The sequence below is a fragment of the Pteronotus mesoamericanus genome, unplaced genomic scaffold (genome assembly GCF_021234165.1).
Source record: "Pteronotus mesoamericanus isolate MK-2021 breed Mesoamerican mustached bat unplaced genomic scaffold, CSHL_Meso_final contig_101, whole genome shotgun sequence".
NCBI classification, from domain to species: domain Eukaryota; kingdom Metazoa; phylum Chordata; class Mammalia; order Chiroptera; family Mormoopidae; genus Pteronotus; species Pteronotus mesoamericanus.
In genome coordinates, this window is record NW_026555001.1 from 4,885,869 (window position 1) to 4,957,957 (window position 72,089).

A 72,089-nucleotide genomic window follows, 5' to 3' on the forward strand; every position below is an offset into this window, starting at 1 on the left:
TATGACCCTAAGGCTGTGACTGGGCCAGTGTCTATGCTCTCTTGCTCTGGGGGTTGATGGCTTCTCTACCTGCATCCTCTCATTGCCTTCCAGGTCATTGCCTTGGGACATCAGATACCACCTTCTTTCCCTTTTCTGGTGGTTTATGTGTAGGCTCCTACAGTGTTTGCTTAGCACACCTGTGCAATCAAATGATGATGGTTGATCAGAAGTAAAAGGAGAAACAGGGTTGGGAGTTGGAGGAGAGTAGGGAACAGAGAGGAGGCTGGGCTGAATCTCAGACTGGAGTCATTTGAGGGCTGAAGAAGGGAGAAGAAAGCATGGGTTTTTGCCGTGACTTATTCTCAAACTGTGTGCGTCTCCTGGGCTCTAGATCATGCATCATGCTACTTTGTGCCTATCACCATTAATTATGTGATTTTTGACCTAAAAAAGATTAACCTCCCACACTATTGTTATTTGCATCCCAGTTAGCCTTTTATGTATAATTTGGTATTTAAATCCTCCCAGTTATAGCCACAATAATGACCTTTATGGGAATTAATTGCTAAGCAAAGGCATGCCCTTTTTGGGAGCTTCCTCGTAACATATCTGATTCTAGCAAGTTAGAGCCAAATCACTGCACTTTTGCCTGCTTGGAAGCCGCTTAGAGCTAATGCTGGGGTCCAGGGAGCCTTTTTCTGTCTGGCCACAGTTGCTGTTGGGGAGTTTGAGATTATGGTTTTGTCCAGAGCCACCTTAGCTTGAGTTCCTACTCAGATTTCCTGGGTCCTGATAGTTTCTTCTTCTCTAATCTCTGCTTTTAACCTGATGCACTGGTTTATGTTTTGTTGGAGGCCTTTGAATACCATGGAGTTTATGGGCCACTGCCTGGTGGCTATTGAGTCTATACACTGACTGGTGTCTCGCCAACTTCCTCACCGACCTTCTGTCCTATGTGCACGAAAAGAGCTGGATGCTTTGACCCATCTGCTGGTCTAAGGCTGCTGCTCAGTTAGTGTCCTGATATTGACTCCATTTCCTTCCTGCTCTGGTCCCTTGAGGATCTGAAATGTCCCTTTGCTTTGTTGCATTCCCAGAGCCTGACAGCAGGCACAGAAGCACTGCCGATGCAGGCTCAGCCCACGCTGCCTCCACCGGATATTGCCATTGTTCCCACTGCTCCTCACAATATAGCCAGTTCTGCTGTGACGCAGCCACCACCAGGCCAACCATAGTCATGGGTGCTGTTTGCAGTTTGAATGTTCCTCATTTCAACTTGCTCTGTTCATTGGACATTTAAATATTCCCACAGTGAATATTGGTACTACACTTATTTTTTACTGCAGTTGGTTTCCCTAACTTTAACAGTTGGGTGTAGTAATGCCCAATCAAGCTCCCAGCATACAGGTCATATACAATGGCTATTAGCATATTATTAATGTAGGAAGTAGGATAGTTGTGGTTGAGTTCATGGAGTTTAGAGCCAAACAGTAGAGTTGAAATTTTTGCCTTGCTATATAACCAACGTCAGTTTTAGTTTCTGACTCCCAGGCAAATGTTCTTGGCATTTTTTTGGCGCTCTCTCTTCACATCTTACTGTACATGTTGGCTGATGGGGACCCAGCCCCATTAGACAGATCATTGTACAGACTCCCTGGAAAGACCACTACAAACTGCTCAATCTGAATATAGGGTTGATCATCATTGCCCGGGGGTAGGGTGCACAGTGTGTGAGTAACTGATGGTCACTTAGTCCAGCCTCATAGCAGAAGACTGGGTCTGTACGGCTCCACGTAGCCCCAGCTTTCCTTGACTCAGACTATTTTTTGGAGAAGAGCTAGTGCCAGGTAAGGACTGACTCTTTAGTGACAAAAAGTAATGGAAAGGTTAAAAGGATACTTGGATGAAAAAGCACCCTCTCTCTCTGGACAAAGAAAGAGGTAAGAACCTCCATTAGGTTGGGCTGGGATTGAAGGGATGAGCTCATAGGACATAGGAAATTTGTGGCCAGAGTCCCTTTGCCGGGAAAGCAAGGCAGTGACTCAGCAATTTTCTAATAAAGTCAGTAGAAGGAGAAAGGCTGAGGTCATGACTGATGGGAGCAGGTTATCTTTCTTGGAGACTAGCAGTCGAGCTAGAGGAAGATAGGTTTAGCATGGATAATTGAAATTCACTATAACCTTAAATCCTGCTTATTGATAGTAGTAACCACAGCCTCCCTCCTGTAGTAAGTCTTTTTATCAGAACTGTTCAAAAGCAGCAGCAATAATTGCTTTGATTTTATCTTGTTCCGTTTCCTCTGCCCACCTTGAAGGCAGCTGCAGAGAAACTAGGGGATGAGCTTAAAGGTGTGCTGGCAAAGTCTGAGCAAGGAGTGGGCCAAGGCCCTGGGGTTTGAGCGGGAGGAGCAGCTGGTGTCACACAGAGGGCGGGGAGCTGCTCCTGCATCTCCTTCCAGTTCCCAAAGTTACACAGGCTCAGTTCTTCCCCGTATTTGGGTCAGAGGGATTCCCATACACAAAGGACTTTCAAATTTGGTGTAAACCTTTTGACAATTGAGGGAGTACAATGATCCATTGTAGGACTCAAATTCCTGACATGTTCTGCTTCAAAGCAATGCAATGTAAATTGTGTTTGGAATAGACTAGGGAGAATTGCCTTTTAAGAGCTTTTATAGGAGCCCCTTTCAGAAGTAGAGAAATCACTTTTAAATTACCTTTTTGTAAAGCTGCATTTCTAGTTATCCAGAGTGAATGAAGTCTTCCTTTGTCTTCCTGCTTTCAACTTAATTCTCTCAGAAACTCTGATAGCTCTGTATTTGTAATTCTTAAACCTTATTTTTAAACATGGTCATGCAATTCCTGTAAAAAATGGTAGAATTTGCAGGAATGCTTCCTGGCTTTCCCCAAAGGCCTCTTTCTTTACCAGGGGACTCCTTGCAGAGAGTGAGGCCCTGCAGTATGATAGAGAGGGCCATCCCCAGAGCTCTGCAGGAGCAAAGGAAGTGGAGGAGCCTGCCAGTGCGCAAAAAGAAAATTAATAGGACAAGAATCCCACGTTAGAAACTCACAGTGCTTAACTCCAAGGTTCTGGGGACTTGCTATTTGGATGATGTTGCTGGAAAAGTTTCAAAGACTCAAAGGAATTTATTAGTATTTGGGGCACTGAAATCTTTGGCTGCTCGCAGCATCGCCCTTTTAAATAGTAAATTGTCTTTTAAAATATCTAGAACTCGTACTTAGTGTTCTTTACTGATTAAACTAGACAAGGAGGCAGTAAATCAAACTATCATCCTCCTCAGGAAGGAAAGCAACCTAGAATGTTAATTTTCCAGCTGAAATTGCTGGAAGTTTCCTTTTGGTTTGTTTCTTGAAGGGAGAGAGTAAAAGAGGAGGAAAACCAAATGTAAACACTATTTTTTTTTTTTTTAAGGAAAGTATAAATTCCAGGTTTCCATTATTGTCACTTGGTGAGTTATAATTTATTGTCTCTTGTATTTCCCTTAAGGATAGAAAGTTCTGGAGAATGTCTTTCCATGGAGCTAGGGATTTTGCCCCCGTGTGCAGTATGGACTGTTGGGATTTGTTTAGTGATATTAGCCACCCAATCAAAGAAGAGATTTCTTTGTGGAAGATCAAATTGAAGATGATTGTGTTTCAAAGCTTGTTAACTGTGTCTGTATTGGAAAATGCCTAATTGGTTTATTTTTTAACTAACATATGGGATTATGGCAAAGATGTTTGCCCTTTCTATCTTTAGTTGTAAAGTGGAATTTTCTTTCTGTTTAATAGAGCGGTTAGATTAGAAGTTTCCCTTTTCTGTTCCCCTGAGCCCTGCCTCTTCATAGGGACAGCGTGATACATGCAGCCCTTTACAAGTCCAGCCTTCTCAGGTCATGGGAGTTGAACAGCTTCTCTGGTGGGGAGGGTATGTCTGGGAGGAGACCTGCCCAGGGAAAGGGCCTGGAGTTGAGTGCCAGAGAGACCCGGACTCAAACTGGCCCTTTTATTCACTAACTTCTGATTTTGGAGCCAGTGAGTGCATGGAGCTTCAACTTCTCACTTACATCCTTGGGATAATGGCATTGGCCTTGAAGATGGTTGCGAGGTTGAGAGTGTATATGAATGAAGTGCACAACGTAGGGTCTAGCTGGTTAACCTATGACTTCATGGATATGGGTTTGGCCCAATACAGCAGTATTTTCCTGCTGAATCTTCCCAATAGTCTGGTGTTTTGAGACTCCTGATTGAAGCTCGAGGGAAGAAAATGAATCCTTTAATAAATGGAGGTATCATACACCCAGAATTTGAAGTTCTCTCAAAGAACTTGAAATCCATTCATGTTCTCTTTTGTGGGAAATGCTGTGAGACTTTTAAACATAGACTCTGAAGTCTTCCCTGGACTCACAGGACTTGTAGGCTAATGACAATGTCAGAGGAGTGCCTCATAAATAATGATTGTATTCTGAATTGACTCTCAGGATAATTAATCAGCCTAATTTTTGAGCCTTCTTTTCTTAGAAGCGACAACTTGATGAGTTTGGACATATGATAATAGTTTGATACTTAAACAGGACGGCTTCATAATGCTCATTTTCATGCTATTCATTTTCTTCCTCTTGAATATTTTTAACTTTTAATTATTTAAATACCTGAAGATTCTTTTAAAAAATTCATAGAGAATCTTGAGGCTCTAGTATTGATCATTTACGTGTTATGATTAATGGATAGAATTTTATCCTTTTTAGAGAGGATGCAGCTGTGCAACAGCTGTCAAACTCAATTTCTTATTGCTGGGCTCTTCCTGGGCTTCCATAGTTTAGGCAGAGCTACTAACATTTTAACAAGCTGATAAAAAGAACATATATGTAGTGAAGAGAGCATTAGATTTAGGTCAACCAGTTGTTATTGGCTTGTTTGGGACTTTTCCTGTTTTTGCACTGAAAGTTCTATATCCTAGGAAACCTCTCAGTTTTAGGCACACAGTTTGCCTGGGTTTGTCTTGCTGTAGAAATGGGAAGTTCTATGTCCTGGGAACCTTGGGCAAATGAGGGTGGTTTGTCACACTAACCAGACTGGGAGTGTAGAGACCTGAGTTCTAGTCTTTTTGCTCTGACCCTGAATGGCCCTGTGACATTGGCCAAGTCACTATGTTGAAAAAATGGAGTGGGTTAAATAATTCTGAAAGTTCCTATCAGTGCTGACACTTTGTTCTTAAGAGGCAGTTTATTATTGGAATATACCCTTTGTGTCTTTACTTCAGGGTTTTCTTTTCTTCTGGAAGTCAGTGTCCAATTCGCTCTGAATGGGCATATGAATTTAGGCTCCAAACATGATAAAAATATTTTGGATACTTCTGGATTAAATCTCAGAGATGGAGGGAGATGATGCTGATGATGCTGATGGATATTGGGGTGCTAGAATAAGCAGGTGCTGCTCTTGTTGATGTTACAAACCAAATACCCAATGTGAGTATCCTACTTTTTATGGTCAGGGAAGAAATGGGCTGGAACTCTCTGTTTTTTGCTGACATACACTCTTTCCCCACTAGTGAGAATGAAGCCTTGGTTGTAACTCTGGAATGAAGCCTATTTATAAATTGGAATAAATGTTGCCAAGCCAAGATCAACTGTGTGCACAGAATTGGGGTTTGGGAAGACATCGATGGGGCACGTGGAGTTGGGGATATTGGTTCCTAGTGGTCTGGTGATCATTCAATGCAGTGATAACCTCTTCCCTGCCCATCATGTGCTTGGGATCCAGATACAAATAAGACATGGCCCTGACCTCTAAGAGTGCACTGTCTTACTGGGGGCATGGAATAGTAATCAGTTACTAAACACAATATGGCAAGTTCTTTAATGGAGGCAAAGGCAGAATGGGAAGACAAAGGGGGAAGTGGTTGATTCTACTCTTCTGCTCTGCATGCCAATGCTGCCAGCTCCCCAGCCCACTGGCTCACACAGGTGTCCATCGTCCAAAGGGGACAAATCGGGGTGGGACTAAGATGCCCAAATGCTTTGTTTTTGTGGTTTCATCTTTGGATATAAGGGATAGACGGTCATTATTATTGTTACTGTTTAAGGCACAAAGTAAAGGTAATAAGAATGATTTGAGTTTGCATTGAGTTTAAAATTTACTTCTAAGTTTTTCTGATTATTAACTGTTAAAACAGTATGTACATGCATTATAAATGTGTCCTTTTAAAATTCAATGCTTTAACTTACTTCCTGCAATAGGGGATAGCAAAGAAATTTGGCTTCTATCATTTTGAATCATTGTTCTCCTTTTAAATAACAATAAAATTACACTTCCAACATGAAGTTTCTAGTTAAAATGAACGTTGGTATGTTCCTATAGTTAATGGTGTAATAATCTTTGGCACAAAATGATACAGAATGCTTGATTTTAAGTGTCTTATATGCAAGGAAACTTGACTCTTGTGTTTACTAATGAGAAGTTTGAAAATTTATAGAGTGCTTTCCTTCCTAGGAACATGTAATATTTCATCTATTTTGCTGATTTATCTTCCTAACATCCTCGAGAGAGGGGAGAGGGAGATACTGCAGTGGATGTTTCATAGAAAATTAAATTGGTGTCAAGTACAGGTAAAAGGCCTTGTTCAAGAATATGCAGCTGGTTAAAGGAAAGTCTTTTCCTGCTCTCCTATCTCCTCACCTCATGTCCTCTCACTAGGTTATGCTGTTTTGTTGTGGCCATTCCACCATTCAGGAAGTCACATTTTGTGAAGAAGAAATTTCCTTGCACTTATGGAAACTCAAAACACTAGGTCTGTGGGAGGCGCAGGTCTCAGTCTATCTGAGATCACCATATATTGAAATTTTTATAGCAGCAATCTTCAGGTCTTCGCCCTTGGGGGTTAAGGTTCTGGAGGGGTCAAATCTCCTGTCTTAAAAAAATACGTTTGGGGATTTAAACTTAGTTTCATGTTGTAAGAAAGCCCCAGGACACTTAAAGTTGGAAGCAACCAGGGAGCACTGTGCTAGATAGTGGCCTGGGCAGGACGGCTGAGACGCGGTGGGAAGAACAGGTCGGAGAATAGGAGACCCGGGTTTAGCCGTCAGGTCCTGTCTGTTTGGTTGGAGAGCTCTGGGCTAGACATTATCATGGTTTTCTAAATGTGTGTCGGTAAATCTCCAGCACTCCTTACGTTCCACAGGGGCTCTGAGAAGAGTAGGGGAGAGCCCCACAAGCAGGTAGGGCTCTGGCTTTCTCACCCTGGCTTTATTTGCGCCTGTTCTAAATAAGATGCATATTGTGATTTTGAAACACCTTTGAACTTAGGGTCCCTTATGAACCTAAAAGTGGTCTCTTTCTTTGTCTGTCTCTCTCTGTACACTGTTCACCACTGTAACTCTAGAAGAAGTGGGTAGGGAGAGTAGGAACATGGTTCTAACAAAAAAGAAAGAGGAAGGAAGAAAATTTGCCCCTTCTATCCTGAGGAGTTGTGGGAAGAAGTCGGGAAATGCAGGACCGGAAGGGAGGCACATGCGTACCGTTTCTCCTCCTTGGCTAAGGCGGTGAAGGCAGCCTGCGTTGATAGACTGAGGCAAGCTTGGCTTTTGTGCCACTTCCCATTCGAGTCCCTGGGTGACCAACTTGAGGTTTACCCACAGCAGGTGGAGTAGCCATTTGATTGGGCAGAATGAGGACCTGACTTGAGCTCCTGAAAAGAGCAGAAGGGACTTTTTTTTTTTTTCCCCCCCTCAAGGGAGCCTGGCTGGGAAACTTGCTAGAAGTGGGAGGGAGTGGGATGGTGTGGGTGGCCATGTAGCTGAAACTGCGGGATGGGACATTCATGTCAGAAGTGTCAAGGAGTCACTGGTGGCTAAACTTTAGGGATGTTGCAGGGCTGGTAAGAGCCGAGGTGGGGCCAAGAGAGAAGGTGGGGAAGGGCAGGGGCGAACCCTGGGACTGACCGGGTCAAGAGAGAGTGGTCTGTGAATTATATCTGCTACAGATGGCAATATTAGGAGCTGTGGGATGCCCAGGGTGGGGTTGTGGGGGGCTGACTAACCACACCTTGTGTGGACCCGGGCCAATATACCCCAAAACTAACACACGATGAAGGTGCAGGGTCGGAGCTTCTCTCTTCCTCATCTCAACCCTGGTGCCAAGAGTCCACATCTACCCCCTGTGCACCCAGGCACCACCTTGGAGAGAACCTGGGGAGAGGGAGAAAACCAGGAAGGCCCAATCAGTCAAAATGAGACTGACGTTACTGAACTGAAATGTGTTTCTTCATTTCTCTGCCCCATTTACCAGTGTGGTGTCTGGGCTTTGGGGAGTGGGTTTGATGGTCTAAGGGCTTTAAAAAATTAGATCCATGGCAGAAAAAAAGAGTTTGTCTTATTTGCACTTAATGTAAATTTATGACTCTATACCTTATATATTGCCCTTCAGTTAATATTTCATTTGGAAAAAAAGAATCACTTAATAAAATAATGTTGACAAGTCACTGGGCAAGATAATCTCCACAGTTTCTCTACATCTTTGTGAATATTTTATTCTAAGATGCTAGGAAGGCTCTATAGGTATGAATCAACATATCAGCTGGTCAGCCAACAAGCATTTTTGAGTGGGAGTCCTGGGCTGTATGTATTATTCTGGAGGATAATGCACTGCTTATGACTGTCTATATGTATCGATCATGGTCAAAGAAGTTAAAAAATATTTGTTTAGATGGAGAGACAAGATATACACACATGTAACTGGAGCTTTACTAGGTTTCACCCTTTTATAGGTAACGGGTTACATCAGTAAGACAGATGAAAGTTCACTAGGGCTTCATTTGTTGGCATATCCTTGCGTTCAAGGCTCTTGGAAGACTTAAGTGCTCTCCCTGACCTTGGATTTTTCCATAAAGATCCTGTCTCCAAGCATTTTTTGTTTGTTGCATGTGCATGTTTGAAGGGAATTATATTACTTATAACCAAAAGTGCCTTTAGATTGTAAGTTGGTGCAGCCACTATGGAAAACAGTATGGTGGTGTTTCCTCAAAAAATAGAACTACCATATGACCCAGCAGTTCAACTTCTGCATATTTATCTGAAGAAATCCAAAACACTAACTTGAAAAGAAATACATACACCCTTATATTAATTGCAGCATCATTTATAATAGCCAAGATATGGGAGCAACCTAAGTGTCCATCCATACATGAATAAAGAAGATGTGATGTGTATATACAGTGGGATATTACTTGCCCATAAAAAAGGATGAAATCTTGCCATTTGCGACAACATGAAGGGACCTCTAGAGGGTATTTTGCTAAGTGAAATAAGTCAGAAAAAGACAAATACTGTATAATTTCACCTATATGTAGAATCTTAAAAAACAAAATAAATTAACAAACAGAAACAAACTCAGAGATACTGAGAACAAACTGATGATTGCCAGTTGCTAGGGATGTTGGGGAGATGGGTTAAAAGGTGAAAGGGATTGAGAAATACAAACTGCCAGTTATAAAAATAGTCATGGGGATGTAAAGTACAGCACAGGGAATATAGCCAATAATATTGTAATAACTGTGTATGGTGTCAGATGGGTACTAGACTAATTGGGGTGACCACTTTGTAAGGTCTAATCACTCAGTATGTTGTACACCTGAAACTAATGTAATATGTCAACTATAATTGAAAAATAAATTTTTAAAAATTATCTAAAAATAGATGTAAAAAAAAAAAAGCCTTTAGTAGGATTAGAAGGGAGATATCGGGAGGAGGGAATGGATTTGAAATTCTAACATGAAATGGTAGGGCACCTGAGAGTTGAAAGCCAATGTCGTCTTCATCCCATTCAGGGTGCTCTGCACCTGGCCTCATGCTTCCCCCCATATTTCTTTCTGTCCTCCTCATACCCCCTGAACTCCAGGGAGGATCCTCTTTTTCATGGCTTACACATATATTGTCAATTCCCACCTCAGTCTCGTCCTCCAACTTTTATTAATTCTTCAACTTTGTCCAATTGTTTTCTTCCTCTAAGGTCACCTCTCTGCCAGATTCTGAATTCTCAGGATGGCAGCACCTTCTAGTGGTTTAAATCCTGGTTCTCACCATTACTAGCAGTGCAACTTTGGGCAAGTTCTGAGAAGTCTGTGCCTTGGTTTTCTCATCTGCAAAATGGGGTAATAATAGCATCTACTTCTTAGGGTTGGTCTGAGGATTAAGTGCTTAAAACAGTGTCTGGCATGGTGAGGATAGTTTACTATCATCAGTTTTGCATTTGTGTCTGTCTCTGTTAAATGCTTGTTGTATGTGTCAGTCATGACTCCTTGCCCCTTTCTCCCTCCCTACTTGTTTCTAGTCTTCTCCCGTTTATTTATTGGTTCAGCTTCTCAGTCTATAATTTCACATTGTCACAGAGCCTAACTCTTTCTCCTTTTGGTAACTGAAATATTAGCTTCAGTTTTTGACTCTGCTCTTATTGTCCATGATATTACACACATTAACAGCTCTGGGGCTCTGAAAACATATGCAGGTTTTTTTCAGTGTCTTGAAATCAATTAATCTGGGTCAGGGCCTTGAATTCACATAGAGCAGCAGTTACTCCCAGGTCTTACTGTCTTCTCGTCACTCCCTGGCTTCCATTCTTTGTTCTACTCTGCAGAGTCAGCATTGTTTCTGTGTTTCTTTATTCTTTTTGTAGCAAAGAGGAAAGCAAGATAGGATTTGAGTAATTCTGCCTTCTCTCTGCAGCTAGTAACATATTTCTGACTTGGGGATTGGGACTATTGCTTTCCTGCACATAACTTGAAGTGACTTTATGGTTGTCTCTGTTGTATTGTACAAGGCTCCCTTATGCCCTGGAAATCTGAGTCATGCAGATGAACTCCTGTGACTTGACTGCTTCTTCCAGGATATGTCTGCCTGATTCTAACTTTCTCTCTTCAGCTCCTACCCATGGAGCTATGTGTTTTGGCTTCTATATTTTGCTTGGTTGAGGATCTGCTTTTTTTCCTTTTCTTTCTTTCTTTTGTTTTGATCCCTTTGCTCCTTGACCTTCCTTGTTCCTTTCTTCTAGAAGTTCAGGTTCAGATGCCCAATCCCCATAGCAGATGTGTCCTGATTCAAAAGATCACTGGTTCTGGCATGGCCTGAGTTTCTAGAGGGATAAACAATAAACTGCACCTTACAGTGTGGTTGGTGGGATATCAAATACTGTTGATGAAGGTTAGACCATATACATTTCTACACCTAATCTTTGGACTCTGTTTACTGTGATTTAAGCCTTTCTTTAGAGAAAATTTGTTGGCCAATTTCTTTGTGAAGTCAGAAAGGAGTTATAAGGAGGCAGTTTCATATTTGACATAGAGAACTCTCTAGTACAATTGTTTCTTGAGGCAACAAATTCCTTGTCATTGGAAGTGTTCAAACCAAGACCAGATTATCATGTGTTTAGGATCCTGGAGTAAGATATCTGTACTGGAGAGAAGATTAGAGCCAGAAGGCCCCTGATGTCCTTGCTTGAGTTTCATCTCGAGGATCTTTTTCTTTTCTTTTTTTCTTTTTTTTTAAACTTAAAAGCATGTCTCGGTGCCTGGGCCAGAAAATGCTTGTTGTAGGGTATATATTGTTGTAGCCTAAAGGTCCGAACCTTCTGTTATGGGCTCACCTCCCAGGCGAGGTCGCCGACATTCTGGACTGTTTTCATTCCCTTAAAAATGTCCTGTTCTCTCTTACTTCCTTGTCTTTGAAATCATATAACTTCATGTTCATGAAATTTGTTTCCCTCCCTCCTTTTATCTGGCTAACTCTTCACTTGACTGTCAGGACAGCCTGGCCTGGGTGTCCCTCAGTGCCCTCCACTGTGCCCTGGGCTTACCTCCTAGACCCACAAGACCTACCTCGTGGTGCTGTAACCCTCTCCTGGTCTCTCTCCCGTATGAAATACCACGGTGTCTGGGGCCCAGGAACTGTGTCTAATGCCTGTTCCCCCCAGTGCCCATCGCTGTGCCCGGCACAGACGAGGGGCCTATGCATGGTTGTTAAATAAGTGAAGTGAGGTGCGGCTGTGGCAGCCACACTTTGAAACCCTAATGTCCCTAATGTGCTTCTGTTCCACAACTTATTTGTCTGTGATCCTTCCTTTATGGGACAGAATTGTAAAGAACTCTTGGAGGAAAAAATAAATGATGACGTGAGAAAAATTGCTTTAGTGCATTGGAGACATCAAACTACCCAGCATTTCTTTCTCATCCAATACTGGCAAGAAACAGAGCAACTGAGCTGTGCTGGGTGATTCTTATCTATTTCTTTGGGTGAGTTGGCAGAATTAAATTATTCTGTCTTGCACTTCAGGGAGAAGGTGGATGCCTTAAAATTCCAACCATTGCCTTGTTTGGGATATCAGATCTGGAGAAATTTTTGTCAAAGTGGTAGAGGGAATAATCAGTGAGCACTGAAACTTTCTCAGGACATTGGTTTATTTATTTATTTTGTTTTTAAACAACCTTTGTTTTTAACAGCTTTATTGAAGTATAATTTATGCAATATAATGTTACCATGTTAAGTGTACAAGTCAATGGTTTTTAGTAAATTTATAGAGTTGAATAACTATCACCAGAATCTAATTTCAGGACATTTCCATCATCAGCAAATTATGGCCTGATCTTGGAAGTAAAGTCTTATTGGAACACAGCAATGCCATTCATTCAAAAATTGTCCAGGGCTGCTCTACTTTCCCTCTACAACCAAGAGGAGTTCAGGAGTTGCAACAGTGGCCTTGTGACCTGCCAAGCCTAGAATATTTACTAACTGGTCTTTTATAGGAAGTTTGCTAACCCTGCTTTAAAGGGGAACACGAAAAATGGAAAACATTGAAAATTGCCCAATTTGATGAAATGTGCCTTACTTGGATAAAACCTGATGTGTTTTTAGACATCAATTTCACCATTCACTGGATCTATTTCCATGTGATATACCTCAGTTTTCTTCATCTGGAAAAGAGGGACAATTTGTACCTTATAAGGCTCTTATTGCAAATACAAAGTTGAGATAGAGCAGGGTACATGATAAATATGAAGTTAATTACCCTCCACACCCCCAGATGTCAGCGTTCATTTTGTTGTTTAGCCAGGGAAAGAAAGTTAAATCATTTCGTAAATTTGACTCTCAAAGGAAAGTGTGGGCAATTTTGGGAAAGATTTAAGCTTCTGAAACACTCTGGGGAAGTAGCATAATCCTTTGCCCATTCTGTTGCTGAAGAGGGCGGGCGGGGCGGGGCGGGGGGCGGGGGGGGGGAGGGAGATGCTGGGACAGCAGACGCCTAGAAGTCCTTGGGGCTCCGCACTCGGGACCGGGGCCACTGCTTGCTCCCCCGTGGGAAGCCCCACACGTGAGCCACTGCTCCCCAGTCACCCAGGGCTTGGTTTCTGGAGAACGAACTTTGCATTTGTAATCAAATGGTCAGACAAAACCAGAAGAGAAATCTAGAGATCATCGGGCGGAGCAAGAGTCATGTGGTCCTAGGAGGTAAGAATTAATAGAAAGAAGCAAGTTCAAAGGTTGTTCAAGTAAGAGGGAAAATGTATGCATATATGGAATGAGCCAAAGAAATGCAAAATTTAGTGAGGTAATTGCCCAGGTCAGGGTGACAGAGTCTAATCTGGCTTGAAAATACGATTCACATCAAAAGGATGCCATGCGCCACCCCCTTTGAAGTTGCTGTTACCAAGAATAAATGCGGCCTGTAAGGCCCGTCGGTGTCACGGTCCAATTTTCAGTCACGTTCTGGTCAAATGAGGGCATTGATTTAATTAACAAAGTTTGTTGCAAAGCTAGACTTTGTGTTCTTTAATGCATGTATGTCATTTATTCCCTAATCAAATTTATGAAAACACATTGGAGTGGACAACATTTAAAGAATGTCAGGGAATAAGTCAGAATTCAAAGTTCCAAATGAGTGTAATTATCATGGCATGCATGTTCTGTTCAAGCCCCTGGTCCTCCTGGGAGCAGGCGGAATTCACAAAGTGATTTACTAATTAAAGGAAAAACAAATGTGCTGGGGAGCTCTTGCCTCTCCTTTGCTAACCGTGGGAGAATCATCTTTCTGGTCCTCAGTTTTCTCAGCTACAAAATTAGGGGTATGTTCCCCTTCAGGGTCTTTTCATCTTTATGTATCTGTAAATAAGGCACACATGTCTGCTTTTTCTGTTTTTTGAAGACCTGTACCTGACAAGTAGCTTTGTGGCTGAGATGCTAAACTTGAATATTTATGCAACACATATTTATTGAACACCCGCTATGTGCAGGTCACTGAATTTAGAGCAAAGTCCCTGTGCTTAGGCAGCCTAAAGCTTAGAAAAGGGGTTGGAAAGCTTTTTCTGTGAAAGATCAGATAGTAAATATTTTTGATTCTGCAGTTCAGTCTCTGTCACATCTGCTCAACTCCGCCTTTGCACTGGGAAAGCAGCTACAGACAATATGTGAAGGAGTGGGTGTGACTATGTGCAATAAATAAACAACTGATTCACAAAAACAGATGGTGGGCCTGGTCTGGCCCATGGATCATAGTTTTGTAGACCTCTGTCATTCAATAAGCATGTCAACAAATAGAATATAATACTTGAGTTGTGATAACTACCAATGTCACCGAGATAGATGTAAGATCACTGAGAGACATAACATTAGTTAACAACTCAGTATTTCTGATCAAAACAGTCTCATTTTGGACAGGTTGAAATATTGGCTAGGTATTCCCTGTGTCACAGAACCTAAGTATATTAAAAAAATCCTTGACTTTAATAAGCAACAAAATGAAGACTAGGCAACCTGTAAGTGCCAACACATAATTCATCACCAGAGAGGGGTTCGGGCTTTGCCATGCTGGAATTTAGGACGGCTCATCTGAATCAGGCTGAGGAAGGAGCACCACGACCTGTCCTCGGTGAGGAGTGAGGGGCTGAGGAAGGCGGATAGATTCCTCAGAGATAGGTCATTTTGAAATTATTAGATAAATGTATGGACTTTGGTTACATATATTTAATTAATCCACAATATTCTTACAATTTTTGCTTTGCTCTTGTTCAATCAATCTTAATTTTAAAGATTTTCCATAATTGGAAAATGAGTCAGAGTCAAGAAAACCAATTTAATCACTTAAAAATACATTTTGGGAAAATCTAAATGCATCTCCTATTTGTTACCAATGAAGAAATGCAGAGACCAAGAAACAAAAAGGTTCATTTGCTTTGTGGCGCCAGACTTCCTAAAAAAAAACTACAGCAATTTAAAGAGACTCCTTTGTGCAGAAGTGTATTTGCAGATCTGTCTGGGAGACTTACAATTAGCAAAGAAAATAATTTTACTCCCCAGAGACAATTTTGCTGCTCTGTAGCTGTAATGGTGATATTATTGCCTTCCTCTGCAGTCATTTTTAAATTGTTGCTTTTCTGGAGAGCCGATCTGGTGCAGGGGGAGGCTGGCCGGGTTTTTGTCCGTGCTTCCCTATGGGGCCTTTCCCCCAGACTTCGTCTTCCTCAGGCTTCTTGGGCTGGTGGAGGAAAAAGACAAAGACCCCACCGGTGATGTGTCGGGGCAATGAGCAAGTGACATTGAGATGCCCAGTGTGGTGGGCCTTAGCAAGCAAATATACATAGTGATATTTCACCCCAAGGGAATTAGCAGCAGGGTTTTCTGATGCATGTGAATGGCAGAAGCTGGGCCCCCTCCCAGGTACAGGCCCACCTAATATACAATAGAATATTGCCCTTTCCTTTTTCTTCCTCGGTGAACAGCAGTTCGCCCGAGGATGCCTAGCAACTTGTTCAAGAATCTGAAGGCAAAAGGGAAAAGAAATGGTTACATATTGATTGTCTGTTAGGGGAGCACATTATAAAAACTTTCCTTGCTTAATCTTTATAACACCCTATGTGGTAGGAATTATTATACCATTTGCTGTAGGAGGAGATCAGGGCTCAGAGAGGCTAAGCAGATTAAATAACTTGCTCCAAGTCATGTACCTAATAAGTAACTGACCAGGGATTTAACTGCAGCTCTGACTGCAAAGCTTGCTTCTACTCTACTCTGCTTCAAAATAGTCGGATGAGAAATAGCCAGGTTATTTTGCTACCTATTCAAAGAGAACAATAGAATTGCAAACCTAGTACAAATCAGAATGTGATGCAAAGCCTTCCATTCACAGGCAGGGAAGCTAAGGGCCCCAATGCAGAGGGATCATCTGGGGAGCTTGAAGAAATGCTCATGCTTGTGTCTTTTCCCTTGGGGATTCTGACCTGATTGTCCTGGGGTGTGCTTGGGCTTGGGGACTTTTTAAGAGCTCTTCAGGTGATTCCAAAGTGCAGTCAGCCAGGGTTGGGTACCATTGGCCTGGAGAGGTTATGGGACATCATAAGGGTTAATGTTAACATTCTCTTGCACACTCATCTGGACGTGGTTCATGGGGAATTTAAAAATGTAGATAAATATTTCCGGGACAGAAAAGAGACTCCCTGGAGTTTCTGGTTACAGCAGCTTTGTGTTCAAATCACAGTAAATTTCATGTGAATCCCAATGTTGGTTTGAAGTCCTCCTAGACTATGTCTCTTAGGGACCTACAGAGCACGACTGTAAAGCATTTTAACTATGAACTTGGGATTTAGCATTTGAGATTTTGCTTTGGAAAGAAAGCATGATACTTTAATTTAAAAAATGAAATGTTGTGCAGACTCAGAGAGACCCAGAATAAATGACACCAAGCCTGGAAATTCTTCTTCTTGATTTTTAATTCTGGAAGAAATTTCCTTTCTTCTTTGTCTTTTTTATTTTTCAAACACATTTGTCTCCATTTTCCTGCCACCACTTTCCCCTGCCCCACCCACCCCCACCTCCCACCCTCAATCCTTCCCCACTTTGGCTTTGTCCATGGGTCCTTCTAATTTAATAGAATGTAACTGTGGATGGAATCTCAGGGGAAAGGCATGGGGGAAAATCTCACCTGAATACAGAGAACCTAAGAAAAACCTGACACACCGATTCTCAGGATGTGGATGTGTCTAGCTCTTTCATACAGCTCAGCTGGAAGAGATGACAGCTGTGAAAACAAGCTGTCCTTGGGTTGGTGGCAGTGACTGGTGCTTTTTAAGAAGAGTGGGTTTTAGTTAGTGGTGGTGTATTTTACAGTTTATAAAGCATATTTACATGTATTTTAATAGTAGAGTGATTGCAAAGTGGCCCTAATTCTTTACTCTTTCATGTAGATATGCCATTTGCAATGTGATTTTGGATCTATTTCCCCAGCCCTTGAATCTGGGCTGTTGTTGCGATTTATGTAGCTAACAGAATATGGGGTTTACTTAGCTAACAGAATGTGGGGTTAGTGAAGTCATGCTCTCAGGCTAGTTCTGACCGTAGGGCTCAGGAGAACTTGCATGCTTTCTCTGCCTTCGTAACGGAAACAGCCCTGGGCCTGCCTGTTAGAGATGAGAGGCCACGGGCAGCAGAGCTAGTTATCCCACCGGCGTCATGCTAGGTCAGCCAACAGCCAGCCGACCACCAGGCACATGCTCAGATCCTTAAGGCTGTCCCCTCAAGGCCAGCCAAGATCAATCAGCAGCCTGGCTAGTTTTCTCAGAGACCCAGGAGAAAAAATAAATTAAGTTACTGTGGCAAAAGACGGCAGACACACATCCTCAGGTGACTATAGAAGGAATTATAATAATTCCTTTCTAGATGAAGAGGCTGAGGTTCTGATAGATTACATTTAGGAGGTACTCCGCCATTGTGGAAAGGATGGATGCTTTCAAATGATACATATGTTTTCAAAACAGGGAAGAACCCTGATTTTGATACCTTCAAGATGTTAAAACCATGGGAGGATTATTTGTGTTTGCTGAATCTATTTCCCAGTCTATAAAGTGGAGATAACAGGATCTTGGTTGTCAAGTTGCTGTGAAGATTAAAGGAGATAACCTGTGTAAAGGATCGAGGCATAGTAAGTTCTCTATAAGTTGTAGCTGTGATGATGATGATGTTGGTGATGAGAATAGCTCAAGATGACATGTCCAGGACAGATTGGGGTACGAATGGAGGTCTTTTAATTCCTAGCTCATCAGACTTTGTATCTTCTCTTTTTCCTTGTTTCTCTATATTTCCTTTTCTCTCTCTTTCCATCTCTGTCTCTCTTGCCCTCACCCCCTCTGATGTGTTCTAAAGACTTATTTTATGTTTTCAAGCCATCATAGCTCTAACTAATTTTTAAAAACCATGCTTTGCCTTTGAAGTATCTTCTACTCGCCTTGCATAAAGATTATTCACCCTTCACAATAATTTTTGTCTTGTCCAGCTCTCAGTTGCCTGCTTCTGTGTATGTGACAATGCAGCTGTATTCTTGCATTTTCACCATGTTGCAATAAAATTAACTCCTTGGAATAAATGTTTTAGTCCTTTTAAAACTGTTGTGTGCCTTTGTTTATTGTTTCTCCACATTCAGATGATTTCTCTTCACAAATTCCCAGAAACCAGTGAGCGCAGATGTTTGCCAGCACACGGCCGAAGCGAGAAGGCGGCCCATGCACACCGCTGGCTTGGGAGAGAACTCTAGAAGCCAGAGGTCTGTGGGAGAAAAGCAGTACAGCTCAGAGTCCCACTGTCTAAAATCCTGGAGAGAAAGGAAATACATATCAAGATTATTTGTGAAAGCCATTATTCAGTACTGCTGATTTCACCAAAATGCCTTTGAGCTAAAATTTGGAAGCGTGCTATTAATCAAGTTGCCTTGGGAAAGATCACTGCTTCCTTCAGATCCCACTTTTAGCATCAAAAAGCAGATGTTTTGCTAGATAAGAAAGAACACTTTTAACAGCAACATGCAGAGTTTAGTCAGCCAGAAACACCAGGTTTAATTTACCACCCTGGCCATACTTTTCGTTCTTGAAATTATTAACTCCAATGATGCTAATTAGAGCTAGTACCTAGCATTCTGAGGTTGCTGGTCTTTGTATTTTAGATCAAGCTTTTCTCTCATTTCTAATTTTAACCTGGTTTGACCATTAAAAACATGGTTTTTCAACCTATGTTACCCTGAGTATAATTACACACCCAGATTTTTAAAAATCAGCAATTGAGCATCTTTACGCATAATTTTTGAAAACCATACCTTTGGAAGTATGGCTCACCGTAGTTGTACTTTGATTTTCTATTTCCATTTCTTTATATAAATTACCTTTGCTGTCTCTGTAGGTGACAAAACTGAATGTTATTTTGAGTCAAAAATGATTTAAATGGAATATTTTGGATTTGCTTATTATAAGAAAAAGTGATGGCTAGTACAATAAGGTATTTGAAGAAGGCAAATCAAAACACTCATTTAGGTTGTCATGTAAGACCAAAAGTTTTGTTTTTGTTTGTTTTTGCCTTTCTTACATAATTATTGAACCAAGGAAATTGATGGCACAGAGCTGAAGGTGTGGCTTGGTAAATAATTACTTTTTAAAAAAATCAGCTGAGAGATTAAAGTGTATGGATTTTGAAACCTGAGCATTGGATGGTATGCGGATGTCATTTGGCTTCACACACAGTAATGAGGCCCTTTCCGACATTCCTTCCGGCAGTCACTGCTGGAGCCTTCTGATGCTGGAGGACTCGGGGGCGCATGAAGAGGTAGGGTGTCTATTATGGCATGGCACATTTCCTTCTACAAGTTGTAGCTAGCTACTTAGTTCCATCCTCCATCTGATACTTTACTTTCTTTCTGCTGAGTGAATTGAGGGACATATTAAGGGCAGCATATATTTTAGTTTTTTCTACAGTGTTCCAACTGGCCTTGAACTCAGCTGCAGCAGTGCAGTTGGACTTTTAGGAGGCTACTGTCTAATTTAACCGTAGAATGGGAGTTGAAAGTGGAGTAGGGGTTGGGTTGTCCGTTGGTGGTTGGGTTTGAGTTAGTACTAGACAAGTTTGGGGTATTTAGAAGTTTATCTTCATCAACTTTTGAAGGACTGATTGCTAAGATGACTTGAACCATACATTCAGAGCTTTATTTACCTTTCAGAATGTCAATAGTAAAGGCCTTTCTTTTGTGCCAGCTGCTCATGGAGTTTTCTTCATAAGGCTAAAAAATTATACATATAAATAAATTCTGGAATAAAGCTTTGAACTATTTTTAGAAGTTATAGAAGGAAATCTGAGTACCATATCATTGTGTACTTTAATTTTTTCCTTGTGTTAGAGGCTTGCTAGATATTAGTAAATTTTATTTCCTTTTCTTGGGGACATAGGAGGACTTTATATCCCATTATCCCTTGGAGTTGGTTTGGGGCCATATGCTTGGATTTTGTCCAGTGAAATATGGTTGGAAAGTAATATATACTACTTGTAGACCTAGTCATAAAGCCTACTGTATAATTTCCCATTCTCTTTCCCTTTCAGGAAAAGACCATGTGTTGGGAATGACAATATCAAAAGATGCAAGGAAACTTAATCCCTGAGCCATTTAATTAACTTCTTAATTATTCCTTAATTATTTTTAACATCAAAGCCATTAACATTTTAGTTATGCAAGTAAAGGGAAAAAAACCTTCTCTATTTCTTTACTATATATAATATATATGTATTTTAATTTTATAAGTGGAATAAGAAATAAAAAAGCATGATGAATTGGCAATTTTAAAATAATGACGTAATTCTAAAGGAAATTACTTTACACCTGAGAGAGGGGTGCAGGGAAAAAGACTTTAAAAGTGTAATATTCAGAGGTTGGACAAATGAAACACTGACAAATTGCCTTTCAAAGATCGTTTCGATATGAATGTTTCTAAATCTTGATTATATGCTCCAGTGTTAAAAATCAATGCTTTTGTTTCAAATGCTGAAACAAATAATTCCTGAGGGGCCCAACAGTTTGTTTTCCAATACATCTTAAAATCCAGAGGAAAACATTAGTGCAGTAAAGCATGTTCTACTGTAATAGATTTTTTTCTCTCCATTTACTTCAGTGACTTTGCTTCAGTGGAGTGGTATGAGCAGCCATGTACAATATATTCTTTTTATAATCTTAATAAATATATCATACCTTTTTCTTTCACCAGCTTTTCCAAGATTGATCTACCCTGGTCAATATGACACAAATCTCATTGAGAAATCACAAGATAAATACATTTTCAATTTAAAGCACAGTTTGTCCTGGTTAACAGTTTGTAATGACTAATCTGTAGGAACCTTAATTACTCAGGAGAATCGATGTGCTAGCCTGGGCAGGCACGAGGCCTCCTGCTTATCCACGTCCATCCACCCACCAGCCGCTGGCTCTGTTTTGTAGTACGCTCTCCTGCATCACTACCGTGGAAACATTCTCTGAGTAGTCTCATTTTTGTAGATGTTATGCAGTTTTTTTTTTGTTGTTGTTGTTTTTTTGATGAGCATATCTAGAGCTCAATTAACCTTTATTACTTTGAAATCCATATTCATTCTTAGGTTTAATTTTTGTCTTTCTGCTTTTGAATTTTCAAAGATGAGGTTGGATAACAATGGGAACATTTGGGAAATCTAGTAATTATCCCACCCAGCTTGGCCACTATCAACTTGCATAATTGGAACAAATCATTCTCCTTTTGTGAATCTCTATTTCACTGTCAGGAACTGACAGCAATTGCCACTATTTATCTCTAAGTAAATTATTCATTTTGATATTTGCTTTTAAAATGTTAGAAAAATCTATTATGGCTAATAAGAGGGCTATAAAAAAAGACAATGTGATATGGAGCTTTGCATCAAGAAAACTGGGTGCAAATCCAGCCTGTGTCATTTAGTGGCAAATCTGGGATGGGATAACCTTCCAACTATCACAGGGTGGTTATGAAGATGAAATAAGATCATGTAGACAGTGATGGCACACAGAAAGAACTCAGTAAATACTTGCTAACTCTGAAGAAATTAGACCTGAAACCTAAATTGCCCTGCAAATGGCATAGAGCAGTGGAGAGTGACCCAATCCTATAAGTACCCAGTTATCTGTTTGTTGATCCAGGGTGAGTTCAAGTTCATGCTGTATAAAAAACTCTAATTTAATTCTTATTTAACCTTAAGAGCGGAGAAAGAAAAGAGGGAAGGACCTTTTGACTATTTACTTCTAATTCCACAAGAAAATGAAAAAGTCAGAAGTCCTGTTAATTCATTCTCTCCTCCAAAACTTCCGATTGAGTCTATCGTATTTTGAATAAAAAGCAAAATCCATACCAGGGCCCACATGCCCTACGAATAGGAGGCAGGCTGCCTCCGCACCTCTTCCTCGTTCACCCTTCTCCAGCCTTTTTGACCGCTGGCGTACATTTCCATCTGAAGCCCTTTCCATTGCCCTTCCTTACATGGAACAATTTTTCCCCTTCTCCCGTATTTTTGCATGGTTGGACACTTACCGTCATTCAAGTGTCCTCTCCCATATTACTTCCTCAGTAAGAAATATCTAAAATAGTCACCTCCAACCCCCATCCCATCACCTTCTATGTCATTAATGTGCATATTTTTCTCATAGTTATACAAATATTTTTAAAAGCCCTTATAATTACTTAAAATTATATTATAAATATGTATTTGTTTACTTGTTTGTTATCTGTCTTTCACACGAAAATGTAAGTTCCAAGAGAGCAGAGGATGTTGTTTTGCTCAGTGCCGTGGCTTGGATCCAGGACAAGGCTCAGCGCAAGCTGGCACTCTGAACTATTTGTTGCCCGAATCAGTGTACGTACCTTCTTACTCTCTTAGGCACTGGGTTATTGTTTACTGTGAAAGAAAACATTAAACTGTCCAAACGTTATGAACTCATAGGTGGACACACATCGCTTGGTACGACTGAGGTCTTCCTTAAGGAAGATACTTCTGGAAATACTGAATTTCCTGCTGGTAAAGAGAGTGAGGTTATAGGAGGGAGATGTTGACTTGGGACCTCATGGTCACTCTGGGTGCCAAGGACCGTCTGGAAACTGGAAAAGACATTATAATTTTTATGACAGTGCTCAAGATGTTGTGACTATCAGGCCCTGGGTCAGAGAGAAAGGTAGTCTTATTGGTCTCTATAAGAGTGAGGACTGGAGACAAAGATGAACTGAATTGACACTGGATGAATATGTTTTGTTTGTGAAAGCTACTGACGGGGACCTGCCGCAATGATTCCTTGCGCTGTCGCACAGACCCAAGACTGGACTTGTGATTCTGTCCTGCACGTGGACTTTGTCCAGCTGCTCTCCCTCCCCACACTGTGCTGTCCTTGCATTTTTAAGACCTTGTCTATGACCTCACGACCTATCTCTTTATGATATGTTATTCTTTCATTTTAAATTTGTTAAAACATTTCAAATTCTCTGCAAGGTAATATATGCCTAAGATATCTCAAATAGTATAGGAGAGCTTTTGATAAAAAGCAACTGGTCCCTGCCCCATGCATCCCTTTGCCTCAGTTCTATTTCCCTGAGACCAAATCCTTTATTTGTATTTTTAGTTCTTCTGATGTTTAATTAAAAAACTCTAGAGGTGTCCTATGTGATAGAAATATAACGAGAGCCACGTAATTTAAAGTTATCTAGTAGTCACATTAAAAAAGTAAAAGTATCCATGTAAAACTTACCTTAATAAACCATTTTATTTAACCCAGTATATTAAAATATTATCATTTCAATGTATAATCTAGTAGAGCTTAATGAGCTATTTTACAGTTTTATATTGTTTTTAAAATCTGTTGTGTATTTTATCCTTGCAGCACATTTGAGTTTGGATTAGACAGATTTTTAAGTGCTCAGTAGCCAAATGTGGCTGGTGGCTACTCTATTGGACAGTGATGTTCCAGATAATATTTTTGATTTGTAATATCCAGTATATATTTATTATATATTATATACATATAATTTATTTTTGATATGAAAGATAAGGTTGTATGTATACTACTCTCTTTTCCTATTCTCTTTCTAATGTTTTTAGACACATACATATACATGGGTACATTGGTATGTAATTTATACTTGTAATTTCAGTTGTTTTATTGGTTTCTTTTATAACTTTAATAATATACCTAAAGTTCTATTTCTGATTCTTCATCTTCTGTAATATTTCAATCTCTTGACCCCTCACTCTGTGATGCTACCATTTCTACACTCTTCCTCTCTCTCTGTTCTACCTGTTGTCAGTTACACTTATATAGAGCCCAGGTTGTAAATCTTTACAATTGATACTGCTGACTATGAGTTTTAAACTTTCTAAAAAATTCTGTAGACAGGGAGTGTAATTTTGATTAATATTGATGTAGACATAGACAGCTGGAACTTGACCTACCTAGAGCTGACGACCAAATGGAAAAGGAGTTTCCTTTCTGCTGGCCCATAAATTGCGTAGCAATGGTTTTTGATAATGGAATGAAGCATTGGATACTAATTTGAACTGGGACTGTTATTATTTTATGAGGCCATTCTTGGAGATTAAATATAGTAAGGAAATAGAATCACATTTGACATGTAAATGAGTCTTCCTCCTTCTGAAAGCTGATTCTTTATGGATCAGGGTTATGTTCTGTAAAAGACCAATTGCCAACATCTCAGAATCAAAGGAAACACAGAATCAGAAATGTCATGCATGTTTTAGTAGTATTGGGGGCTAATGTCATTCACAGAAAAGTTACTTTTGTTTTTAAGGTCAGAATTTAATGCATTAAAATTATAAACTAAAACATATTTTTAATTGAACTGTTACATTCAATTCCTAATTACTATTTATGAAACAAGTAAATGTTACCAACCCCTTTAAAAGAGTTTATTAATTAACTTTATGAAGTATGGTTTCTTAAATACTTTAAACTTCAGTGGCTTTGCTCTTCTTAATAACTAAATTCTTGTATCATGTAAATCACCTCTAAGTACTTAAAATGTTCTAGTTAACTTAATAAATAAAATCTATAAGTATTATAAATCTCAAGTTCTTTTATATTTTCTAATAGTATATACAAACATAGGCAAATCTATTTACACCTTTCAACTAAAACTGTAAGTCTAAAAATCAATTATTCAGTTACAACTTTTATTCAATTACATATTTTAATCTTTCAGATACTTTAATACACCAGATTTTCTAAGCAATTTGAATGTATTGGTACCATATATTTGTTTACATTATCATCTCTATTTATCTGCCAATATTCTGGACTTATAAACTCCCGATCCACTGAGGAGAAGGTCACCACCTTGAACAAATTGGGGTTCCTTCTCACCTGGCAAGAAGGCTAATTGACTAGAGATTTGAGGCTGAGGCAAGAGCTGGGACTGCAGACATTCAGACAGATTTTCCTTAGAGATTTAGAGAAACTTGCCCCAAACCCCAATTTATCAATGCCATTTGTTTTACAGCCTAAGTTCTCGAGTCCAAGTTAAGACCTTCTGAATTCTTATGTGACATATTTCACCTTTAATACTGATCTGGGTAGATGAACTTCTGTAATGCTTACCTAGGTTACCTTATCACTAGGTGGGAATCAATGACCAGTTTAAATTTTGAGTTAATTTTTTCTGCATCTTCCCTGACTGGCAGGGCCAGGACTCATAGGTATTTATGTGGATTCTGTATTTCATCTTTTCCTGGCTCTTCAGTTCACACACTAAGGCCATGCTAATGATAGGAGATAGCAGTCATTGTTTTTGTTTTGTTTTCAGCAAATATTTTGGAAGTCACGATGTCCTTTGTATATAATGAAATTGACCACTTTTCTGGGCCTTGCAGTAGAACTTTCAAGTATAAAGGGCTGTCATGCAGCTGAATTGGAAGCTGCAAAGAATGTTGAGCACCCAGGGCTTCAGATGCACCATCAAAGGCTGGAGGAACCCTGCAAAGATACACCTGCTTTGGGAGAAGGTGGGAGTTTAGAGCTTCCAATGTCCCTTAGGCTCTCATAATGAAGGACAAAAATTTTAGGTCCCTTATTTTTCTGGCTCTTCACCTATTAACCCCAGAATATGCTACTATTAATTATCATTTGAGTGACTGATTTGCACCAGGTCATGAGGTGCAATAATCTCTAATGAGAATAGGGGATCCTTCCATTGTTATCCTAGTATTTTTACCTCTAATCTATTACTCACTCTCTGTTGAGGGGAAAATAGCTAATTTCACAGGTCAGCATCTAAAATATTCCTTGGGTTACACTTCCCCAAGGGACAGATTATAGGACTCTGAAGCTCCTTCTGCTCATCTCTACACCGTCCCTTCCAGCACTTGGCATTCGTGGGTTTCTCCCCTGTGCCTGTGTAGGTAAGGCAGGCTGGGTGTGCTGTCCAAGCAGTTTGCTCAGACAGCTGGTCATTATAGAATTAAGAGAACAGGCAGGGGGAAGGAAGCCTTGTTCTTCAATCCACCTTTTACTAGAGTTTGGGTTTTGGGCACTTGCCCAATTAGTGATAAAATTGGTATTTATTTTCCCTTAGCTTTTGGTTCTTGTGAATGTGTATATTTCTTTTAGTTGAGAATCCCAGAGTGATAGATGGAGAATGGGGAGGATTTAAAGTGCTGCTCTAAGCCCCTACAAAGGCTCATATTCAGAAAGATTAAGCAACTTGCCCAGGTCACATAAACTAGTAAGTGATCAAATACATGAGGTCTGTCTGGAAAAAGTGCAGCCATTGTTAATACAATGAGAATGGTTTACGTGACATTGATGTAACTTGGCAGCCCAGGAGAGTGGACTGGAATGCACATGCGTGAACAATGAGGACTTCACTGCTCTAGTCAGTGGGGGTGGTAGATGAGTGGGCATGTGTACTGTGTGGCCATCGCATTCAAAGTGAGGGAATGAGTAGAGCGACGAAGTTGCATCATATTTAACATTAAGCCTGAACATGCCTCCACAGAAACTACTTGGAGGTGATGCTATAAGTGCAGTGCAACTAAAAGTGTGGCACAAATGCTTCAAAGACGGTTCAAAGGATAGAAAGTGATCCACATTCTGGAAGGCCTGCAACAAGCCTAACACCAGAGAATGTTGAACGTGTATGGGCTGCAATCAACGGATTGTCGACTGACACTGCAAGAGCTAGAAGCTGAGCTGAGGATTAGAAAAACTACTGTGTTTGAGATTTTGACAAAAGATCTTGGAATGAAATGTATTATGGCAAAATTCATTCTGTGGCTTCTGCTACTAGAGCAGAAGGAACATCATGTTGCAGTTGGGAGAACTGTGTGAGGTCCCAAGGTGCCTACTTTGAAGGGGACTGAGGCGTCATTGTCCTATGCACAATGTTTCTTGTATCTTCTTCAATATATGTCTCTGTTTTTCATAGCACGTGGCCAGATACTTTCTGGACAGACTTTGTAGATCTGTGTTCAAAATCAGGATGCGTTTGCCGCTGCCTCACTAATTCTGAACCAGGGCAGGTTTTGAGCAGGTAATGATCATGACCACCACATGTGGGGGGTGCCAGTCACACTTGTAGACACATACTAATTCAATGTTTTTGGTCTCAAGACCCCATTACATTCTTAAAATGACCAAGGATTCCAAAGAGCTTTTATTTGTGTGGGTTATTATCTTTTGATATTTACTGTATTAGAAATTACCACTTTGAAAACTTTGTAAGACAGAAGCACACATTCCATGAGTCCTCAGAGTGGTGAGGTCATCCCATGTCATGTAGCCTCTGGAAAGCTCCACTGTACACTCATGAAAGACAGGAGTGAAAAATGTCTTATTATTATGAAAATACCTCTGACCTTGTGGTGCCTTGAAAGCACTGTGGAAATCTCCAAGGCCTCCTACCACACTTTGAAAAACACTATAATGACTGATTTGAGGGCAGATGGGCAGGGGTAGAGAACAAGGGCTCTCAGCTCAGTGCCAGAGGCTGCAGGAAAGATCTTCCAACAGAAGCCTTCATGTGCCCACTGGCATGCCCAGCTTGAGGGCATGTGGTGTTCCTCTCATCCGCTAATTTTGGTGGCCTGATTTTGACTCTTAACAAACCCTGGCTCTGCCATGGCCTCTCACCTTGGGGGTGAAGAGTGTGTGTTTGGGTATGTGAAAGTGCACACGGGCATCTTCTATGCACACTGCCAGTGACATCTGCTTCTTGGCCTCCTGGGGACATGTGAGCAGGTGAGAGTCCATCTCTGGCAAGCTACTCAGATTGTGCATTCATACATTGATTTACACACCCACACACCTTTTTTTCCTTTTAACTGGAGGAAGGTGTGCCATTTTCCTGCTTTTCTTGATAGCTGTACGTGTTAGAGGCAGCTCTGAAGTTATGTGATCGGTCACGCTCTTTTGGAAGGCTATTCTGTTGTCAGTTTGTGTCGAATGGTTTGGAATGTGGAGAGATGAGCATTGAGCAGGTCTGTTAAAAGGAATCCAGCTCAGAAAAATTAAATTAGTTAGGATGATTTTCATTTATAAAGTGACCTATATTGATTGCTAAATAGTTCCTGCAGGTTAGTCAAATTGCTAAACTAATATGGAACATACATTTGGGAATTCCCTGCCAATTCTAAGTTTTATTTCTCAACTTTAAATTTACATTACCCTTTGGCTTTTCCATTTGATAACATGTATAATTTATTACCAAAAGTTTTCCCATGGTTAACCTGTTTGCTGTTAGCCCTAAGGGACTTTTTCTGCTTTATATCTACTCATGAATCTTAAAGACATTTTGCTTGTTTCAGTTTCCTACTCAAAGGGAAACATGGCCACAGTGGGGGTACCATTTATCTCCAATGACCTTCATGGGCTGTGATTGATCTGAGAATGAATGAAAATTGAGATGAGCTCCATATTCCTTACAGATAAGAGGCCTATTTGCATTGCAAGTTTGCCTTTGTAAAATACATTCATATGCTCTCCACTTTCCTTTGTGTCCAATCACTATGCCTTAAAACTGGGTTTTAGGGCACCCTGCAGGAGTAAGCAAATGCAGGGAAATTGTGAAATCTAGGTAGTATGCCACCGTAATTAATTAAGTGATATTGAAAATTTGTTGTTGTCTCTCTCGGCTTATAAAACCGGAAGCCTATCATGGAGAAGAGTTTACTTTTATTGTATGAAGAAAAGATGCAGCTTGTATTTGCATTCATGTGATTGTTTTGTATTGATTAACATTGAGGAGTAGATGTATACTTTATCCTCCGCTGGTTGCAAAGGAGATGTGCAGAGAAGGTGACTGACTGCGCTCCCCGAGGAGTGACCGTCAACCGTGTGCAGGTAGGGGCCGGAATTTTTCACATAGCATTTCCCCACATTCAGGTACTACATGATGAAATATACCAATCAGTGTGTTCAATGAAAATAAAAGAATTATAGCTAGTATGTTCCTTCCCTATAATTGCATAGATATAGATATATATACACACGCATATATATATGCAGGAAAGTGCTGGAGAGCTCTCAGATTTGGATTGGTGGCAGAAGATCCCAGATCTTCCCTGTGGCCTGCATCTATGGGCGTGGCTGGATAGTCTTTGTGATACTCAACCTCGGAGCTTCTCAGGGCAGAGCAGGCCCTGCTGGGGCTTTCCATTTCCTGGAAGGCCGCCCTGGGCTTCTAAGCACTCCAGTCACATGACTTAACTCCAGTGTTAAGGACTGAGCTATGCCTCCCCACCCCTAATTCAAATGGTGAAGCCATAATCCCAATGTGACCATATTTGGAGATAGAGCTTTTAAAGAGATGATTAAAGTAGAATGAGATCATAAGGGTGGGGCTCTGATCTGATAGGACTTGTAAGAAAAGGAGTCACCAGAGGCTCACGTGTACACAGGAAAGGCCATCTGCAACCCAAGGAGAGAGTCCTCGGGAGAAACTAAACCTTCCCATGTTTTGATTTCGGACTCCCAGCTTCCAGTACTGTGAGAAATAAATTTATGTTGTTTAAGCCCCCTAGTCTGTGATGTTCTGCTATGTCAGCCCTTGGTGACTAGTACATCCAGCAAGGAAAGCAGCTGTTTGACAGTCTTGGAGAGAGTGTACAGTGTTCAAATACAAAAGAAAATCATTGATCCTTTTGCTTGCAAGCCTTTTTTTTTTTATCTCTATCATTATGATTTTACTGCATTTATAGCAAAAAGGAAGGAGAAATAGGCTTGCATTAGTTACCCAGTTACTCTCATTCTAGCCCACAGTCCCTTTCACGGCCTTGTCCCGGTCCTCTTCTAGTCCTTTTGGCTGCAGAATGCACGTTGCCTGTCTTTGTTATCGAGTGTGGAGTGTTATTTGCTAGCATAAGTGGCAGTGAGGAGGCAGAAATTCAGGGGTTATGGGCAGAAAGGTACTGTGGAAGGTGATTCTTCTTTCTTTCTTTGGAAAGCTGTATCTTATGTATCAGCCAAGCCTTATCTCACAAGACACTTTCTCACAAAACCTCCCTATATCCTCATTTTTCCTTGAATGGATGTCTCATGTAGCATCTTGAGAGAAATTTAAACTCTTGGAGTAGGTGATGGATGTTTCTAAAAAGCAAAGATAATTCTATATCAAATGCAGCAGAAAATAGCCTTACATACTTATAGGATGTTATATTGGAAGTTCAGACTGAGGTACCAAGATCCAGAAGATACCTGATACCAGAAGTTATGAGACAAGAGTTTCAAATTTGGTTCCCAGGAGCCGGTTAGATTGACTCATCCACACCGAAGATTTATGAAAGGATTGGGCTGTTGGAGATGAAGGTGGATTGTGCAGAGAATTTCCCTGGAAAGGATCTGTTCCATTCACCCTCTGCTTCCCCTAAAGCCACTAAACAATTCCTAGGCAGTGTTTTGAATGGCCACATCTACTTCAGTCTTACAATGCCTCGTCACAATTTGTTAAAATAGCTGGATTAAGCCATTTGGCTATTATAAAAGTCAAATGAATTATTTACCAACTATGGTTTGTTTCCAATAAGTATTGTCTTCATATTGAAAAATTTTATAGAAGATTTATGACTCTAAATCAGCTCCAAGATGAGTCAACTATATACACTGGAATATGATTACCATATAACTAGCGGCTTGATTGTAAAATGATCCAACCTGTGTATTTAGCAAGACATCAAATATCTGATAATAATGTCAAGCATATTTATATGCTTATTAGAATAATGCCTTCTTTAGTGAGGAACATGAGAATCTTCCCAGAAAGCTGCAGTGATTTTCCACATCAAGTCCTGTGTGGCTTCTGGTACCAGGTGCATTACTGATATGGAGACTATTCATTCAAATAGAGAAAAGAACAGTTTTTTTTGGTTAGCAGCGTTGTGGGTGTTATGGGTTGATTGTTCTCCCTGAAATTCATATGTTGACATTCTAACCCCTGGTAGCTCAGAATGTGACCTTGTTTGAAAATGGTGTTATTGATTATATAATTGTTTTAAGATCAGGTGATACTGGAGTAGGATGGGTCCCTAATCCAGTACGAGCGGTGTTTTTATAAAAGGGGAAATTTGGACAGAGAGACATGTGCATGGGAAGAATTTCATATGAAGATGAAGACAAAGATAGGATGATGCTTCTACAAGCCAAGGAATTCCAGAGATTGCCAGCAAACCACCAAAAGCTAGTGGAGCAGCATGAAATGGATTCTTTCTCACAACCCTCAAAAGGAACCAACCTTGCCAACACTTTGATTTCAGACATTTAGCCTCCAGAATTGTGAGACAATCTATTTCTGTTGCTTAAACCACCCAGTGTATAGTATTTTGTTACTGCAGCCCTTGGAAACTAATACACTGTTTGTGAAATGAGCAAAATCAGTCATGAAGGAATATTTTCTAGGATTGTGGACTTCTTTCATCACATCTCTCTCATCGATTGCTCTTATCGCGGTACCTCATCTTTCTCTTTAGAGGAATTGCATAAAGCCTCTAGTGTCTAAAACAGGTAGTTATTTGATGGAGTAATTTGGCTTAGACATGCAAACGTTTTACTAAATGGCCATAAAGTTCAAGCAATTTCAGGATTCATGAATACATTTTTTAATAATCTCAGAAATAAAGGCAAACATTGTCTAAAAATAGTGGACATTTTAGCATACCCAAAAAGGAAATGAAAGACAGCAAAGCTACAGTTACCCAGAATGCTTACTAGGAGATGAAGTCGGAATGGAGGATCTTAAGTGTTATGCACAGGTAAAAGTGTTTTGTTCTATGAATAATGAGAGCTACAAGTAACTTCAGTGAGGGACTGACATGATCAGTTATTTAAAACTTTATTTTGAAATAAATACAGATTCACAGGAAGATGCAAAGGAACATATAGGGAGTTCCCATGCACCCTTTAACCAGCCTCTTAATGTGAACATCTGGCATAACTATAGTATGATTCGAAAACCAGGACATTTCAACCATTAATATATACTCTTATCTCATTTGCGTGTGTGTGCAGTGGTATGAAATTTTATTACATGTGTAACATTGTATAACCACCATTACACTCAAGATTCTTAACTGTATCATTACACCAAGACTCTCTCATGTTAGCCTTTTATAGCCTCACTCACCTCCTACACCCATGCCTAACTCCTGGCAACCGCTAATCTGTTCTTCATCTCTATAATTATGCCGTTTCATAAATGTCACATAAACGGAATCATGCAGAATACAGCCTTTTGACATTGAGTTTTTTCACTCAACATAATTCTTCAAGTTCATCTAAGCTGTTGATTGTATCGATAGTTATTCTGTGCTACAGTTTGTTCAACCACTCACTTATGGAAGGGTACTTGAGTAGCTTTTGTCTATTGCAAACAAAGCTGCTATGCTGTTCATGTATAAATTTCTGTGTGAAAGTAAGTTTTTATTTCTCTGTGCTATACACCCAATAGTGCAATGGCTTGATTGTATAGTATGAGACAGCTTTTAGTTTTAAAAGAAAATGTCAAACTATTTTCCAGAGTGGCTCTACCATTTTATATTTTCACCAGCAATTCAGTTTCTCTACATCTTTCCCTGAATTATATTTTTTATTTTAGCCATTCTGCTGGGTGTAGTTTTATCTTATTGTAGTTTGAATTTGCATTTTTCTAATGGCAAATGATGTTGAACACCTTTCTATGTGCATGTCATTTGCATATCCTCATTTGTGCAATGTCTGTGCATGTCTTTTGACCATATTTGAGTTGGATTGTTCCAGTCTATAGCGTGTCTTTTCATCCTCTTGATAAGATCTTTTTCAGAGCGGAATTTTTTAGTTTTATCAATTTGTCAATTTTTCCTTTTATGTATTGTAATGCGTGGTGTCAAGGATGTGATCAATTTGGTATTCTTGAATGTGAAGGATGAAAAGGAAAAAAGAAAAGGATGAAAAGAGCATTAAGCCCGGGGGAAGGTAGACACTTGCAAGGCCATTTTAATGGTCCCAGTGAAAAGGCAGTGTTAGTAGAGCTGGAGAGGAGAGGATAAATAGTTCTATTAGGTAGTAAACATTATAGGACTTTGTGATCCATCCTACAGAAAGGGTGGCGGCATCAGGTGACATTTGGGTTGGGTCTACATAATTGAATGGATAGTTTTTCAATTAACTGCAGTTATTCCACGAGAGACCAGGTTTGGGAGATGGCGCCAGAGTGACCAAAACTGGAGTTTAGACACAAAGAGTAGGGACCCTCTGGGGCACCCAGGGCGAACTACTTCGTGAGCAATTAGATCGATGGACCTCGACCTCAGGGAGTGTCCAAACTGGACACAGACCTGGGAGTCACTGACACTCAGGTGAGACCGTGGGAATGATCGAGATTACCTCTGCAGAGATGGGCCCTGTGTGTGTTTTAATTGCAAATGGGAAATCTGAAGATTAGTGGGGTTTAGTGAACCATGCAGAAAATCTAGAAACTGGTGTGAGGCTGAGAAATTCCCGGTCCCCTTCTCAAAATCCAGGCAATGAAGGATCTTTCTGTGTTTCTCTTTAGAAAGTAGATTCAGGGAATGATTCTAAATTTATTTGTAATTGAGTTGTTGAACTTTAAACATATGAAGGAAAGGCCACCAGATAGGTCCCTGACTTTTACCTCCAGGGCTGCTGCATCTATGTAATACCACATGAGGTAAATACAACAAAATAAAAAACCTTAAAAAAAGTAAGATCTGATGGAAATAGGTATTTGAAGATCAGCTTTTGATCAGCATGTGCCATCTAAGCCTTTAATTTTTAAAATGCACAGTGATTCATTTTCATGCTGTGAGTGAATGAAAGGGGAAGATTGAAATTCTCTTAAAAAGAAAGACTGCTGCCTGTGGTCTTGTAAAATAATAGCACTTTGTTCTTAAGCTGGAAACTTCCTCTGCCCTTAGATTCACAAGCTGTGCTTAAAGGAAAAGAAAACGTGCAGGAGGAAGGTACCTCACTACATGTAAGAGGAATTTAGGGAGGTTTTGGCACTAGGGCTGTGGCCTGAAAGGCCTTGAGGGTGCTGAAAGTTACAGGTCCACTGACTAGCAGGTCCTCAGAGTGACGGTCACAAGCCCACACTGCCCCCCGCCCCCACTGCCCGTCCCTGCCCTGGGTCCCTCACACAATATTCCCTTGTGTTCTTGGCTCCTCTTTACCACCACCAGCACATACGTGGGGTTCTACCCGGCTTTCTTCGCTATCAGGCTGAAAAGAGTTTTGGGTCAGAGAATCAAAACTGCTCTTCAGTATGACACCTTAAAATGCAAAAAGGCGGTGATACAGTGTGAGCGATCTGCTTACAGGCTGTGTGGGTCTCCAGGAAGCGGAGACGCACGCTATGGCCAGCAGGTGGCAGTGTGGGCGCGTGGCAAGGCCCTTGGAGGGCACTCATTCGGGAGGATCAGGACTCCTGGGAGGTGGTTCTACACATCTCTGAAGGTAGGCTTCCAGCACCCTACACCCTACCTTTCAAGTTCTTGGCAGGTTCAGTTTGGTAATTTACAGAAGCATCACTTTCCTCTCTTCTATCCAGTGGCTTGTTTTGGAAGGCTGAGCTCCTTTGATAAATGAGCAACCGACAAAAGCTGAAGGGATATAAAATGCTTGGTAGCCGTTTGAGGGCAGGTGTTTGTCTGCCTGAAGCAGTCCTGTGGCAGAATGATCAAATAAGGACAAGGCTGTGGTTTTGATCTCTGCAGAGGTCAATTAGCTTTGTTCTTTGTTCTATTGTGTGGCCAAGGGCTTCACTTTAAATGTGTTTAACCACCTGGAAATGCCTCTTTTGCATATGGGGGTCAATGCTGAAGTGTTGCTCCGCCAAAGAAAATCACCAGGGTTAAAAAAGAAGATCGGCATTAAAGTCATGCAGCCTTAATTCCAAGTCCCTGCTCTAACACTCAGCGGCTGTGTGACTGCAGGTGCGTTAGTCTCTGAATCTTCCTGTCCCTGTAGGTTCTGTGTGAGGGCGATAGACAACGTAGGTGAAGTACCTGGCACTCTCTAAGTGCTCAGTCAAGGGTAGCTAGAAATAATAATGCTACCCTTTGTTAACAGTAAAGCTAAACTTACTGTTGTCTATGACAATTTACCTGGATCCTTTGTACACCAAGGAAAATATGGTTTTATTCTTATGCCCTTTGAAGACACAGTCAACTCTTTGCTTCAGTGGACCCTCTAGTGAGAACTTTATCTTTTACCCCTTTGCTAATCTCAGGCTGCCTTGGAGGGGGATCTGAGGTGAAGGGCGTGTGGGATAGAAAGCGCAGGTTAAGTGTACATTGTTCTCACATCATTGCTTTTTATAGCCAAATATAAATGATCTTTGGATGAGCAGTTGTTCTCTCTACCTGCAGAGCTATTAACAGAATATGAGATATACAGGTCAAGTGACTTCCCCTAGGGAAGAGCACCTAGATTCCCTGCCCTCTGGTCACTCACATGCGCTTGTTTAGATGGCACCCCTAACTTCCGTTTCATTCCATGTGCCCTGAAAAGGCCTGAGTCATGGTTCTCCGTCTCAGTGGATGGCTCCAGCATCCACCCAGATACCAGGAGTCGTACTTGACATCTCATTTCTCAGTTTTATTCAAAAACATCTCTCAAATCCATCATGGCTCATCATCGGTGCCATGATACTTTTTGTCCATGTTGTCCTCACTTCTGGATTTCCACAGTGAACTTCCAGCTCACATACCTGCACGTACTCTGTCCTTCCACTAGTCTCTGCTCTACTCTGAAGTTAGACTGATGTTCTCCCTGCTCAAAAAGCCCAATGGCTCCCATTGCCTGTAAGATGAAGATAAAACTCCCAATATTTACAATGTTGCCATTACTTACAATGGCGTGCCCGGCATTGCTGACAATGTTGTGCCCGGCATTGCTGACAATGTTGTGCCCTGCCTAATCTTGTTTCTCAACAGCAGCCCTAGTGGCCTGCTTTCAGTTCCTGGGATTTGCCACTGTCCTTCCTGTCTGTGGACACTTGCCTATGCTCTTCACTTACTCATTTCAACTAGTTAACACTACTAATCTTTGGATAGCTCATCTTAAATGTTACTTCTTAGGAATCCTTCTTTGACCTGACCAATTAGGCAGCATGATAATAATGAAACAGCAAATCCTTATGTAGTAGTTATCTGTACCAGCCCTCTCTATATTATGTAACTCATTTAATCTTCATAACAACCCTCTGTGGCAGATAACCTCTTTCTTATAGATAAGTACACAGAAACATAAGGACGTAAGTACACTGACTTGCCCAAGGACATCTACCCAGTAGGTGGCAGTGTTAGAAATCAAACCTGCGCCAGCTGGCTGCAGAGTCTGTACCCTGGGCCCCTCCTTCCCTCTGTGGTTGCAGGCCTTTACTGTGTAGTCTCTTCTGCAGCTCCAACTACACATGCATGTTTGTGTTGGTTTGATTGTTTGAATGTTCAAATGCCTAAGGAGACTTCAAGCTCTGTGAGCATAAAAACATGTACTCTTGCTTTTTCTTGTAACCTCAGCAGCTGAATATTGTTTTTTTTGGCATACAGCAGGCCAAGGGACCCATCCAAGGCCAGGCCTGCGGTGGGGGAGTACTGAGTGGGCCGTGAATTCACACTGTCTGACTTCAGAGCCCAAGCTCTTTGCACATCACTGTGTTGCCTCTTCCTGCCCTTGGTAGCTTCCCTTCATTTCCCTTCTAACATTTTCCATCCCTCTCTTCTATTCTTCAGAAAAGGTCTTCTGTTCTTCATGGTATCAGAGGCTTCAGTATCAGCATAAAACCAGGCTGACAGCCTATCAAAAGTAAGATGGGATGCAAAAGATAGGGCTATTTAGTGCCACTATTACTTTAAAAAAAACTCAACATCACCACTTGATTGATGATCGCAAACATTTTAGGTATACTCCAGTATGTTTAAGCTTTGTTTGTCACAATGCTATCTGAAGGCAGGGCTTCTCTATTTTTATGTGCAGGTTTAGGAGCACTTTACCTTTATTTTTAAATTTTTAATTTAAGGATAGTTGTTATACAATGTTCTATTAGTTTCAGGTGTACAATATAGTGACTCAACATTTATGTACCTTACAGTGCGATTACCGCTCTGAGTTGAGAATCATTTGTCACCATGCAAACTTATCACAATATTATTGACTATATTCTGCTTTCACCGTTTTTACCCATCCCACCCCTAACTTTACCTTTATGAGTTCATCTTTCTGCTAGACATGGGCGTGGAGGGAGTCTTCTTTGCTATGCAGGGAACACACAGAACAACGACCCTTCTATCAAGAAGCTCACATTCTTGTGGGGAGAGACTGACACGCAAACAAAATACTGCGAAGCAGTGTATCATTCGGGGGGATGCAGGAGGAGGCCGGCACTGGGGGCAGAAGGCAGGGGTCACAGGGGACCCTCCCAGAGACATTTGCTTTCAGATATTGGTGTGGGTTCCTGGGTTACTGCTTGGACTAAGGCGCTGTCCTCCTGGAATTTACAATCTAGAGGGAAAGAAAGTCATTAAGTAAAAAAAAAAAAAAAAAAAAAACAAATACATTAATACATAAAAATTAATTACAAAGTATAATTTATATTATGAAGAAAAAGAATAGGGTGTTTTGAGAGAGAATAACGGGGCCACGTTTCCGTTTGAGGAGCCGGGAAAAGGACCCTGGAGGAAGTGGCCCCGGACCTGAGCCCAGAAGGCTGAGCTGGCTGGAAGGTCGGCTGCCGGCATCCTCGGAGTCGGGGCTGGTGGGCACGGTGGGGAGGTGGGGGCTCGGGGTTTGGGGAGCTGCAGACTGGCCGGCGTGTCTGGAGCACAGCGAGCAAGGGGGGGATCCTGTGGGGTCAGAGCAGGCAGGGTCAGTATGATATGACAGGGGAGGGCAGTCGCCGAAGGGCTTCAGAAGGAGAGAGCGCTAGGATGGGATGCACGCGTGAAAACAAGCCCGCCTGCACTCGGGAGAACGGACTGCAGAGGGGCAAGTACGGAAGTGGGAAGAGAGGTCAGGGGGATGCCCTTAGCAGTTGAGTGGCAGTCGCTGGAGTGCGGCGTCTAAAGGGGTTTGAACAAGCAGACACGGCTGGACAGAGGGACAGCCAGGGGAACAGAAAGCTCCAGAGCAGGACGGGGAGGGAGCACGGCGTGGCTGGGAATTTGCCCTGCAGGGAACAGAGAGCGCGTGGTGGGGGCGGTGAGCTGCAGGAGAAGGCAGGGGCCATCCGGTGCCCAGTCCAAGCCAGGACGATAGGGTTTCCCCCGGGGGGCTGGGGCTGCTAGGCTTTTAAAGAAGAGCTTCAGCAGGTCAGCTCTGAAGTTCAGGAGGCCATAAGGAGGCTCGCTATGAGGAGACTAGGAGGAGATTTTGGAGCTTTTCGTTATTGAAATAGTCCAGGGACGTGAAGAAACGGTGTTTCCTAACAGTTGTCAACAATGATAACTACCATTTCTTAAGTGCCTATCGTATGCTAGACACTGTACCAGGCACTTGACACCTGTCATTTCTAATCTTTGTCACTGGACCTCCCCCGGCCCCACACCTCCTCAAAGAGGGATTGGAATCTGTGAGAGGGAAGAAGGGTGCTATCGACAGCCACACCCTCCTCACAGCCAGGAGTCTCTCAGCTCTCTCCGGGGCAGAGTTCCCTGGGCCTGAGGAAATCAGGTCTTTGAGGAAGGAGTTTTCCAAAGGTGACAGAGCTGGACACATTGCAAAAGTGGCACTTGAACCCCAGTCTCTCGGATTCCAAAGGCCATGTTCTTTCCATTATATCAAATTGCCCCTCATGTGTCTAGTAAATCCTATGGTAGTGCCATGTAGTTATGGCTATGAATTTTTTTCCTTCCCCTACTAACATGTGAGCTTATCGGGAATAAGGGCTATGTATTATTCATTGCTGTACCCCCAGTGAGTGCGGGGACTGGCACACAGTAGATAGGCATTTGCTGACTAAAAGAACCTATAGAATGGGATGGCAGTTCTGCTACCAAGAATCTGAGGTCCTCTTTCCTTCTATTACCCACTTGAGTGTTCCGTATTTTCCTATCAGAAACAGCACAAGCAGAGAGCGGCTGACCCAAGTCTCCAGCTTCGTAATAAAGTGATCATCCTCATGGCTGCAGGAAGTACAACCAGAAAAGAAAAACCCATGGTCCATGCGGAGCTTCCTGCAAATATCCTGCTCACACTTATGCCCAACTTCCGTAAGCCCACATGCCCTCAGTTCGAGGCCCTTTATTCTGAAAGCATCTTCAGGTCTGACAATGGGAGAACCAGAGCATCGGTTTACTGGAAGTCTACGACTATAGGTACCTAGTGGGATCTGAGGGTGATGCACATACATAACTGTAGAGAAGCTGGGCTGCTGAAAGAAGAGATGGCGGCTGCACACACAATTAAAATGCATACTGCATAACACCAACATTTTACCCACAGTGCTAGCTAACTGTAGGTTTTAATTATGCAGTAATAAAAAAAATGGAGAAACAGCAGTAAATTACAATCTACGTCTGTGAATGATCTTAGTCTAATAGCTAAAATCTAGAGATTACATAAAGCAAATATGTCAAATTAAATCACAGAGTGTTTGCACAACAGTAGTTGCACATAAGGCATCAGCACTTTTTATGGCCACCTTACTGTTTATGGTCAAGTGGCATGGCCACTGACTTGCAGATTGAGTGGGGGACCCCAGGCTGGAGAGAAAATGGAACTGGCACATGAGGAGAGACCCTAAGCCCTGGGACAATGAAAAAGGCTGGTGGAAGGGCTTCCTTGGCTCCTTGCAGCCTCTGGGATCAAGCAAGGGAGGGGAGCTCTGTGTTCCTGGCCAGGCGTGGATAGGAGAGGGTATCGGCCGTGCCTGAGGCGGGGGACAGCTGTGTGTGTGTGGGCGGGGGTGACCTTCTCAGAGTGTAAACTCAGGCTGCAAGGGGGGGCATGGCTGTCGGAAGTATCCTAATTCCCTGTGCGGTTAGCAGTCCTAAGCCCCCATTTGAAGGGCTGTGGTGGTTGATCCAGGTCTTATGGAGCCTGAAGCTTATAGAATTTTGCGAGCCCTTAAAGAAACGACTATGAACATATCTTCTTTTTGCAAATTTTACAAAAACAGATGACCATGGGAACACCTTGCTTGGCTTTCACTTTTGCCTAAGTTCAGTTAGCTTCACATAAATCCACCTTTATCTATGAACAACTCTTGGGGTCTACACACCTGCAAGATGTGTAGTGACTTGATGATTTTTATGAGCCTTTTGCAGCCAGTAAATCCAAGGGCAGACAGGTAAAGCAGCATCCCTAGCCTATCACTCACTAACCAGTACAGAGCTGGTCAAGATTTATGTGAACCAACAGCCATTCATTGAGTGTTTCCTTCATGCCAGGCATTGTTAGCACTGCTAGTGCTTTGTTGCTTTCTGCTCTGGCACAGCTTGGCATAATCTCTCATTTTGTCCCTTCCCAACATAAATGTTAACCTCAGGCAGCCACTTTGGATGACACAGAGTGGGGTGGAGGGAACATTTCCTTAAGAAGGGCCTACACATTTGCTGCCGCAAACTTTGCCATGAGCTGGGAGGTGCTTGTATCTTTTCCTTGGAAGATCCATGTGGCAGCGCCTATGGTGGCACCCCCAAGTTCCCGGCTTTCTTGGACATCCTGGTATGTGGGTCTTCCCATGCAACCAGCATCAGTGGCCACACACACCCAGGATTAGATAGACCAGGGATAGACCACCTAGCCAGGGTGGCCTATAAGAATCATTGGAGGCTCTTGATAAAAATACGTATTTCTGGAGCCTTCCTGGTTTCCTCTTCCAGACTTCTTGAAATAAATGCTCTAAGGTCAGGGCCTGTGAATTTGTGCTTTTAACAAACACTTTAGATGTTTCTTAAAACCAGGTAAGCTTGGGTGTCACTGGATGTAAGGATAGGCAAAGCACATTCTGAGTATGACTTTTCACTGGGTGAATGAATTGAAAGGTAGGAAAAGACAGAAGGAGTAACATTCCCGATGCTTAGTGGTAGAAGAAAGTAACAACAAGCAACATCATTGTGCATTTACTGCCTGCCAGTCACTGCCTAAGAAACTTATGAATGTTTAATGAATGCTCACCACAGCTCTTTGAGGCAGAAACATTTTTCCCTTCCTTGTACAGATGGGAACAGTTTCAGTGGTGTTGAGTAACTTGCCCCAGTCGTGCAGCTAGTAAAGGATGGAATCTAGATTTCAACCCAGGTAGCAGAATGTCAAAGCCTGCATTCTTTCCACTGTTACATAGACTGAGGTATTGCCTAACCCTGGAGAAGCTACAATAGCCAACCTTGGAGTTGGTAGGAGAGCCCAGAATATTCCCCCAGCGGCCATGGAAGTCACCCTCTGAAGGCACTGTTGGTGCACTGGGGCTGCCGTGGTGGCTGAAGGCAGTGACGTGGAGGCTCATGAGCACATGGCTGTTCCTTGGGTGTGGGGCACTGTGGGCCTCCCTGAGCAGTCAGCTGCACTGATACCCTTGACCGCGTGAGAGGGCCATGGCCCTGGCTGAGAGAGGCATCTGGGGGCAGCGGCAGATATGGGGGCGTGTGCTGACCTATCTGGTGGGGAGGTGGCTAACAGTGCAGTACAATGTCCAAAATGCAGGATGGAGAGTCAGACAGCGGAAGTCTGACCCAGAGGCTGATTCGGCTCCTTGTTCACTCTGTGACTTTATTCCTTTTCTATTGATGCTGCAATAGACTACTGTAAACCTAGCAGTTTAGAATATCACACATTTGTAATTTCACAGTTCTGTGGGTCAGAAGTTTAGGTAAAGCATGGCTCAGAAGTATCCCCTACTCAGGACGTCACAAGAATGAAATCAAGAAGTTGGACAGCTGGGCTGTGATCTGCAAGTTCTGGGGAAGATTCCACATCCACACTCATTCAGGTTGTCGGTTGACTTAGTTCCTTGCCACTGCAGGACTGAGGTTGTTATTGAATTAACATGTTGTCCCTTTCATCTTCAAATAAAAATGGCACATCAAATTTTTCTCATTCTTAGAATATTTGACTTCTTCTGCTACCAGCCAGGGAAAGATTTCTGCTTTTAAAGGCTCAGTAATTAGATTAACTTTAGTGGATAATATGGAATAATCTCCAAAGTTTAAGGTCAATAACCTTAAACACATCTGCCATGTGATTATGTAACAATAAAGGTAACATAGTCACAAGAGTGACATGAGGAACCAAAGGTCATGGTGCTATAATTCTGCCTACAACACTGACCTTGGGCAAGATCCACTGGACTTGGTGACCTATAGGGGGTATTTATAGAAATGAAGATTTTTTCTTTTGCTCTAATAGAAGGAGTTATGTATTTGTCTGTTCCATTCAAAGGCAGCATATATTTTCCAAATGATGACTTGAAAGCTAAGAATGAGCTAAAATAATTTATTTTGGAAACTCAGCTAATGTAATATGGAGAATCAGCATGCATCATTTACCACCCTCCAACCTCCTCACTCACCATGTTGATTTGAAAGTTTTCTAAAATCTTTTTCACTACATTTTGGAGCTAATGGATACCATTAGGCCAGTGATAATACCAGACTACGCTTTAGTGTTTTTTTTTCTTCCAGAAAAAGAGTACCTCTAAACAATGGTATTTAAAAAGAGTATTTGAACCAATGTCTAATTTGAAGAAAATGAATACCTTGAGAAATAATATGGATACCTTATAATTTTCCAGTCAAAAACTGTCAAACAGAAGTTCTCACACACTGCAATTTTTACATAGTAATTCACTCTAAAGTATTTCTCTTCCATGGTGCCCTTTGAAAAACTTGTTAAGATTCACACTTTTCTGTACATTATTGGAAATGGGTGTGGTCTTTCATTCTGGGTACTCTCTGAAGAACATTTTGGCATTAAACAATGATAACAAAGATGGAAAAATGAGAAACTAAATGTTATTTCATTTTCTAAGATTTGAATGTACCATAATTTAAGGTTGGCAACTCTTCATAATAAAGCTACTTCTTAGTAGCACAAAGGGACAAACGAGAACCTTAATTTTTCTGAGTACAAAACAATGGAAAAATCTTTTTAAAAAATTAGCACAGACAGATATGAGAGCAATGCAGTCTGTATATTTTATTTCCATTATTTTTTCAGTTGCACGGGAATAAATAACCTTGAATTTAATCTAATGGGTGAAACTTTTTTTTCCTTTCAATTTTATTTTGTATTGATTTCAGGTGTACGGCTTAGTGTTTAGACAATCACATACTTTTATATATCCTCTTGATATTTCCAGTCCCCTAGTGGCATCATACATAGTTACTGCAGTATTATTGACTATATTCCCTATGCTGGACTTTACATCCCCATGACTATTCTGTAACTACCAATTCGTGCTTCTTAATCCCTCCACCTCTTTCACTCAGTCCCCAACCTCCCCCCCTCTGGCAACCACCAGTTTGCTCCCTGTGTCTGTAAGTGTGTTTCAATTTTGTTTGTTCATTTATTTTGTTCTTTATATTCCACCTGTGAGTGAAATCACACGGTATTTGTCTTTTTCTGACTGACTTATTTCATTGAGCATAATATCAACTTTAAATGGACAACTAACTGATTTGAAATTTTGCTAAGCAAGATAAACCACATTGTTGCTATTTTTGTGTACAGTGATCCCACTGACACTGAATGTTTTAGTTTTATAATGATTGAACTTGTTCATATTCTTATGTGGTCATTTAAGAAAAAATAGGATAAGCAGATAAACAAAAAAGAAAAAATAATAATTCCGCCTCACAGATAGCTTCTTTTCTTTATGATGTGTGTATGTATGTCTGTATATATATCTTTCCATATTTTAAAAAATATATATGTAGATAAATTAGGCCATACTCTATGTCGTATATACCATCTGTCTCCAGTTACTACTAGCTGGTGTCCTCTGTGGTGATGTTTACTATGATGGCTGACTTTAATTGCAATCCCAGAACCTTAGTGTTTCTAGGTTTTCACTACTGACCATTTGAGCCAGGTACTCCAGTTATCCCTGTGCTCAGAAGTGTAGTGAATAGGCCGGAGACCAAAAGAGAGCTTAACTCTAATTACCAGTTCCTGATAATGTTTTTGGATTTCCCCAGAATTCTAGAGATCCATCTCCTGCTACAACTTGATTCCACTGGGCTTTCAAAAGTCATCTAACCTAATATCTTAAATCCTCAAAAGCTGATAAGAGTCTGTGTTGGGAAAAAATGGATTAATAATTGTTAAGCCACTTAACCGAAAGATCAGTCAAAACTAGAACTGACACCCTTTTGTGTAGCATCTCCTGTTACCTCCCTCTGCCTCTCTGCCCCAGGAAAGGGGATGTTGTACAAATATTTATATGCTTTATGTAACCAAGGAAACCCATTCTGCAATGAATAAAATTCCAATGCTTATATCCCAGCGTTTCTCCCAGAAAGATTTTGACGAGCATAGTTTGACAGCAAATCTTTAAAAAAAAATTTCTATGCAAGTAAACAAAGAAATATCTTCAGCAAATTTCTTTAACTATTTTTAAAGAGTATGAATTAGAATAAAAAATACAATAGTTCTTAAACTGTAAAATAAGAGGAGCGTTACGCTTCCAAGGGGTTGCTCTGAAGTGATTTGTTTTTGTTGCTCTAAGGCTGTTGTTTTCTCAACTAATTTTGAAACTCATCATAGTCTCAGGATCAGTTTATAAGGTACCACTACCTCACAGTCTTCCTACCTGGTACATGAGCCAACCCAAATGCATTATCCAATTGGAGCACCTATCAGTTGGCTCCAAATAATGTTTATATCTTAAAAACAAAACATAATAAGAACAATTCTTCTATGATTGTGATTTGCTACCGCAGAAGCTGTTTAAAGCAATGTGTGCCAGGCCCTGAAGATTAAACAGAGAGAGAATCTCCAAAAGTCTTCCGAGCAAAGGCACCATTGCCTGTGAGAATAATGAAGTACATTTCAGGCTAAAAGTAATGAAAGAGAGAAAAAATCATTCAGATGTTGAGTTCTGGCATGCTGCTCAAACGAGGAATTTCTATTTACCTTGAATGCTGATCCATCACATAGGATTTCTGTATTATTTATAATAGCTGTCATCCTTTCCACCTGCCAAATCAACAATGAGATTTTTTTGTTGTTGTTTTTGCCACTAGAAAATATATATGAGGAGCTACGCTTTTGGAAAAATCACAGGGATTGATTAATTGAACAACAAGGTTGTATTAGAACAATATAATTTCTGCTGTGTAAGTTAAAAAACCTGTTTTTTTCTTTGTAAACATTAAGAGTTTATAAATGAGGTAGCTGTAGAGAACCAAAAGTCGATCTATTTTAAATCCTTCCAGTCACTGTTAATAGACTATACAGAAATGGAATTGAGAGGTAACTGCCATAATGCAGGAATAAAGAGGTACTCAAAAATCTTCTTTTCTAATCCTTATCCACAGAATGTATCTGACTATGCCTTTAAATTGAACCCTGTCTATACTTTAGTTAGGACAAAGCAGGGTCCAAGGGCTGATGTTAGAAGTCTTTGATGGTGGTAGTAAGAATAAATTATGCTCCTGATAGTCTCATTTAAAGTGCATAGAGATGAACACGCAGAAGGGTATGTGAGTGAAGACAGTCGGTGTTCAATTTAATAGCTGCTTACACAATACGGACACTGGAAGAGTCCCGTGCAACCTGCACTGTCTGTGCCGCTTAGTGAAGACAGCGGGTAGAGAACACTTGAGGAACACTAAAAAGGCATTTGACTCTTTGCATTTACTTATTTTTGAATTTATTGGGATGATATTGGTTAATAAGATCATACAGTTTTCAAGCACATGTTCTATGATATATTATCTATATATTGCATTGTGTGCCCATCACCCAAAATCAATCACAACGCATAGTGATTATTTATTTGGAGAAGATGAACCTACATTATTCATAGTTTTAAATGAAAAATGACCTCATTAAAATACCTTGAAGGATAAAGATGAGCAAATAATTAAATAACTGGTGAAAACACGATGTTTTCTTGAAACATAAAGTCTTCCACTACCATTCTAAAGAGCAATAGACGTGGATTTGTAAAGTGGTCTCTTTATTTCATACTGATCTTTTTCTCATATATTTTAGTTCACAGTACAGTTTATGTTACTTTTGACCTTGGAAAGAATAAAACACAACTTTCAAAACAAAGTATTATGTATGTATGCATATTAAACATATAGTACATGTAAAATGAAGTTCTTTTCTCATTTACTATATATTAAAGGCTTCCCCCCCCCAAAAAAAGGGGCCTATGTTGAGTTGCAAATACTGTAAATATCTTTGCATGAAACATTACCTTACATTGAGCAAAGTCATCATACTTTAGAGGAATATTGAAAACAGCAGGGATTTCTTATGCATATAAGATTAGATCTTCATTTTAATTTTTGATGGTGTTTATAATGAAATAGTGAAGCTTGCCTTTAATTGACCTGTCTGTAAAGCACATCTCCTGTGTTCTAGGTCTTGAAGTACTTTTAATTAGGAAGGCAACCTCATTAAAAGGGAAATAGAAATATCCAGTAATTGTGCATAAGACCAGGGAAGATATTACTGAGAAAGCCAAAGAAGATATATTTATGGATTAAAAAAAGAGCAGTCACTCCCTTTATATGACATTAGTTTATTTTTTTAAAGGTGTTGCACCGAACTGTTTCTTTTTTTAAAAAATATTTTATTTATTTATTTTTAGAGAGAGGGGAAGGGAGAGAGAGAGGGAGAGAAACATCAATATGTGGTTGTCTTTCATGCACTTACTATGGGACACCTGGCCTATAGCCCAGGTATATGCCCTGACTGGGGATTGAACTGGTGACTCTTTGGTTCGCAGGCAGGCACTCGGTCCACTGAGCCACACCAGCCAGGACAACATATTAGTTTCTTAAAGGAATAAAAAAAAGTTATGGGTTGAAGAGTGTTGGGAACTATTCCACCTGGTTTCAGGGACTATAGCCTCACTGACAGTCAAGAGGGCCCTGAGTCTGGAAATAATCAAGGAGACCTTGGGAAAACAGGCCACTGAAGAGATGAAACCTGTCTCCCTGGCAGAGGCTGCGCCCCTGCCTCCTTCACATCACCCTGCTTGGTCCTGTGATGGTCAGTTAGTCAAAGACTTGTATGATCTTTCATGAGGAGGGATGACCTAAGATAGACATGGCTGGTATAGGCAGCAGACAAGGCCTTGGGGGACATGGAGAGAGGGCAAAAATGCCCACATCCTAGGCTTGGCTTGGACCTGGCTGGGGTCCTCATTCTATCTGAAAGACGTCTCCTTATCTTTTGGTGGCTCTGCCCCACTCGCCTGGCTCCAGCTTGAAACAGTACTAAAGGCAGGTACAGCCCTAAACTGGATCAGGCAGTTCCCAGGGGGAAATCAGGCCTAGAAGAAAGTTCCTCGAAGCATGCTTTGTTCTGCCCTCAAAAGCTATGATAACCCGCTCATACTGGGAGGGAGACATATATTATTCATAGACCCTGACCTGAGGCAGATCTCTTATGTTCCTCCAATTGTTATCTATAATCTCTGTCCGTTTCCTGTAAACATAGCCTTTTGACATTGATTGATGAGCTTTGCATCCATATCCCTGTGCAACTGGTTCTCAGTAAAAGCCTTTGGACACAGGGGTTTAGGGCCTTCCCCACTAGAGGGAAGATCCATGTTCCCTCTCTTGGCAAAGAGAGAAGTGTTTGTGATGAATTGTGTTTATTCCCCCTTATCCGTGACACCCCCGGGACGGGCTCTGTGGGATTCAGAGTCCTGTTCCCTCCTCCGCTGGCTCCAGACAGTAACCTCAGATCCAGGAGCGCCCCGCGCAATACTCCCCATGGCAGAAGAATATGTAGAAATTCAGATTCAGAGAATTCAAAGAACCCCTGAACTGCTTTGCTTTGCTTTCCTCCAACTGTGTCTTTAAGTTGGGTGAGTAAATGCTGGAAATGACTGAGTGGGATATTTCAAATCAAGACCGGGTTTGGGAACTAAGGATCAGGGCAAGAGAATTAGGAAAGAAACTAAATATGTATTGTATGTTATAAATATGTAATATATATTACAAATACAGCAACAAAATGGATCAAATTGATGTAGATTTATATTTTTCAAGCAATTATTAGAGACATCTGAATAAAACAAAATAATAATATTTAATAATATATTCAATTATTGGTTAAATATAATTCATACTATTTATTATTTATAATTACAAGTAATTAAGAATTTATTATTTATAATTATAGATTAATTATTATTAAATATGATCTATAAATATAAGATATTAGACCATTTAAATAATAATTATTTAATAATAATTAAGTTATTTAATTATATTTAATAATATATAAATAATATGTAATAATAATTGTAAAACCTGAGCTTTAAAAAATGAAATTCCTAAGGGGAAAATAAAGAGTGTACTCAAAAGCCAGAGCCACTGATGAACAAGAAATATGACTGACACTTCAGAGAGTTTGAGAGGAGTGCTAACGTAAGGTATGGAGAACGGGATAGCTCTCCTGTCAATAGAAAGGAGACTGGGGAAAACTAAGGAAGCACAGGAAGTTTTCTGGGTGCCAAGGACTATAAATGAGGTCTTTCATTCATGAAACTGGTTTAGGTAATTTGGGAGTCCTCAGAAATGCATATGTTAAACCACTCTATATGGATACTTTCATACAGAGCCCTTGAGACCTCCTAGAAAATACTACCCTTACTGGGGATGAGCTCATAATGAAAACTATATAAATTATGTGAGAAAATTATGCATAATGAGAGAAAATTAGCTGATGTAAGATTTAGGAGAATAAGTACTCTGTTAAGTGGGAACAACGTGAAAGATTTTATTCTGTAAGTGTATTTAAAGAGTTTATTGAGCTGAATGAAGGAATAGAAACCATAACAAATGAACTGATGTTACAGAAAAGAACATGTAGTTTAAAAAAAGTCAAGTAGAACTTCAAAAAATAGTTATTAAAATTGCAAACTTAATAAATGGCTTAAATAGCATATTAGTAAGTAAAGAGACAATTAAAGAGGAAGATGGATCTGAGGAAGTAACCTAGGGTGCTGGCCCAAAAGATAAAAAGATAGAAAGAGGGAACCATGGGAGAACAGCTAAGTAACATCGGGGAAAGAATGAGAAGGCCCAACATAAACCTAACGGTGAAAATAAAAGATGGAGCAGAGACAATAATTAAAGATGCAATGCCTGATATTTTCTTACACGGTTGAAGAAATAAATCCATTTCCATACTGAAGAAGCATACAGGTTCTAATATGAAATGTATTTACATAGAGACATCCTATGGGAAAAACTGCAGACCCATTGAAGACATAGATGGAACTTTAGAATCAACCAGAGGGAAAAAAAATGAATTGTCTGCTGACAGATATCTCATCAACAGTAGACTGGAGGAGGAACTGGAATGACAGTTTGAAAGTTTTGAGTGAAGATAACTGTTAGCTTAGAATTCTATACCAAGTGAAACTATAATACAAGAGCAAAGATATAATGCAGACATTTTCAGATTAATAAGAATTTATGACTTAAATACCATTGCTCTAAGAGCTACAAAAGAATGTAGGCCAGGAAAGAAGAAATTGAATTCTGAAGGAAGGCAGTAGAAGCAAAAAGTAACAGAACTGTGATTTTGCTGGACACATTTGTCAATCTGAATAAGCACTGACAAGAAAGATAAAGTTCATTTGAGTGACAGCTAAGTATTCCACAGTAATATTATGGAAGATGAGTGTTTGGTGCTAAAGAATACTGGAGTCTATATTATTTAGGACTTTGTTAGTATTTTTTTTTATGCATGTTAAAAACTAAAGGTAATAACTAAAACATATAGAAGAAAATCAAATCATTAAACCGGTTATGGGAGAAGAGGGAATTAAGAAATTTTATCAGATAAAGATAAGAAAGAAAGGAGGGAAAAATTGAAACAAAATAAGGGGGTCAGATGTTTATATAGATGCATTTTACTAAACTTTCAAAGAGTCGATAATCCGAGTTTATTTAAATTATAACCAGTAAAAGAGGAAAAAGTGTTCTTAAATGTAGTAAAATTTTTATTTTAAATCTATGAAATAATTGTGCAATAAAAGGAAATTAACACCTATTTTACTTATAATCACTAGTGCACCCATTCTAAAGAAAATATTTTTTTTTCCCTGAATCTAAGAGTGAATGAACATAATTAATAGAATTTATCTGAAGAGTGTAAGATGGTTTAACCTAAAAAATCCATCAGTGCAACTTACCCCATTCATAGAATAAGAGATTATTATATGATTATATCAATAGATGAAGAAAAAAATTTTTGATAAAGTTTGACTTCTATTTATAATAAAACTTAACAGGTACACTGGAATAGAAAGAGAGTTCCTTAACTTGATAAAGTCTATATTTAACACCACAGTGAGCACTATAATAATGAAGAAATTTTAAAAACCATACAATTAAATTAGTGACAAGAAAATTATGCCTTTTTATGATCACCAATGCTTATTATGATAGTGGATATTCTGATCAAAGTAATATGACAAGAAGGCTTAGACACATAAGAATATAAGGAAAAAGATAAAACTGTCTTTATTTGTAGTTGATTTAACTATAACTAGGAAACAAATGCAATCATCAGAAATTTATTATAAAAAATAGAGTTTAACAAGGTTGTCATATAAATGTCAGCTTACAAATATCAATGATACTATATTAGTAGTAATAAATGTAAAGTATAAGAGAAAATACAGTAGTATTCACAATAGAAACTAAATCGATGAACAATCTAATAACAAAAGTATACACAAGATTATAGAAAAATCATTCAAGTTATAAAGGGCCTGGCACAAATAACGCCCCTTTTTATTACAAAATCTTTTGTTACAAAATCATAAGCATGTAATTCTGTAACATAACAATATTACACTCAAATGCACTATATGACATTTAGGTGAAATGTTCAAATTCCTGTCCGTCTCTCAAGAGACATTCACTCACCCTAACAACCACACTCAAGCAAACCTTACTTCTGCAGGACCCTGTATTAAATGACATAAAAGAGGTCTTAATAAATAGATACTATGTTCAGGGAGAGTCCAAGCTAATAGTAAAGACGTCAGTTTTCCTAAAATGAGTCTGTACATACAACACAAACCTAATCAGGATTTCAGTGAGAATGTAGAAGCAAAAAGCAATGGAGAACTATGATTTTCATTTGTATTGTAGGTACATTGGGAAAACATTTCTAGTGCACCACATGAAGAACGAAGCTGAATCTCTGCACTCTAGATGACATATGTAACTCAAGAGAAAATGTATAACCATAAATCTAATAGATAAAAATGTAAGGGAATGTTTCTGTGGTCTAGGGTAAAAAAATACTTCTTAAGAAAGTTCCTGAAAGCAAAAACTGTAAGATAAAGATTGATAGACTGTTCTCCCAAAGTCATTACAGACAAAGTTAACAGAAAGATGAAAACTAAAAAAATCTATTTGCAATGTCTAAAATTTTCAAGAGGTTAGTATCTAGAATGTATAAAAAACCCAAATCACTGAGTAAATATTGGAAATCTAACAGAAAAGTAGGCAACATATGTGGATAAGCAACTCTCAGGAGAATCCTGAAAGGTATAAATATATGAAGAAGGGATGCAAAAAATCACTAATAATCAGAATTGTAAGTGAAGGGAATGATGAGCTATTTTACAGCAATCAAGTTATGAAAACTAGACTGGGGGTGAACACAGTGTTAAAAACATGGCGGGAGACACGCTCTCATGCACTAGTGGTAGATGTCCAACATTCCCACCCATCCCGAGAATAACTTACAGTCAGTTCTTAGTAAGAGTAAACACAAATATTTTATTACCCAGTAACACCATTCCTCAAATTCTTACTGTTCATCCACAAGAGGATACATGTGATGATGTTCTTTGCAGTGTTGTTTATGGAAGTAGAAGTTGGACAGCATCCAGGGGTCCCTAACCTTGGAGAATGGCTCAGTAAAATGCAGTTGCTGTGTGCTATGAAATGAAGCATAGTATTTGGGATAAACAAATTGGATGTGCAAACAGCAAAGTGGGTCAGTCTTCAAAACAATGTTGGGTAAAAAAATCCAACAAGTAGAATGACATTTAGAGTATAATGCTATTTACTAACTTGGAAAAAGTATATATTTAAAATGCCACTGCATATTTTATTTTATTTTTTATTGAAGTGATTTTATAATCACCTTAGGCATATTAAGGATGTGTTCCCATGTCATGAGATGGGTAATATAGGAAGGAGGGAAATGGGAAAAGCACAAGAATGAAGCACAATTAGTGATAGTCTGCTGCAAAATGAAAAAGGTGACTCACTCAGCTCTGCATTTGAGACCCAATTCAAATATGGAGAATGCAAAGTAGGATGAAGGAAAGAAAATCAAGTGTATCAATAATTATAATAAATGTAAATCAGATAAATTTTTCTTTTAAAAGACATACAGTCTCAGATTGAAGGAAAAGTAGTTTTCCCCCTTCCATTTAGAAGAGACATAGCTAAAACCTGAAATGTCAAAAATAAAGAGGTGGAAAAAGCAATCACATACCAGACAAATAGTAAATGAGAGAAACCTGGTATAACAATATTAATATCAAACTAAATAGATTAAGTTATACAATGATGCTATGGATAAACAGAATAATTGTGGATTAAAGGGACAGTTTACCAGGAGGCTATTCCAATACAATGGTAGAACAAAAACACTATATTATTAGGTATACTTAATGATATAGATTCAAAGTATATAATGGAAAACTGAGAGAAATACAAGTGTAAATTGCTACAGTCTACAGGCATAATGGGAGATTTAATGGTCTTCTCTTGAAATAGATAAGTAGAAAAACATTTAGGATATGGAAGAGTTGACCAACACATTTAACAAGCTTGATGTAATATGTAGTTAGAAAGAAAGAATTATAGGTATATCTGCTCCTCAAGACTGTAAAGAATACATATTCTTTCCAAGAACAGATGCAATACTTATAAACACTAACCACATAGTCAAAAGTGAAGTCTTAATTTATTCCAGAAAATGGCTATCATACAGATCATGTTCTCTGACCATAATATAATATTAGATACTACTAATAAAAAGGATATTAAAATGATAGTTTAAAAATCTTCAAAAGCAACAATCCCATTTGTATGGAAATTGAAAAATAATGTGTCTAAACCTAAAAGGGTGATACCCTGGAAGGACTTTTCTGTTTTTGAATAATGGTTAATGTCAAAGAACTGAAGGAAGGGGAAGGGCATGATAAAATCCATGATAAAATCTCTAAAGAAAACATATAAAAAGAACTTACCTCTAAAGAGGCAGAATGGCTAATTCATATGAGAAATCCAAAGAAGGAAGTGTAGTTGGAGAAGAGGGAGGCAATTCTACTGGGGGGTAACAGGTAGAGGGGGCCACATGTAACCTCTCTAGGGACTAGATACTACATTTCATCAGGCTTTCCCAGCAGAGAGAATAGCTGCATCCTTTGTTTCTAAAGCACTTTGTAAACTATGAATCATAATGAATATTAGGTATTAGCATTAATGTTGTATGTTGCCAAGAAATCCTTGTGCTTCCTGGAACCTTTATGAAAAAAATTCAGGGTATTTTAGTAATAAATTTTCAAATAATTTATACCCAGTTAATTAGCATAAGATCTTCACTAGGAGATTTTCATTATGTTCCTGGACTAGAGAATAAAATAAGGTGATGCACGTGAAACTTTAAGATAACGATACTGTATTGTATACTTAAAATTTTGCTAAGAGGGCAGATCTAATGTTAATGTTGTTATCACACATACAAATAACAAAGCTAAAGATGGCAGGAAGAAACTTGAAGACAAAGCAGCAGTATCTACAGAGGTCTGAAGAAACATATGATATAGTTGGCCAAGTTTTTATTTATTTATAAAGGCAGCAGGTGAACATTATTAAAGAGGAAAGGATTTCATCTTTACCCATGATCCCTTTTAAATAGCACTACTTGACAAAAAACAAAGCAAACAAAAAGCCCCCAGTCAGTCAAAGGATTAGTCAAAACACTGAACTCAGAAATGGAGAGGATGTGATCAAGTCACATTGAGTTGTAGCAGGATCAGTGAATCCAAGGAAATAGGGAATTAAGAATAAATAGCTAGGGAATTATAGTGGTGTAATAGAATGGAAATGTTATGTATCTTAGTGAAAAAAAATAAAATACCAAGATAAACGTGGAAGTAGGGAAAAGAGAAAAGAGGGAAGAAGGGCACAATTTTGACACCTCATTTGGCATAGCAGTGAGTTGGGTGATGTGCTCTAAAGCTGAAACATAAGGTTAAGAATGAGAAAATACAATGATTTTAGTCTCTTAATATACTTTTTTGTTCTTTTTATTTTTTTTAATTTTTAAATCATGTTTATTCTATTACAGTTGTCTCAATTTTCCCACCTTTAACTCCCTCCATCCATCCTACCCCCACCCCCCACTCCCACAGTCAATTCCCACTCTGTTGTCCATGTCCATGGGTCATTCATCCATGTTCCTTGTCTAGCCCCTTCCCCTTCTTTTCATCATTGTCCTCCTTCCCCATCCCTCTGGTCACTTTCAGCCTGCTCCATGTTTCCTTGCCTGTGGTTTATATTGTTCATTAGTTTATTTTGAATAGATTCCACTTATAGGTGAGATCATACAGTATTTGTCTTTCACCAACTGGCTTATTTCATTTAGCATAATATTCTCCAGTTCCATCCATGCTGTCACAAAAGGTAAGAGTGAGTTCCCTCTTTCCTTCCTCCCTTCCTCCCTTCCTCCCTTCCTCCCTCCCTCCCTCCCTCCCTTCCTTCCTTCCTTCCTTCTTTTTTTCTTCCTTCCTTTCTTTTTTTCTTTCTTTCTTTCTTTCTTTCTTTCTTTCTTTCTTTCTTTCTTTCTTTCTTTCTTTCTCTCTCTCTCTCTCTTTCTTTTTATACAGATTGATTTTATTTATTTATTTTAAATGTCAAAATCCATTATGAAATATTTAAAAATTTAAATCCATTACTTTTTTGTTTTTACCTAATGGAATATAATGTTTTGGGGTGAATGGTCATTTATCTGAAGCTTAGCAGTTTCCTTTAGTTTTTTTCAGATTGTTATAGTTCTGTTAAATTCATGTAAAATTACATTTAATACTTACAGTAAAATATTATTTATAGCGCTACTGTCATAAAATCATTTCTGTCCATCTTTGCCTGCCTGAGAGGCAGCGTGGTTGGTTTGAAGCAGAGCTTTCAAGTTGTGCATATGAATAACCTGGGGATTGCATGCGAATGCAGGCCTGGGAGGGCAGGGCAGTCTGCATGCCTAGTGAGCTCCCAGGTAGTGCAGACGCTACCGGTGCTTGGACCTTACCCTGAGCAGCGAGACTGTGGTGCTGGCCCCAGACTGCCGGTGCTGAATTTCCCCTGCCGCCACTTACTTATTCATTGTTTGACTTTGAACAAGTCATATGCCTGATTTTCCTAATCTGTAAAATGGTAACAATAACAGAACCTTCACATAAACTGCTTAGCACAATGCCTGATGGCAAATGTTATACGTTTAAAAAATTGGCTATTTTCAGAGATCATATAACCTTGGACTGGAAACTCATCTCTGAGCTTCAATTTCCCCATCTGAAAATATAAATACCTCGCAGAGGTGTTGTGATAACTAGAAGTAACTTGTTTAAGTTGCCTTGCATAGTATCTGACATGGTATAGGTAATCAATAAATGGTAATTACCAATGTTTATAGTTAATTATAAAAATTGTAATGTAATAATACTAGTATTTTCTTTTAATAACCTATAGAGTCTGAATTCTACCTGTCTGTTTATTTGTTCACTCATATTTTATTTAGTCATCCTATAACTAATTCTTGAGTTTGCCCTGTGTAGTAGGAGGCCCCTTTCAAGCACTAGTATTACATCAGGAGCAAGACAGTCCTAGCAGACTTTTCATTCTAGTGGGAGAGAAGGAGCAAAGAAATAATATACAAAGCAGTAATAGTGTGAATAAAAACTAAAGCAAGATAAGGGATAGAAAATAATGCTGGGAGTGGGGAGAAGGCTTGTTACAGGCGGGCTGATCAGGGGAGATCTTTGATAAAGGAGCAACTGAGCAGACACCCAGGTGAGGTGAGGAAGCAGGCCCTGAGAAGTTCTAGGGAAGATGTTTCCATCAGAGGTTTTCTGAGGTAGGATGTCAGTGTGTCTAGTTCTGAGAGTGTGATAATGTTAGGCGTTGGAGCTTGAGAGAAGGTAGGGCCAGATCAGTGTTTCCAAAGCAAGAGTTACAGTTCATTAGTGGGTTGCAAGCAGCAGCGTTAAAAATTAAAAAAAAAAAAAAAGAATGAATCAGAACTGAAAGTCTCAGCACAGTATATAGCCTGGATGAGTACTGGTTTGTAAAACCACACATATATACATGCATGTAGTGCGTGCTAGGTTATGATTTAAAAATGAATTTCTTACTATAGGCACCAGTGCAAGAAGTTTTAAATACAATGGTCTAACTTATGTAGAACCTTATAATCTGTGATAAAGAGTGTGGGATTTGTTCAGAAGGGCAAGAGGCCACTAAGGGAGTTTGAGCAGGGGAGAGATGTCGTGTGATCGGCTCTTTGACGGCTCCGTGGAATGAAAGCTGGCGGAGGGGAGCAAGAGTGGAATAAAACAGTGAGCACTTCTTGCCCAGTCACCTCTTATCTACAGCACTGTGGCAGGCAGAATAATGTCACCCCCTCCTTCCACCAGAGATATCCACGTCCTGGTCCTTGGAACCTGTGACTATGTTATGTTACATGGCAAAGGGGGCTTTCCAGACGTGATTCAAATTGAGAAGGGAGAGATTACCCTGGATTATCCAGGTGAACCCAATGTAATCACAAGCGCCCTTAAACATGGAAGAGGAAGGCAGAAGAGGTCAGAGTGATGTTGTGTAAGAAGCACTTAACCTGCCATTTCTTGCTTTGAAGCGGGAGGAAGGGGCCATGAGTCAAGGCTGTGGGTGGCCTCTAGAAGTGGGAGAAGGAAAGGAAATGGATCTTAAAGTTTACCAAAAACAAACAAACAAACAAACAAAAAAACACCAAACAACACCTTAATGTTACCCTGGTGATATTTGTGTCAGACTTGTTAACCTACATAGAATTGTAAGGTTATAAATGTGTTTTTTAAGCCACTGCATTTGTGGTAATTTATGTCAGCAATTGAAAACGAATGCAAGCATGTTGCCTCTTAAAACTGTCTTCACCCGCTCCCTCCTCGACCACCCCTTCAGAGTGCTGACATGAGATCCGGGTTTAAGGTCGCCCCCTTCCCCTGTGCCAGGGGGTGGGGGTGGTGGGTGGCCGGGGCTGTGTGGCACAGGGTCCTCTGATACTTCCTGCTGTCTGCTCTGTGTCTCGCTTCCTTTCTGCCTGCCGGGTACCATCTCAGTGGGAATCATCAGAAGGACTGACTAGAAGTTTGGGCACAGTCCATCCAAGATCTTTTGTTGTCAAAAAAGGACACAGAATTAAGTTAAGAAAATTTGAGGAAGGGAACTGAGGTTGGGGAAGGGGGTCCGGTCACTTTTTAATTTTCAATTTAAAATGCTAAGGCAGGTGGGTTATCTTTTAGCTGCTGGTGACAGTCAATGATGGAATGTTGGTGATTAATTCACTTTGTGTTTATTACAACAAAGGAAAATGTTTAATTTACCTGAAGTCAAATATAAGGCTGAGAAAATGACTTTTAATAAAATCTATAAATATGTGGGCAATGCTGGAGCCAGCTGCTTCCTGTTGTCAGCATTGGCTAGATCAGTGTTAATGCAAGTACACTACTAGCCATGTGGTCTTCAAATAGAAATGAGGTATTATTAATTTTATTATGGAAGATGTCATTAGATTGACCTAATGAGAATTAAGGATAAATTATTTATTACAATTAATTCAGTGATAATAATTTCTTATACTGAGGAAGCTCCTTCTGCTTTTGACAGTGTTCTCATGTAAAAAACTGTTTTAATTCTTATAAATATCTTTTTTTTGGCAGGGAGGACAGGTGTTAGCAAACTTGCAGATGACAAGCAAGGGACTCTGGGAGGTTGCTAGAACTGCCCAAAACTAAGCGGCAAAAACCAGAACTCATGTTTTTGGATTCCTAATGAGCATCTTCACCACTTACCCTGATATAAAAGCTTCATCTTCTTGATGTGGTGTTTTGGGGAAAATAATACTTATGAGCTTAGTCACAATGACACTGTGAAGCTCTCAGTTTTTAAACATTTGCAACCATTTAATAGAGACTATAAGACACTCATCCTCTTGTAAATAGTGAATAATGAATATGATTTAACCACTTCTTGATGGCATAGTGTATTACTATAAGTGTCAATTATTATTATTGTTATTATTATTATTTTTGCCACCAAGACCATTTATATGTCTACTGTCTGGATTACTTCTTTTTTTCTTTATTTTTTTCAACTACCATTTACATTTAATATTATTTTGTATTGGTTTCAGGTGTACAGTATAGAGAGTAGATAATCATATACTTTACAAAGTGATTCCCCTGATATTTCCAGTACCCACCTGGCACCATACATAGCTATTACAATAGCATTGACTATATTTCATATGCTGTGTTTTATATCCTTGAGACTATTTTGTAACTACCAATTTGTACTTCTTAATTATAAGTGTCAATTATTGTTTGGTCAGGTTTGTAAGAAATATTAAGGTTGTTGGAACCTATTCAGTATGACTCTACACTGCCAGCCTTTTCAAGTTTATTTTATTGGCCTTTCTCTTTAGTTGCTTTTGCCTCCTTGAGACACAGGCTTCTAAACTTTCTCGTTTTCTCCACCAAGAAATTTACTCAGGAAACCCATGTCACCTATGGAGCAAAGTGCACAGACCTTGTGACCACTGCTTTATTGAATTTGATCTATCTAGGATGGCTTAGGTTATCGTAAGTCTAACTCCTGGATATTAACACTGAATATTACTATGAAAGTATAAGTGATACACTCACAGAAAAAGAGTCTATGGAGCTTATTTTAAAAATGTTGCTTACTGTTTCATCTCATATCAATCAGACAACAGATGTTGAATAACATACTAATATGTATGATAAATGTGGTACCTTTGAATCAGTCCTCATATGAGATTTTTCTTCTATTGATCATCAACTAAGAAATGCAGTTTAGCAGATTACCAAAGAAGGGGGGCATGATAATGTCAACTTAAAAAGTTGTTTTACTTTACTATTTGTATAAATTCCTTATCTAAGGCTTAATCTTTAATTATGCTCTGCTCTATTATAAAACTACTAATTTGGTATGTAGATCAATAATGTTTATATGTTAATCGTTGAGCACAAATTCTAATGCTTTTAATTTTCTCTAAAGCTGTTTAAACTTTATAGCCATTTTACTAGTTCCCATTAAAAACATTGAAACAAAATTACTGGGGGAAATGTCTTAACTTTATATGAGATAGTTAATAGGATACATAAAGTGCTCTTGTCCAGGAGAATTTTAATTGAAAACACTTGTAAAAAGGCAAATAAAAATCATGTAAATGTGCAAAGACAGCACAATTCATATTACTTTGTTAAACATGATTTTGTAACTTAAATACAGTCTATGGCCGAGGGCTGTTTCTGGGGGTCAATTTGCCTGTGGGGGAACGGAGAGCCCTGGAACTGACCTGGCTCAGCCTGTGTGGACCATGCCTGGTGGGAGGGATATGTATTCCTTATATCTTTAGCCCTGGATGTATCGGAGCCACGCTCCCTACTTCTGCTTGCGTTTGCCTGAAGTTCTTCCCATCTTTTACTACCTCTGCTGCAGAACCAGTGCAAAATAGCATCCTTGGATGCAGGCTTCCACTGAAAACCAGCACATGCACTCAAAAGCAGATGCTGACGTTGGCTGCGTTCTAGAGAGATCTAAGTGCGATCTGCACATGTTTCTCTGTTACCTCATTGAACATATCTGTTTAATGATCCGTATCCTCTTAGATGTAGAGAGCCAGCTCCAGTGCACACTACATGGGTTCAAATCTTGGATTTTCAGCTAACTTTATTGCCTCGAGCAAGACACTGAACTACGCTTGGCCTCAGTTTCCTCACTGAAATAAAAAAAATTATGTCTCATAATCTTGTTATGAAGGTTATATGAGTTAATAAGTATAAAGCACTTGGATCAATGCCTGGTATAGTAATAACTGTGGAACATTAATAAGTATCAGCAATTAATAATAGCAGACTGCAAACTCTTTGAGCTCATTGACTGTGTACTTAGAGTTGCTATATCCACAATATCTAGCACAGCACACAGTACAGGTTCAGTGTCCAGGCTGAATATATCTGTCACCTAATTTTGTGTAAACATTTTCTAAAGGTCAAGTGTTAATTACTGATACTTAAATTTCATGTTTTTCAGTTAATCCATAATGTAACAAGTAACTTTAATAAAAAGTCAGGTTGAAAACATCAGATTAAAAATATAGCCCCTAAAAGAGCATTAGATCTAATGCTTACAGGACAAGCTTTATTTCTCTTGAGAGAAAAATATGAGTAGATACATAATTTATAGACATATTCTGATGACAAAACACCTATCTTAAAATTTTCACCATTTTGATAATTCAATGAATGGTCTGCTACTAAGGACAAAGTTTTATAAAGTCTTTGTTTAACATCGCCTTCTCCTGGACTTTAACCTGACCACCATTCTTATTCCTACCCAAATGTGACAGTTCCAGTCTCCCTCATCCTGTTCTACTTTGTCCCGCCATAGGCACAGAGCATCTTATTACATAACATTCTGTGTGGTTTAATTATTTGCTATGTTTATTATTTATCATCTGTTTTCCTCAACTAGAATGTAAGCTACATAAGGACAGAGATCTTTGTTTGGTTCATTAATGTATCCTAAGTGCCTAGAATAGTTCTTGGTATAATGTGCTTAGGTGCTCAACAAATCTCTAGTGAATAAATGAATGAATTGATCCCATATGTTTGATTCTTTATATTATTCTCTTTTTATCTCTCTGTCTCTCTCTTTCTCTCTGTCTCTGTCTCAATAGCGAAAACAATCTTAAATTTTGAGAGCATAGAGTTTTCTGTGTGCCCTCATATGGATTCTATCTTTATTCCTAGTTATCACTCTGTATTCCTCATATCACTTTAGCTGAGATTATGCCTTCTTTAATAAGACTGAAATTAGATGTTGCTCAGATTTTATCCCCAACATAATCAGAAATACTGAAACAGCATTGTAACACAGAGCTTTTTAAGAGAGTGTATGATTGTCCAAAGCATTTTGTGTCATCAACAGATACAAACCTTTCCTTTCTGTGAGAAGCCCTAGAACATATTCCCTTCTGATGTGGTGGGTTTCTGTATAAGACACTATAACCAGAACCATTTCAATACATTTACAATAAGCGTATCTGTCAATGTAGGACATGCCTGTCCTTTGTGGGCCTGGATATTTAAAGGAGAATTTAAAAATGAGACTGGGTTGAATTCCCAATTGTACTGTACTGTTTAAATGAATGCAGCCTGCTGATAAGATGGTTGCATTTTTTTCTTTAAATTTCTTCAAGTTAAATATTTCAAAGTGTTTTAAATGGTAATCTCCTTCCCAAATGTCACTAGGAAATTTCATCTTCATAGGAGATACTAATGAACTATCCAGGGCGCTGCCCTTGTGCTGCAGAATTCCACAGTAATTTGGAGCCTAGTCTATATTCACTTGACGTAAGGGGAATTCAATTTTGCTTCTATTTCCAGTTTAAGTCATCTGAAGGTACTATTTTTCTAGGAGAGCAAGCCATTAAAAATGCTTATGATTTCAGGTAGTGATTTTCAATGTAGTAAACAGAAATCTGTTATTTAACAACGTGGACAAGTTAATACTCATCTGTGAGTTGATCTTCTGTTATTTATTAATATTTTAAATACAAATTATTAATAAGGTTAAGCATGATTTTCACAAGCTTGGTTGGTACAGATGGTTAAAAAATTAATCTAGTCTTTAGGAAAGGAGATTCTATTAGCTTTGCTAGTCCATGGCACGGAATAAAAGCTCCTAATACTGACACAAAGAAAAAGAGATGATTAGAATGAATGTTCTCTTTTAACAGTCCCGAGGAGCTCCTGGGCTACCTGAGTCACTGTGGACATGGCTGCAGCTTCTTTTTGTTTCAGGATGGAATAAGTTCTGGGCCCCTCCTTTTTTTCTTAGCAACTCCCCTGTTGTTCTGAGCATGCTGGTGCTTTGAACGAATTGAGTCACATCAAATTTGGCCTGTGAAGCCTCAGACCATTTGCTTGGGGTTCGATACTTGCTTATCATGTAACAGTAGGAATGAAGAGCTCAGGGAGAGGGTCAGGTTGAGATGGTTGGTACAGGGAACAGAGAATTAAACAATGTATTCTCAGCATCTGGGGATTTCAGGGGAGATAAACAATGCCATCAATTAAGCAAGAGAGAAATGGGGACCATAGAAGGTATGTTTTGCAAAAATTATCTTGCTTCTAAAACATTTGAGAAACACTTGGAACAAAAAGCCAACAGAGGTTTATAATTCTTCATATGAAAAAACAATGCAGTCCCATGAGGGAAGGGGAGGGGCATGAAGAAGAAGAGCTAAACTTTATTTCTCCTTTTTTTTTTTTTTTACTTGGACTCTGTAACTTTTTGAAAATGACCTAGGCGGGAACTCTCAGGGTCAGTGTAGGATTAGTTTGATTTTTTTAAAGGAAAGATGAAGGGCAGAAATCCTCATGTTTCCTACCTGTGACACAACCACCTCAACACACCAGTGAGCATTTCTCCCAAGTGCCCTATGTTTCCACACTAAAAAATAAAGCCCCTTATTCCATGAGACATGAAACATTTAACATGACAATAGGTCTGGGTGAGTTGACACATGAGAGCGAGGGATATTGATTCAAAATGAAAACAAGCATAACCTTTTTAAGGAAAAAGCAATAGAAAGGATTGTGTAGACATAAACTTGAAGATGTAGGATTTTCCTAGTGGCTGCAAAGGATCCCCATTAACCTCTCTGTTGTTTTGGAGGAAAATTACAGTTAAGAACATACTAGCAGTGTGGTCTTGCCAATCCTCTCTCCTTAGTACAACAGAACCAGATATCACCATTTTGCAAAAGAGACAGTACTAGTTTTGCCATAAGACGCAATAATATGTTTGCTTCCCTGCCCAGGTATCTTATTATGGAGAAAAGGATTAACATTAGTCTGTTTTATATTAAATACATCCTCAATCAAGTGAAGCAGTCTTGACAATTTTCTCACAGAGAAATGAAGCCCAGCACAGGTAAGTCCCTGGCGCCTCAGGAGAGGCTGTGCTGAGGGTTCTAAAGCTGGAGGCCCGCCCTGCAGAAGTCTCCCCAAGTCCCTGTTGGCTCCTCATGAAATCGTCCCCCTCCCTTTGACCTCTTTATAGTCCTTTGCTTAAAATACTCAGCCCTCTGCCCACATTCCTGCCACAGGATCCTGTTGTGTATCCCTAGGTACATGTTTGCTGGTATGAAGACTGCACATTTGTAATCCTTCAGTTATTTTCTCTCTGTACAGCATGACCCTGGGCAAATTGCTGTTTTCAGTAAATTGAAGAGTGATTAGTGTTTCAAATAAAATGACAGTGATTACATATTCTCTTTCTAAATAAAAGAACCACATCTCTTTAGTTTTAATGTATGTTATTAAACCCTAAAGTAAGTAACTCTTCTTTCTCACCACTCCTCAAAATATGTATTTCATCGGCCCTGCCCACATGCCATCTCATTGAATCTGCCCTAGAATTTGCAAGGGTGAGGACAACAAGACTTGGAGTTGCTAATTCCACTTATGCCAAATTCAAACAGCTTGCATATGATGGATTTAGCCTTTAAGCAGAAAACCCATGTTTGTTCCAAAGAACATTCTCTTAACCACTATATTTTTTGCCTTTACAACAATCCTGCAAGTTGTCATCTGGGTTAGGTGTGACTCACGAATCATGGTGAACTAAGGCTGCCCATTCATTCTCTGAGGATAAGAATTGTCTTCCTCATTTTGCACTGATATCAGTGACCCTTAATTTCTACCCACTGATCCTAGTTGTCTCTTGTGGGGGCCTATTTCTTTTCTGTGTCTATTGTTAATGTCCAGAATGGCACAGAGTGATGAATCTTGAAAAATAACATCAGCCTAGCGCTTAGCAACAGACACAAATCATCACTAAGAAATAATCTCCAAAGTGCTTTTTGACTGTAGCAAAATATCAGCTTCAAAGTGCACTGCGGGGCTTAATTTTATTTCTATTGCTAAGAAAGCTGTAGCTTTTAATACCTATTTTTGTTTCTTAATAAGCATCACTAAATTTCTTGTCTAGATCTGGACAGGCTTAATAAACTGTGCACGTGTAGTTGGAAGTGGTGAGGGTATGGAATAGGTCAGATTCCAATGTTAGAGCACCTTACTACTTACAACACAGGGTCACATATTGTATTATACATGTAAAATACAAACCCAATAGCTTGTATTTTGCTTTTAGATTTTATTTTTATATTAACTATGCAGCTTGGAGTTAAATAGCGAAAAGAATGCTTACAATGCATTCTGCTTACTAGTATTGTCTTTGTTAATTTTGCTAATCATTTTCACCTTGGGAAACAATTGTTTCAACTACGCTATAAATCTAAAGGTTTTTGGCCTTCTTGCTTTCTCCTCAAATTCTATATTCCTTCTAGTTTTCACCGTTAAGTAAACACTATGCATTTCAGTTTCATGACTAATTGAGAACTTCGATGACAATAGATCATTTCCAATAACTTGTGCCAATAAAGAAACACTTTAGAATCTATTTTTTATTGTATTTTTCCATTACCATTTATCCCCCTTATACTGAATCTATTTTTTACTGCTAGTTTTAATGTATCTACTAAACCACTGTATGTCTTTTCAAAGAAGCCATAGTACATCAATGCATGGTTTCCCCCGGAGGCTTTTCTTTTAAAAGTCTGACTGAATAATACCCTTGTAATGAGACAAATACAGTAAAGCAATTTTTTTCATTCCAGAGATTAGAGGTAGAATAATCATTTACCAAAATAATATATTTCACCTGCTATGTAACATTCAAAGTTTAATATCCCTTTAAAGTAAAATTTATGTATAGTAAATTGAACAGAACTTCAGTGTATGAGTCTGAGTTTTGATAAATTACCCCATATGACCCCAACGACAGTCAAGGTGCTGACCGTTTCTGTCACTCCAGGAAGTTCCCATGTGCTGATTTCCAATCACCAATTCTCAAATTCATAGGCAATCACTATAGGTTGAATTTGATACTTTCGAATTTCATGTAAGTAGAATTATATAATGTATACTCTGTGTCTGGCTTCTTTTGCTAAATATAAAGATTTAAGATTCACTCACATTGTTATATGTCTCAGTAGTAAACTTTTTTGAGTAGTGTTTCATTGTATAAATATATCACCATTAGTTTATCTGGTCGTGTGTTGATGGTGTTTGGATTGTTTGCAGTTTCGGTTATTATGTAAAGAGCTGGTTGAGTAGGTCTTTTTTGGACATAGGGACATTTTTTGTGGACATACGTTTTCACTTCTTACAGGTAAATATGTAAGTGTGGAACTGCTCTGTTGTAGGATAGGTTAATGCTTAGCTTTAGACAAGTAACTGCTAAACTTTTAAAAGAAACTGATAGACCTACTACCTTTTAATTTTCCTTAGTTTAATAACTTGAGTTTCTAAAAATAGATTACACTACACTATCACATACACTATATTTTAGATTTCATACACTATCACATAATACGCTTAATTTTTAATTCAAATACAGGGTAAAATATTGTAATTTTTTTTCTGTTCTGCCTATGTAATATGCTGCAGCATATGTCTGGTTAAGACATAATTCTGCGGTATGTCACTCTAGGTCTTTTCTCTTGTTGGTAATAGTCAGGAAGGGTCCAGCCAGTAGATTTTTCAATATATAATAATACCCAGAATGGAGATGTTATTCACTGCGAGCTGAGAAGGCTGAGCCCACACTATGTAATGAGAACTGTGGGAGGACAGGGCATTCATTTGCCTTATCCTCTTCTTTCCCTTGTTCATTGCCATTAGGCAATTGCATGTGATTTTAGACCAGTGCTAAAACTGTAATTGCTGTCTTGTGGACTGGTATGTTAAAATAACCTGTGAGGAAGGAATTAAAAAAAAATAATAATAGTTAAGGTAGTAACATGTATACAGAGACGTCCCAGTACCTATGAAGTGCGCAGTGCACCTCTTTCCCGCTGTGGCCCACCTCCTTCTTCCCTCCCAGGGTTCACTACAATCTTTAATTTTGTGGTTAGCATCTCCTTATTTTTTTATAGCCTTACTTTGTGTGTTCTCAAATAATAACATATTGCTTACATTTGCATGTTTTTAACATTTTAAGAAAGGAAATTATTGCATGTATTCTGAGACTTGCTTTGTTCACTTTTTATATTAGATTAATTCATGTTGGTGTATGTAGCTATAGTTTATTCATGTGCTCTTTGAACCTTTGCTCAATTCATTCTAATCTCTTGGTAAGAATTTGAGTTGTTTCTAGTGTTTCTTTACCATTAAAAACAATAATGTCCTAAATATATTTATACATGTCTCCTGGTAAATATATGAAAAACTTTCTCTAGATTTTAATCTTTGGAACTGAACTTGATGAGTGATGGATATATGGATTTCCATTTTGCTAGATAATTATTATTATTTTTTTTTTTTGCTGGACAAATTGCCTTTGCTAGATAATTTTTGCTAGCAAGTTGTTTTCCAAAGTAGTCATATGAATTTATACTCTCACCATTTCATTAGTGTGTAAAAATTCCCTCCACATCAGCACTTCTTATTGTTTAGTTATTTAATTTTTGCCAGTTTGGCATATTTAAAATGAAATCTCATGGTTAGATTTATGTTTTGATTTCTGATGATAGTAGAATGCTCTTTCAAATTTTGTATTTGTGTTTCTGCTTCTGTGAAGTGTCTGCTTGCCTTTTGTCCATTTTTCCTAACAGGCTTTCATTTTCATGATTGTTTGCAGTTTTTTAAAACTCCTTTGTAGGTTATATGTGTTGCAAATTATTTCTGCCACTTCTTAATTTTAAAGCAGTTGAATTTATCACTCTTATCCTTTCAGGTCTGTGCTTCTTTGTCCTATTATAAAAATTCTTCCTTATCTGGAGTTCATAAAGAAATTCACCTACATTTTTTCCTAAAACTTTTTCAAGTCTGCTCTTTTTATTTACATCCCCAATTCAATTTAATTTTTTTTCCATATGAAAACCATTTGCTTCAGCACAATTTACTGCATGGTTCTTCCTGTTCTTCTATCTCTATCACATGTAATGTTTGTATATATGCAAAGTTCTGTTATTGGATTTTTGGCTTAGTTCTGTTGATCTATTCTTTTTCCTGTGCCAATAGCACTCAGTCATTTGTTGTTGCAAAACACTAAGCATTATTGCAGCAATAGCTAACTGAGTAGTCTCTGAACAATTCCCCCTTTTTTTTGTAGTCTTTGAAAAAGTTTGCACAAAATTGGAATAGGTTGTTCTTTGAACATTTGGTAGAAACGTGCCTGTAAAGCCTTTAGGGTCTGGGATTTTCTTTGTATGAAGATGCTGAATGTTGCTAAGATTATCATCAGTCTTAAATATTGCTAAGATTCTCAACAATTGATTCTCATCAATATTAATCAAGAAAAAAGACAAAGAGAAAGCACAAATACACCAAATTGTGATTAAACTATGAGTACAACTACAGATGCAACAGAGAATGAAAAAAAAGATTATTATGGGTAACACAATACAACCTGACTATTCTTTTAACAAAATGAATTTAACTGGTAATTAAGAAACAAAAAGCAACTTTTGGCTTAGTTTTTTTAAATCATACTTTTATTATCTATTTAAATTTATTTTTGTTCTTATTATCTTCTTTTGGTTTCTGTGAGCTTATTTTATTGTTCTTTTTCTAATTACTTAAACTGAATGCTTAGATTGTTAATTTTTAGTCTTTCTTAACAGTCATTTAAGAATTTCTGGCTATCCATTTATCTCAAAGTACTATATTAGCTATATCCCACAAATTATGACATGTGGGAATCTTCTCTTTTGTTTAGTTACATGGGTACATATTTTCTAGTTTTATGTGATTTTTTAAACCCTTTTTTTATTCAACAGTAGTCAATATAAATTTTTTGTTTGCCTACTATGTGCCAGGATCATTCCTCAACCTTTGGAATATATTAATTTAAACATCATGGGTAGACCTGATGGGTAGAGGGTATTATGCTAAGTGAAATAAGTCAGAGAAAGATGAATACCGTGTTTTTCACTCATATGTGGAATCTGAGAAAACAAACAAATGAAAGAAAACCAAATCAGGCTCATAGAAACAGAGACCAAAGGGATGGTTACCAGACAGGAAGGGGAGTAGGGATAATATTGTGATAAATTTGCATGGTGACAGATGATTACTAGAATTAATGTGATGATCACATTGCAAGGTATCAAAATTGTACACCTGAAACAAATATAACTAATATAATATTATTTACCAACTATATGCAAATAAAAATAAATTAATTAAAAAACAATTACAAAGCCACTCACCCCAAATACACGTACACAAAGATCTCTATGGTAGCAAGGTGGTTGGTACCTGCCCATCCTATCCCTTTGGCTTACCCTTGAGGTCTCTGGCACATGGTTCCCATATACACTAATATCTCCCTGCATCTCTTGGCCTGATGTTCTCTAGCCACTGAGCAAGGCTGGCCATGTGGGTAGTCTAGAAGTGCTGTAGAGTTAGTCCCCTGAGCGATCCTCAATAAGCAAAGTGTGGAATGCACCCCTCCACCCAGTTTTTCCAAGAGATCCAGGTAGATTGGAACCTGTTTCTCTCTTAGTGACCTGCTCACTTTTGTATACAATACTTTTGTATGTTGGCTTTCTCCCCTTTCCTCTCTCACTTCCCAACCCCTCACTGCTTTCTGCTATTGTCTTTCAGATGGACTACTTAACTCGACATCTTGATTTCAGGGTCTGTTGAGATTTTCAACGTTTTTTTGGCACACATAAACTAATTACTAAAATTCCGGGGGCACACCAAAAAATATGTCAAAATTTATTGCCAATATGACAAAAAATAGATATAATTTTGATTCTTTCACACTGGACTGCTATTGTTAGGTTGGTTGTTGTCATTTTTTAATTTGACAGTCTAAGGGGAAAAAGATCGGTGCCCCTGACTAAATAACCAGGTATTGCATGTTTTAAAAATGCTTGTGGCACACCAGTTGAAAATCGCTGAACTAGATAAGACATTCATGAAGGTTACATTCTGGTGAAGGAGACAATTAACAGTTGTTATAATAAGTAAATTATACAGTATTTTACAAGGTAGTAAGTGCTAAGTGAAAAAAATAGAGCAGGGTAAAGAGTATCTGGAGTGATGGGAAAGGTTTTGCAAATCAAGCAATCCATTCATTCATTTATTTATTTTTCTCTTAGTATTTTGAAGACATTATTGTATTGTCTGTTGGATGTCATTGTGGCTTGTAGAAATCAGCTGACAGACTAAACTGTTGTTTCTTTATGGGTAGTGTGATGTTTATCTTTGCATACTTGTTACCCCTTTTCTTTGTCTTCGATGTTCTGCAGCTCCATGTTTAGGTGTGGATTTCTTTTTCTTTGTCTAGGATTTCCTGAGTTTAAGGAATGCTCTCTTTAAACAGTTCTGAAAGATCCACAGCCAATGTATCCATGAATTTTACTTCCCCCCTCTATTCTCAGTGGAGCATTTCCTTCTGGAACTATAATTAGACATATGCTAGACTTTCTCATTTTATTGTCTATGCCACTTTACCACTCCTTCACATTTCTCTTTTTAAAAAACCATTGGAGCCTATTGTTTAATATTTTTAGGTCTCATTTGTATTGGTCGCTTAGGCTAGGCTATGCTGCAGAAACATTTAAATCCTATACTCTTTGTGGTTTTAAACATGAAGTGTACTTCTCATTCAGACACCGAGGGTTCAGCAGTGCCGCAGAACACCTGCCTGCCATGCTGGTATCCACGGATTCTGTTCGTTTACGTTTTGTGGCTTCGCTATTTCACCAAGGGGATTCAAGGCTTCCTACAGCAGGGGAAGAGAGGGTATGGAGAACTTGTGCCTGTGCTGAAGTACTTCAGACCAGAAGGGACACATGTGGCTTCTGCTAATAGCCCATTAACCAGAAATAATCACATTGACCACAAACTAAATTCCAAGGAGATGGTAAAACGTAGAGGAACACATGAAATAATTGCTGGATAATAATGACCTCTGCAAAACCTTTAAGTTTTTAGTTTCTGTTTCTATATTAACTTATAAACTTATATTGCCATAAAAACATATTAGCAATATAAAATTGTATATGAGCTTAATAAATAATTACAAAAATAATCACCACCCTGGTTAAGAACATTATTAGCACTCCGAGGCATACCATTTGCCTCTCCTCATCATAACTAACTACCCCAAAGGGAACCACAATCTTGAATTTTATGATAAACCATTTCCTTACTATTCTTTATAGTTTTCCTCTTATTAATGCATCCCTAAGTAATATAGTTTAGTTTTGCCTGTGTTAGACTTTATATATACTGGATACACACACACACATGCACACACATATTTCCTTATATATATATTTGCTTATATGATGTAATTCATCTATGTCTTTGTATGTAGTTGTAGTTTGTTAGCTACAGATGAATATTTAGATAGGTTCCAGGGTTTTTGTATTACGAACAAGGTTGCTGTACCATTGTTGTACAGTGTTGCATGTGTTCTTCTTGTGTATCTATACATTGGTAGGATTGTTGGATAATAGTGTTGGGAGGAGTTTCCATTCTAATAGATAATGTCAGACTTTTCTAAAATGTATTTATCAATGCTTACCAGCTGTATATGAGATTAAGAGAGTCACCTTGCTGTATATGCTTGTCAAATTTGATATTGTCAGACTTCGGAAAATTGCCATTGTGTTTTGGTGTGTAATGGGGCCTTCCCTGCTTTTACTTTTTACTTTGTTGGGTGTTTGTAATATGAAACACTTTCGATGTGTTAATTGGCTATTTGTGGCTTTTTCTTTGCTTGTTTTTGAAGTCCTTGTTCAAGTCTTGTTTAATTGTTTTAAAGTAGGTTATATTTTTTAATTGATTTGTAGTAGTTTAAAAATTTTTATAAAAATTTAAAATCCTTTCTAGATATATGCTCTATGCTTGTTCTTTTAAATCTTTAAATAGAGGAAATATATTTATTTAAATATTCTACTTGATTATTATAACATCTGCCATTTAAGTGGATCTAATCTTTTTATTTTTCCTGCTGACTTTTGCTCATAGTGAATTGGCTCCTCATGTGTTTTGATTTTTAAAATTGTGAGTTTATGTTCCTTGGGAGTTTATCTGTGATAATTCTTTCAAGTTTTTGTTTTAAGGTATTTTCTTCCAGAGTAGTATGCTTGCTTCCAAGGCATATTGCTAACTCATAACCACTGTAAATTATTGGCGAGGGCTTGTGGGGAGCTGTAGAAGCTAGTAATATTTCA